This window comes from Setaria viridis, chromosome 5 (genome assembly GCF_005286985.2).
Source record: "Setaria viridis chromosome 5, Setaria_viridis_v4.0, whole genome shotgun sequence".
NCBI lineage: Eukaryota > Viridiplantae > Streptophyta > Magnoliopsida > Poales > Poaceae > Setaria > Setaria viridis.
The window spans coordinates 19,743,109-19,815,197 of record NC_048267.2 but is presented as its reverse complement, the minus strand read 5'-3'; the positions used below and the strand labels follow the sequence as shown (position 1 = coordinate 19,815,197).

General features: G+C 45.5%; 2 protein-coding genes across 2 annotated transcripts; one reads left to right on the top strand and one right to left on the bottom strand.

Moving 5' to 3' along the window:
- The first annotated feature begins 29,659 nt into the window (after positions 1 to 29,659).
- Positions 29,660 to 41,245, top strand: LOC117855881 (uncharacterized). Its single transcript, XM_034738277.2, has 4 exons — positions 29,660 to 29,929; positions 35,884 to 36,245; positions 38,008 to 38,050; positions 40,540 to 41,245. The coding sequence occupies exons 1-4, from the start codon at positions 29,806 to 29,808 to the stop codon at positions 40,971 to 40,973; spliced, it is 963 nt and encodes a 320-aa protein (XP_034594168.1). The 5' UTR covers positions 29,660 to 29,805; the 3' UTR covers positions 40,974 to 41,245.
- A 7,975-nt stretch (positions 41,246 to 49,220) lies between these two features.
- Positions 49,221 to 56,180, bottom strand: LOC140222822 (uncharacterized). The gene is made up of 7 exons (XM_072293954.1): positions 56,146 to 56,180; positions 54,922 to 55,524; positions 54,684 to 54,759; positions 53,742 to 54,266; positions 51,982 to 52,066; positions 50,945 to 51,354; positions 49,221 to 49,847 (listed from the first exon to the last, which is right to left on the bottom strand). The coding sequence occupies exons 1-7, from the start codon at positions 56,178 to 56,180 to the stop codon at positions 49,221 to 49,223; spliced, it is 2,361 nt and encodes a 786-aa protein (XP_072150055.1).
- Positions 56,181 to 72,089: the final 15,909 nt, after the last annotated feature.

Sequence of the window (72,089 nt, the reverse complement as noted above, 5' to 3'; positions counted from 1 at the left end):
TTCGAATTGAGTTTCTTAACCTTGCAAGGTGAACCTAAACCCACGACATATGCGTACCACACCGGGTCCACATATGTCAGCCTTTTCCATCAATCACCAGGCACGTGGCCTGGGCCCACTTCCCTTGGATACAATACCCGACAGTCCCGGACGACACCGTACCATGATTGCACTTGTACCCACATGATGCATCAGGGGAACTAGGTTCCAGAGAGAGCGGGGTGGTATGCCCACGTCCTAGTTCAATCAGGTACTAGGCTTCCCCATACCATACTAGGTATGAGCTTAGTACTTTCAAACACTTGATCACGAACACCGACACGGTTCGACCTTAGCACATTTTTCCTCTATACAGGTGGGGCATCCACCAATCCGAAACACATTACCCGACCCCACCCGTCAACCTTATGATTTCAACATAAGTAAACAGGCAACTCCTATAACTCGCGAGTGATAGGAAATCATATGCTCCAGGTCTTGCCTTCCTGTGTTAAGTTAGTCTAAGGCTCGTTTGAAGCTTGACTGGTGATTGGTGCAACCTCGGTCTGGTTCACTTCTGCAGATGGCTCCTCCTTAGTTTTTGGGATCAGCTCGTATGTACCGTCCGTAAGATTCGCTTCTACACGAGATGCATATGCAAGATTTCACTTACATGCTTTTATGTGCAGGTTGTATTTCATGATTTATTGCAGAAGAAAATATTACATTTCGACCACAATCACCTAGACAAGAATTTAACTTTCATTTTCTTCATGAAGTAAGGTGTGTTGTGATTTAGAACTCGGGGTTGACTTACATGGTGATTGTGTACACATATAAGGTTCTAATAACTTAGAATTCACAAAATAAAGGTGGGGGTCACTGTGGGGCTGCTCATCATTCCTTTGGAAAGTTATCTTGTTTCTGAATTTTAAACAAACATAACTTAGCATTTACTATTCTACCCCTTCCTATTTAGTAATTGTTATTATTCATTTAACTAGCTATTAAACTTGAATAAAAGTTTCTGGAAGCTTCCTTACTGCACAAGTGATCTACTGTAAAATTTGGGATGCATTTGACTTCTACAAAATTTATTAAAAATCAATAGTATTAGAATACAGAACATGAAGATTGATTTTTAACTGAAGTTTCATTAACAATTTGCTCTACAAATTTTACAGAAGGTTCACTAACACTAACAGAGGCTACTGTAAATTTTTCAAGGTTTATTGAGCATGAAAACTATTTATCATATAATAAGTACATTAAACCACAAGTAGTTATCTAAGCAAGGAAAATCATGTATCTCACAGAAGAAAGTATTCTTCCTAGTTCGTCATGTACACCAGGAACCTAACAAAATTTATCTTGCATTTTATCTATTTTTCACTATTTATTGTGCTAATAACAAGATTACGATAACAATTAATCATTTGAACTTGAAACAATATGAACATCATCAAATCCAGTAGCATAAGTTATAAATTCAGAACATGCATACCAAGAGTAAGCTAACAAAGGTGGTTTCATCTTTTTCAGGGCTTTCTATGATTTATAAGGCATGTATTGGCTTTTATAAAAAATAAATCTTAGTGTTGAATACATGATAGAAACATGCATGTGAATATTTTTAAACCAAACTAGACATCAATTAGAGTCCAACAAAGTTAGTTTCACATTTTTCCCATTTTCCTACATTTTTCTACACCTTTTTAAATTTTCAGCCTTTTGATCCATTTTAAAACGGAAAAGGTTATATATGTTTCATGAGTAAGCCCCTGGATCTTTTGAAATCTTACAATGATACCCCTACACTTTGCGCTAAGGACCCTAGAATGAAATTGGGGATTGCAATGTGGTCCGTGAGCTCAGCCGACGGTGCTCCGGCGCGATTCCGGCGAGCTCCGGCAACAGCGGTGCAAGGTGAGGGCTTGGACATGATGAGGGGCTCACCTAGGGTCTGCGAGCTGTGGAAGTCGAAGGTGGAGGGTGGCCGGCGGCGGCTGTCGACGGCGAGCTCTCGGGCGCAGCGGGGGAGCTTCTGCTCCGGCGACGGCGGTGGCGGAAGGAGCCGGGGAAAGGCTCGAGGAGCTGCAGCTGAGCGCGTGTGGTCCACTGGCTCGCTCAAGGGGCTCTACTAGGCTCGGAGGGTGGTGCTCGATGGTGAGGGGCAAGGGCAGGCACAGCAGAGCTTCAGCGCGGAGCGAGGGTGGCGAGTGGCATCAGCGAGCGGGCGAGGGGTTCCTTTTATAGCAGCAGGAGGACGAGGAGAGGATAAGGACGCCGACATAAGCTCGGGCGGTGAATGGGAACCATGGACGCGGCCAGGCACTGGCGGAGTGGCACGCAAGCATGGCGGTTGGCCGCGGCGGCCTGCTAGCATGGGCAAGCGGCCGGTGACTGGTGGGGAGGGATTTTGGCGTGCAAGATCCAACTTGTCGTGCTCGGGGAGTGGCAGAGAGGCGCGTGCGTGCTGTCACCTCGCCAGTTGCAAGTGGCCAGGTGGCGTTGGCTGCTGGCGAGCTGCAACGTGGTTGCTGCAGTGGCATGTGGGCCACGGGAGCACGCGTGGGCGCTGTGCGAGGGTTGGCCAGCTGGGATTGCCTTGGGGAGGGGGAAATGTCGCGTGCGGCAACTGGGGGAGCACTGGGCTTGACGGGTAACTTCGTCTGTGGCGACTGGCCGGGCGGCTCTGGCCATCAGCGCGGTGCAACGTGGCACGGCGTGACGTGCTGGGCGCGATCACCCTTGATCCGGTGCACATAGGACATCGTGGTGGCGCGCGAGTGCAGCACCTTTGGTGCAAATTTGCTCCAAAATTTTGAACTGAACCTTGAAATTTCCAAAACTAAAAGGTTGAGAGTGAACTATGGGCTGCAAAGTTTAGAAAGGCTGCCATGAGAATTTCTCAGTGGTTTTGAAGATAAACTTGTGCCAAGTTTGGTAGAACACCGGCTTAGGCTGAATTTGAATTTGCCCCAATTTTGGCTGAAATTTGATTGAATTTTTGAATGCCTTCCACTCAAAATCAGAGAAAGTTCAAATAACCAAAGTTGCTTGGTTTGAAAGGTTCTACAACTCTTATATTGGCCAAAAGTTAAGTTCCCATATGAAATTTGGTTTTCAAGTCCTACTCCCATTAAGTGCTTTTTAGGGTGTTTCTCACTACTTGGTGAAATTGAAAGGTCTTTTGAGTTTGGCATTTTGAACTTTGGTTTGTTTTTACTCTTTCCTCCCAATTTCTCCTATTTTAACCTTTGAATTTTTATTTTTCCCGTTTTGAATTCTAGGGTTGTTACAACCTACCCCCCTTAAAAAGAATCTCGTCCCGAGATTGAGGTGAGGAAAAAATAGTGTGACTGTGCATGTACCTCCTTGTTCGAATAGGAAACTGCAGAAAATTTTGTTGAGATATTCTTCAGTTTCCCATGTGGCTTCATCCTCTGTATGATGGCTCCACTGAATTTTAAACATTCTCACCACTTGCCTCCGGGTTCTCCTTTCCTTGCGATCAAGAACTTTGATTGGGAACTCCACATAGGAAAGGTCCGGTTCTACCCATACTTCCTCTTGTTCGATAATCTCAGTTGGAACTCGAACACATTTCTTGAATTGAGATACATGAAAGATGTCATGGATAGCGGAGAGTCTGGGTGGAAGTTTTACTCGATAGGCAACAGGTCCACAAATTTCCGTGATTTCATATACACCAATATAGTGAGGAGCTAGTTTCCCTTTTACTCCAAACCTCTGCACACCCTTGGTTGGTGAAACCCGAAGATATACATGGTCACCAACTTCGAATTGCAATGGTTTCCTCCTCTTGTCGAAATAGCTCTTTTGCCTTGATTGGTGGCTTTAAGGTTTTTTCTTATTATCCTCACTTTCTCTTCCACCTCAATTACCAAATCTGACCCATATACTTTTCGTTCTCTGGCCTGGAACCAACTCAACGGAGTTCAACACCTACAAGCATACAAGGCCTCAAATGGTGCCATATTTAAACTAGCTCAGTAGCTGTTGTCATAAGAAAACTCCGCTAGGGGCAAACATTTGTCCCAATTCTTGTCATAATGAATGACGCAAGCTCGAAGTATATCCTCAAGAATCTACTTTACCCTCTTAGTTTATCCATCCGTTTGAGGGTGATAAGTTGAGCTGCGGATTAACTTGGTGCCGAGACAAGCTTGCAATTGTTCCCAGAAGCGTGCCACAAACTGAGCACCTCGATTAGAGATGATCGTTTTGGGCACTCCATGTAGGGAAACAATGCGGTCAAGATATAGTTCGGCATATTTCTGAGTTGAACAGGTTGTATGAACGGGAATAAAATTTGCTGTCTTAGTGAGCCTATCCACAATGACCCATATAGAATCATGTTTCCGAGAGGTGTTGGGCAACCCAACAATGAAATCCATGCTTATATCCTCCCATTTTCATGAGGGTATAGGAAATGGTTGAAGAGTACTGGCTACCTTTAGGTGGCTAGCTTTTACTCTTTAGCACATGTCGCATTCCGACACATACTTAGTAATCTCTGGTTTCATCCCAGTCCACCAAAAATTTTGCTTCAGGTCTTGGTACATTTTGGTACTTAGCAATAGAGAATTTGGAAAGGTGCGCCTCATCCATTATTTGCTTTCGGAGATCGGGATTTGCTGGAACAACTAATCGGTCCTCGTACCATACAACTCCTTTCCAGTCTTGATTGGAAATGCTTATATCCCTCATCCCTTTGTGAAAGCTTTTTCTTAATGAGCTTTATCTCTTCGTCCCCTAGATGTGCCATAATGATTTGATCGTCCAAGGTAGGTTTGATAGAGATATGGCTCAAGGTGCCTTGAGGAATAAATTCCAAGTTTAGCTTCCTCATCTCATGACACAAGGTTTCTGAATAGTTCTCCGCGGAAAGGCAATTGCAATGGGCCTTGTGACTTAATGCATCTTCAACCACATTTGCTTTTCTGGGGTGATAGTGCACCTCAAGATCATAATCCATTATCAATTCCAACCATCTTCTTTGACGCATGTTCAGATCGGCTTGAGTGAAGATGTACTTGAGACTTTTATGATTGGTGTAAATATTGCAATGAGCACCCATCAAATAATGTCTCCAGATCTTTGGAGCATGAATCATCGCTGCTAACTCAAGGTCATGTGTCGGGTAATTTTGCTCGTGAGGCCGTAGTGCACGTGAAGCATAGGCAATGACTCGATTGTCTTGCATAAGAACACATCCGAGTCTAGTGCCTGAAGCATCACAGTAAACGTCAAATGGCTTGGTGTTGTCTAGTTGGGCTAAGACTGGTGCTGAGGTGGAAAAGCTTCTTCACACTTTTCGCTCCATACAAACTTGACCCCTTTCTTTAGCAACTCAGTCATTGGCTTAGCTATCTTTGAGAAATCTAGAATGAAACACCAGTAATAGCCTGCTAGACCAAGAAAGCTTCTAATTTGATGAACTGAAGTGGGTGGCTTCCAGTCCATCACCTCCTGCACTTTGCTTGGATCAACTGTATGCCTTCACTGGATACGTTGTGCCCCAATAATTTCACACTATCCAACCAAAATTTGCATTTAGAGAATTTGGCATAGAGCTGATGATCTCTAAGACGTTGAAGAAAAATGTGGAGGTGTTGAGCATGTTCTTCCTCATTCCTTGAATATATGAGAATGTCGTCAATGAAAACCACGACAAACTTGTCAAGCTCGGGCATAATACCGAATTCATGAGATACATGAAATAGGTTGGAGCATTTGTGAGCCCGAAGGACATGACCAAGTACTCATATAATCCATACCGTGTAGAGAAGGTGGTCTTAGGGATGTCACTCAGCTGGATTTTAATTTGGTGATAGCCAGAGCGGAGATCAATGTTGGAGAATACTCTGCCTCCGGCGAGCTGATCAAAAAGAATATCAATGGAGGGCAAGGGATACTTATTTTTGATGGTCATCGCATTGAGAGGTTGGTAGTCTACACACATCCTCAAACTATTGTCCTTCTTCTTCACAAAAAGAGTTGGGCAGCCCCAAGGTGATGTGCTTGGGCGAATAAACCCCTTCTCTAATAGCTCTTGAAGCAGGGTTTTCATCTCTGCCAATTCTACAGGTGACATTCAATATGGTCTCTTTGATATCGATGCCGTGCCTGGTTGCAGCTCAATGGCAAATTCAATGTCCCAGTTTGGTGGCATTCCTCGCAAGTCATTCGAAAAAACATTGGCATACTCCCATACCATGGGAATATCCTCCAGTCGGGACTCTATTGCTGGATAAGCGCATGAATTTTTGCATTCTCGGGCTGGCAAGTGAAGTATTGAAGGTCCATGGGTAGGTGAATTTATTTTGATGGCCCATGCTACAATATCTAGTGGGACCTTGCGCTCAATCATCCAATCCATCCCCAAAATTATGTCTATCCCTTCCAAACCCAAGATAATCAGGTCGGGTTTGAAAACTTTTCTACCCAACTTGATTGGTACATGGCAGTTTATCTGGTCAAAAGCAATTTTACCACCAGGTGTGGGGATCATATATGACCCTTTAGTGTGACACAAATTCAATCCACATTTGCTACCGAATTTGTTTCCGATAAAGCTATGTGATGCACCAAAATTAAACAATATAAGGGCAGGCTGGTTGTAGACAGAGAAAGTACTCGTCATGACTGGTGCGCCCTCTAGAAGGTCCGCGAGGTTGGTGAAGTTGAGCCTTCCCTATCTGACCTGAACCTTCGGCCTTTTGCCCTTCTTCTGATTCAAGCTCTACCCCTGATTTTGGCCCTTATTCTATGGACATTCCTTTACAAAGTGATCCGGGCTCCCACAAGTGAAACAGCGATTCCCATTGCTAAGACGGAGTGGCGGTGGAGCATTTGGCCTTGTGCCATGCTATTGGAAACCAGGGAAGCGAGGAGCTCCCTACTGCTGCGACGGCCTAATGACCCATCTCCTGGGCTGCGGATTCCTCTGGGGAACTCGGGGTGGAATCAACTAGAATTTCTGAGTTGGGGCACTGGGTGAGGGCATTGGAGCCTTCCTTTTCTTGTTCGCCTTAAGAGCCAGGATGCAGTCCACCTGAGAGATAGCTAGGTTTACCAGCTCGTTGTAAGTGTTCACCTTGATAGGATTTAACCTCTCCCTAAGCTTGGGGCTTAGGCCTCTGCGGAAATGGTCTCTTTTCTTTTCATTGGTGTCAGCGTGATAGCCTGCATGCTGATACAAGTCATTGAAAGCCTGGCCATACTGTAGCACATTGCGTGTGTCATGTGAAAGTGCCAGGAACTCATTCAATTTTCTCTCCAATAAGCCTTCAGGAATGTGGTAGCCTCTGAAAGCGACCTTGAACTCATCCCACCAAAGCCGTGCGAAACCACGTAGCTGCTGTGCCGCGAACTTGGCCTTGTTCTCATCCGGGCAAGGCGCTGTAAGGAGTTAGAACTTGGACTCGATGGTACGAATCTAGTCATCAACGTTGAGAGGCTCCTCTGTTTTGTGGAACAGAGGGGGCTGGGTGCCCAGAAAGTCCTCGTAGCTTGCAACTCACGGCTGGTGGGTGTTTCTCCCACCATGTGGCTGCTGGTGCTGCTGCTGCCCCTGGACAAGGTGTCGCAGCAGCTCCGTTTGAGCAGCGAGGATCGCCTCCATCAAAGGCGGGGGAGGTGGTGGTGGTGGTGTCTGCCGCTGCTCGCTACTGCTTAGTGCGAAACTAGCAAGAGTTTGACATGTTCTATGCACCATCTGCAAGAATGAACTTTTCCCATTAGTCACACAACTTTGAAGCTTGCTCATAAGGAGATGAAACAAGATAAATCATGTGTGGAATGCAAAGTTCATCATGCAGTTAAACATTGCGGTAGAAAACTGTTGCTTAGGAGAAAATTTATATCTCCTGACTCAAGTGCCCATAAATCTTCATCTTTGGTCAGTGAGTAGAAAACTTTGTGTATGATAACTTTGGTATTCAACTCAAAGACCAATTTGAATGTTATCTAGGTCAAAAAATTCCATTTATGCATCTCTATCCTGGCTGTTTTTCCGCTGGCTGAGCTGTGGTGTTTTGCTCATATCTCAAGTTTGACAAGCCCAAAGGTGCTGAAATTTTGTGAGCGATTAGATTATCAAATGCCTTACAACTTTGGTATTCAACTCACAGCTCAGAGATAAAAGGAAACTGGGGTAAAATTCAAACGTATTTCAGCTGCAGAAACTTGATCAATAACATGGTGATTACAATATCGACAAGTGTTGGAAACAAGTCCATAGCCAAAGTCACATTCGTAGCGCCCGCTATGCAAAATCATCAGATTATTGTTTAGGGATTAATGTAGCTAAGACCTAGCCGATGTGTGAACCCTGCGAGGAAGATCCATGTTGGAGTTCTGGAGCTAGGATCATCAAATTAAGGTAGGATCCTGGTGGAGATCTAGTGATGTACAATCATTCATGGTGAAGTAATAGATGTGTTCTTATTCTTAACGATCTAAGTGCCTCCTTCTATGGTTTTATGCTCTTTCGAGTTTGCTTGCTTTTCATATGATCGATGATAGTGCGTGGTTAAGATATTGTGCACCTAGCAAGTTAAGATATTGCCTCCAAAGTAAAAGATCATCAATCTTTCTAAATTCCACACATCAATACTTTCCACACATGTTGTGCTGAAATTCATTTTATTTGACTATAATTAAATTATATCTATGTAAAAGTAAGTTTTTATCAATTTAATTGAGATGATAATACTTTTAGAGAGTATATGGGCCTAGATGAAGTCATAAAGTTTCATTCTTTTGAAGTCATGAGATGATGCAAAATAAAACTGTTGGAGATGACCTAAGGTTTGTAAAAGTATCATATACCCGAACTTTGGCCTCCTTTGGCAGGGCTTTAGCTCCTTCTAAAATGGGGAGGATCCAGATGAGCCACTTTTTTTTCTCCAACTTTTCAATACAAACGGCTCCAACTCCTCTAATGCTCGAGACGTGGAGCCATTTTTAGTATCTCCGCTTGGTAGGGCTCCAGCAAGAGCTACGGGAGAAGCAGGAGCCGTAGCACATAGCTCAGCTGGTAAGATTTCTTGTGGTGAAACCTACCTACCAGGGTTCGAGTCCTTAACTTGGCACTGGTGCTTGCATTTTCCTTGATTTATTTCAGGATTTAACCGGTGTCGATGTTTAGACCGGGCAAACTACCAACGGGGGGTGCCCGAGGTAGTGTTTAGTGTGTGGGGCTTGCCGAGATCAGGAACTCGAAGGTGAACTCGAAGACACAATTTAGACAGGTTCGAGCCGCTAGATTGCGTAATACCCTATGTCCTGTGTGTTGGTTGTATTAAATTGCTTTTCAGGGGGTCCCTGCCTCGCCTTATATTGATGGAGGCAGGGTTACGAGTCGGTTGTTTACAAGAATACTAGTTGGATTCGACTAGTGAGTCTTACTCTAATTGCTATGAGTAGTTTCCTAATCCTCGACAAGTTCTTGTCTTGCCACGTAGACCACGCTGTCTTGCACCATAGTCTCCATGTCGGACACGTCTCGGTGTTAAGCCCTATATCTAGGACTGTCCAAACCTTCTTGTGGGCCCATAGATGTTTGTACAACAAGCCCCCGACTACTTTTTAGTCAAATGCAGCAGTTCCGACTACTTTTGTAGGCTTCTCCGACTAGTTTTTGGAGCTCTTCGAGTACTCCATTGGGTTGAGTCTTCGAACATACTCGAGCATTGCCATGCGGCTAGAATGTGCTCAAGCCTTATTTAACTTGTTCTTGAATCTTCAATCTTGAATTTTATATGGAAGTGCGACAAAAGTTGCACTCCATATGGAGTAGCCACTGAGCCTTAGGTTGAATTGAAGAATCAGGTTGAGGGTCAATCTTTAATTTTGCATCTCTTTTTCCTTAAAACCCAAAGAAAAAACTTTTTAGCTGATGGGCACGTGGCACACAGCCCCCGAGCCGTTACACGACTAGTTTGGGTATTAGGGTCAACCACTAGTCAACGTGACCGTTCGCCAACAGTAACCTTATCTCTTCCAAAAATATTAGAAATTGTCAGCAAGGTGTGAAATTGTCGGGCGTTTTAAAAACAGAATATTCCCGTTAATCTTACCACTGTTTTAACTATGCTGCGGACATAAATAATGGAGGAAAACATCCCTTTCATTTCACCTGAGCCATCTGCTCTATCAACTTCTACACTATAGCCCTAGTGCCGCCGCTACCCGATCCTTGAGCTCGAGCGCCACCGTCCCCCACCGCTTAGCCCTCGAGTGCATGCAAAAGAAGACCCTCGTGGCAACACGGATAGGGAAGAAGGCGACTTCAAGCAAGGCGGTGGAAGGCGGGAAGAAGAAAGCAAAGAAGAAGAAGGAGATCTAGCTGCCGGCTCCCAAATACGAAAAGATTGACCAGACGGCCCCGCCATTGCCCACGTGTGCCTGGAAGAAGTCCGTGCTTAAGGAGGAGGACATCAAGGCACTAATGCGGCCAACCTCCTCTAAGACAAGGATGTCATCAACTGGAAATGTGCATTTGGCAACCCTTGGCCGCTAGAGACGTACGTCGATGAGATGGTAATCTTCTCCCACTTCATTGAGCGAGGATTAACATTGCCAGCATCTGATTTCTTTTGCGGGCTCCTTGACTATTGTAAGTAAGAGCCGGTACACCTCAATCCCAATAGCATCCTACACGATGCCATATTTGTGCACCTGTGTGAAGCCTTCCTAGGGATCCAGCCACATTTTCAGCTGTTCCGCAAATTTTTCCGAGTCAAGCCCCAGCCCAAGTGAGAGCATACTGAAGTAGTCGGAGGGGCAGGGATCCAGATGAGAGAGAAGGTCAAGGGCTTGTATATAGACTACAATTTGATTGACTCGCACTCTGGATGGAAAGAAAGGTGGTGCTACATCGAAAACCACAAACCCAAGCTTCCATAGCTGACAAGCCACCTCCTGACGTGCAACAACAGGTGGTTAGACAAGGCTTCACACGGGGACTATTTATAGCTACCCGAGCTCCTAGATAGGACTGCTAGGCTCAAATAGGAAGGGCTGACAGGAGTTGGGGTGGCCTTCAGTTTCATGAAGAGGCGGATTCAACTCCTGTAGCTCTGGTGCACATGGGGCTATGACTACTCGGGCCCTAATGACCCATCCCGGCTATCTCCAGAAGATCTTAGTGTGGATGAAGTCATGGCGCAGTTGAGGCGCTTGTTCAAGCATGCAAGCGAGATACCAACCATTATGCAGGAGTTCTGCACCGCCAGCCCGCCAAGCAGTGCAAGTACCCGTGGCCGCAGCCCTCGAGTACTGATTTTTGTGTTTTTTTCATGCACTGACTTGTCTACTCATGCAGGAAGACGTGCACTTGTATTGCTCCGTGCCTCCTCCCCCTAGATCGGATGACTTGGAAGCCGCTCCGTGCATACATACAGCCGCGAGCATACAGGAGGAAGTCGAGGAGGAGGAGTCAGAGGAATTCTCATCCTTCAGCAGCTCCAACTATGAGGCTGCTGAAGATTTTGTGCTCAAGGCTCGGCCATTAGACAAACCGGGTCTTCCTTTGGGTCATCCAAGCATGCGGCGGAGGATGATCTGGAGGCTGGACTGGCACCACCACGGAAGAAGAAGCGCACCATCACTGTGAAGCACGTGGCGAAGAAGCCTCTCACCGTCGAGGACTTGCCTCCACCGGTAATCACTTTCAAAGAAGGACAAGATCCTATGGATCAAGTGCTAGTAAGTGAATTCCTTACCATCATGTCTACTCAATACGAGATTGGTGGATTACAGGTAGTTGGGGAGGTGACTGAGGCAGAGAGGACAACTATCGAAGTCGTGCAGCAGCAGCTGCTAGTGATCGAGGAGGTCATCGAGATTGAAGATGACGAAGAACCTCCCGTTGCTAGGGTCAACCCTGTCAGCGTGCAAACTACCAGAGAGGTGGAGACGTTGATGAAGGCTGGTGAGGATTGCACTGCAATTCAACAAGCCGCGCCAAAGAAGCCGTCCCCGACCATCAAGCCTATGCACCTGTCAGGGGAGCCTTCTTTGAAGGTGAAGAGATCCTCCAAGTAAGAACTGGTATCCCGTTCGTGTACTAATTGTAGCTTGATATCGACTTGTAGTCTGCCTTCTAACACTTGTCTTTTGTAGGAAATCCTCTAGCGTGGAGCTTGGAGGCCCGAGCCCGAAGTCTATGACCAATGGCAGTAGCCACTCGGCCCAAGACCTCATCCTAGAGCCTACAAGTCTACCGCCGAAAGATCAACATGCTCTAGCAATGAATCCAGGTGCGGTATCCCTTGTTGCCGCTTTAATGCAAGATGTAATTTGTTTACTAAGTGATCCTTTAGTGCTAGCCCCGAGCTACTAGTAGCCGAGGCCATAGCGGCGACTACCTCTGGTGTTCTGGCTACTCTTGTAGCCTCCGAGCCGAAGTAAGCACCGAAGCTGCTGTGGCGACTACTTCTGGTGTTGTGGCTATCGTTGTAGCCCTCGAGCTAGAGGTAGAGGCTGAAGGTACCGGAGTGCTGGAGGTATTGGCCTCCATCCCGCCTTCTGAGGTGGGTCCGTCATCCAGCCGCCCCTTGGTTCCGCTTGGTGCAACAATCATCGAAGAGCATGAGGAACCATGGATAGCTGAAGGGTAAACCTAGAAGACATCCAACTCATCACCGACCCACTGCTCACCATAGAGAGGAAGGTCACGATGATGGAGATGTACCACCGTGTAGGCGAATATGCAGCGGTAAGCTTCCTCCTGCTTCGTCTACAACTTCAAATTAGTACTCATATCTTGACACGAGTACCTGCTCTATTTTGTAGGACATAATCAAGCGCTCCCATCGGAAGTCTGTGATGCTCCAGGGTTATGGAGATACAATAATGCGAGCTGAAGCACTCAAGCAGGAACTTGCCAAGGAGTAGGAGTACTCCTCCCAGCTGCTAATGAAATATGATGGCCAAGCCGTCGAGTACCACAACACCGTGAAGTAGTTCGAGGAGGAGAAAGGCCGCCTCTGGAAGCGTAACAAAGCTTTGAAGCATGAAAAGGTAATTGGTCTTCCCCCCTTAGTTGTCGAGTACTGATTCCGCTTGATAGTGCTGAATTCCCCTCGTATTGTTCTTGTAGCACTCGAAAAGATAAAGGAAGGTCTCCAACGCCGAGCCACTGATTGGCAGAACTCCTACTATAGGGTGATGGAACAACACAACAAACTGTCTGCTCTATAGGTAAACTTGGAGCACCGTCTGGAGAAAGAGAGTAAGATGCGCGTAGACGAAGAAGTCGACTTGGTGAACGCCATAAAGACCCTCTGGGAGTGCGAGGCTGAGCTAGAGGCCACCAAGCTCGCTCTAAAGGAGCTAACTGAAGCTGCTAAGCCTATTGCCGATATGGTGGAGCCCCTAGCTGAAGGCGTGAAGCCCCATTCTCTGTCGGAAGTACTCAAGGAGGTGCCTGCCAAGATCATCGGCTACGTCTAGAAGATAGCCGATTCGGTCTCCAAGCAATTGCTAGCTTTTGTGAAATCCTATTACCCGCAGGCGGATCTAGCTCCCACTGTAGAAGGGATCGTAGAAGACTATTCTGATGAGCACTTCAAGCAGTACCTGCAGGAGGTGGATCCTATTGCAAAGGAAGTAGCTGGCCAGTTAAACCTTGAGTAATCTTATGTAAAAAATGAACATCAGTTCATTGTAATATAGACATGATGTGAATGAAATGTAAATTAGTTGAAGTATTGTTGCAATTTCTATTGCTGATGATTTGTTGTTTTTAGTGCCTCTCACAAACTACCCTGATAATTGCTCACACGGTAATCATGAATGTCTGCACACAAGGCTACTCTTATGAGCCTCCTCAGACACGCGATGTAGAGTACCTTGCTCTGCTTCTATTTTGTCTAGAGGTAACTTGTGCTCCTTGATGTAGTCAATGAAGGGGGTTCTCTAGTCTACATTGATCATCATAACCTCACGATCTGGTGCATCGTGACCTCAATCGGTGGTTTTTGATGGCGCCAGCTCTGCTATGGATGGCTTGTGTAGTTCATGGACGAAGACCCCAGTTGGAACTTGAGCTTGAGTAGATCCAAGCTTGGATAGGACATCCACGGCTACGTTGTTATCATGAGCCACATGGTGGAACTCTAGACCGGAGAACTTGTTCTCTAGCTTGCGTACTTCTAGGCAGTACGCATCCATGTTGTCCTTGCGGTGGTCTCACTCGTCGTTGACTTGATTAATCACCACCAGTGAGTCATCGTAAACCAACAATCACTTGATTCCCAGTGAAACTGCCAGGTGGAGCCCGTGCAGAAGCGCTTCGTATTCAGCTTTATTGTTGGACACCTCCTAGAAGATTTCCAAGACATATTTGAGTGGTTCACCTTTGGGAGAAATTAAGAGTACTTCTGTGCCAGCATCCTCGAGCTTAAGTGATCTATCTAAGTACATAACCCAATGCTCTGGGCGTTCTGCTGGCGTGGGTACTTGATTTTCCCGCCACTCTGCCCTGAAATCGACTAGTGCGTGTGACTTGATGGCAGTCCTCGGCTTGAATTCAAGGGACAATGCTTCGAGTTCTACTGCTCACTTGGATATTTTTCCTATTGCATCCCGATTGTGGAAAATTTCTCTCAAGAGCAAATCTGTGATGACGGAGATGTTCTATTTCTGGAAATAATGTCGTAGCTTCCGCGAGGTGAGTAGTATTGCGTATAGCAATTTTTGAACTGGCGGGTATCTGGCTTTGGAATCTGACAACACTTCGCTGACGTAGTAGATAGGCCTTTTGTACTTTGTATACATGGCCTGGTTCTGGTCATTCAACCAAGATCGCCATGTTGACGATATCAGTAGTCGCGGTGATGTAAAGCAGCAATTCTTCATTGAGATTTGGCACCGTGAGGATTGATGACTTTGATAAGAAGTCCTTCAACTGTTGCAGGGCTTGATCTACCTCTTCAGTCCACTAGAATTTATCTTATCACTTCAGTAGTTTGAAGAAGGGTAGTCCCCGTTCTCCAAGCCTTGAGATGAATCTGTTGAGGGCCGTTATGCATCTAGTCAGCTTCTGTATATTCTTGATGCACGATGGGGCGTGCAAATTGGTGATGGAGGAGAATTTCTTGGGGTTAGCTTCAATCCCTCAGTGACTCATGATGAACCCGAGTAGTTTTTCGGAGGCTACATCGAAAATGCACTTTGTTGGGTTTAGCTTCCACCGGAATTCTTGCAAGTTTGCGAAGGTTCCTTCCAAATCCGCAATCAAGCCATCGCGAAATCTGGCCTTTACAACCACGTCATCCACATACGCCTCTACATTGCGGTGTAGTTGTTTCTTGATGCACACCTGGATCGCCCGTTGATAGGTAGTGCATGCGTTCTTCAACCCAAAGGACATTGTAGTGTAGCAGAAAGCTCCGTATGGGGTGATGAACATGGTCTTGATTTGGTCTTCTTCCTTGAGAGCTATTTGGTGGTACCCTGAGTAGCAGTCGAGTAAGCAGAGTAGGGCACATCCAGCAGTCGAGTCGATGACTTGGTCAATCCTAGGGAGCCTGAAGGGATCCTTTGGACAGTGTTTGTTGAGGTCTGTGGAGTCAATACACATCCTCCACTAGTTGTTGTTTTCCTTTCGCACCAAGACGGGATTGGCCAGCCACTCTGGATGATAGACTTCTCTAATGAAACCGGCTACGAGTAGTTTGGCCAACTCTTTTTTGATTGCCTCTCTTTTGACCTGGGCAAATCGACATAGTCATTATCTTTTTGGCGTAGCTTTGGGATCCACATTTAGTGAGTGCTCGATCAACTCCCTGGGCACCCTCGGCATATCTGATGGCATCCACCCGAAGATGTCTCGGTTGGACCGGAGGAACCTGACAAGCACGGCTTCCTATTTATCATCCAGCCCTGAGCCAATCACGACTGTCTTAGAGCTATCACCAATCTCAAGGTTAGTGGCTTTGATATCGACCTCACTTGCCGGCTTGACCTTGGTTGCCCCCGACTTCTTTTCAGGAATCTCAAGTTTTGATAGGGACAATTTCTTGGAAGCAGCAAAGACTTGCATCATCCAATTTGGGACTTGAGTAGTCGCAGCTAGCTCTACGGTTTCTATGTCGCAATCGTAAGATCTCTTCAAGTCTCCAAGAGTACTACCTTGGAGCCCGACATTTTGAGTACTAGGTACACTAGTGTAGGATGGCCATGAATTTGGCCAAGGCAGGTCTTCCAAGGATAGCGTGATACGATATCTTGAAGTCAGCCACCTTAAACCAGATGTACTCTGTCCGGTAGTGTTCTTTAGTCCCGAAGGTAACTAGCAAAACCACCTGACCAAAAGGTACAGCCGCATTGCTTGGGACAATCCCATAGAATGGAGAGTTTGTTGGGGGTGAGAATGTCTATAATATCGAGGCCCATCTTCTTCAATGTCATGGCGAAGAGTACATTCAGACCGCTACCACCATCAATGAGTACTTTGGTGAGTCTGGAGCCTGCGATTACTAGGTCCAGGACAAGAGGATAGCGTCCTGGGTCTGAGAAGCTAGTCCACTGATCCTTCCTGGAGAATGTGATTGGCAACTCGGACCACTTGAGGAACGTAGGTGTTGCTGGTTCAATGGACATGATCTCTCGGAGGGCTAGTTTCTGGGACCGCTTAGTAGCAGTACCCGGTGTGCCGCTGAAAATGACGTTGATGGTGTTGGAAGAGTTCTGGAATTTGCCGTTGTTACCGTCATCTTCGTCTTATTTAGCCTTGCCCTTATCCTTGTTTCAAGAAGGTTCTGGTAGATCTTTCATGACTCTACGCAGACTGTAGTTATCCATCGCAGAGTGCTTATGATATGGGTGCCATGGGCTCTGCTTCTTTAGGAGCTCGCTGAACGGAGTCCTATCTTAATTCTTGCCGCCTTTCTTGGATGACTGAGACATTGCTGCAACAATATTGTCTCGCTTCCTCTTGCGATTCTTACCTTCTGACTAGTTATTTCGGTTGTCATTGTTGGGGAGATCATTACGATCCTTGTCGTTGCGTTGGCCACTACTCTGATTATTGTTGTTTTGATCCTTGTTGCGATTAGACTCAAACCTATTAATCTCCTTGTCTTCTTCGTCTACCCACGCCTGTATCATAATCTTAAAAGATTTCATATCCTCAGTGCGTCTCCTGCCAAGCAGTTATAAAGACTGTTCTGGAAGCAATATATGGCGTCGCGATCCGTGATGTCCACGATTTTGGCCTTCTTATCGAAGAAACGACATAGGTAACTGTGCAGGGTCTCGCCTTGTTGCTACTTGACTTGAGACAAGTCGATCTCGTTGGCAGGACGCTGCATTGCCCCTGCGAAGTTATTGGTGAATGCCACCTTGAGATCCTTCCACGTGTTGATGGAGTTCTTGTCTAGTGACTCGAGCCACATGAGTGGCACTGCTTTCATGCAGAGGGGAAAGTAGATGACATTGTTGTCATCGTTCCTTCATGCTACTTGTACTGACAGTGAGTAGCACCGCAGCCATTGAACTGGGTCCTGCTTGACATCATACTTTGTGATACCCGGAGGTTTAAATTTGTCAGGTAGAACTATCTTCCTTACTCATCTTGAGAAGGCGGGGAACCCGTCAGAATCCTCTCCTGGGTACTTGACTTCTTGCTTGCGCTCATGATGGCATCCGTCAATGATTGTACGGGCGTCACAACTGGCATTAATCTTTTGACGTAGGTCACATACTGGACGTTCAAGCTCTAGGTTGGGTCCACGGTGGCCACGGCTTCCCGAGGGTTCTGCCCGACTACCCTTTGCTCCAGCTTGGCTTGGTCTGGCGCCTCCAATTTGACTTGGTTTGGATTGAGTGCGCCTACAACTACTGCCATGCTGGGATAGGGTGTATGGAACTGAATGTATTGGATTTTGTTGATCGAGTTGCTCGTATGCGCGCTCTGCTAATTGCCTAGTGTACTTGTTTTGTGGCATTGCCCAAGCAATGAGATCAACGAATGCGACAGTGGCAAGAGGAGTACGGTGTTGACACGATTGAACTGCTTCAAATGTGTGATCCAAATTCATGATTGGTAGGTCAGCTGCAAGGCGGCGGCGACACTCTGCTCTTGCAGTGTTTTTTGCTTGCTGTCGAGTTTTTTGAGCTTCGGTTTCTTCTCCGACGACGTTAGCGGTGAGCTCATCCTGTGAGACGTCATCTGGGTGACGTTCATGTCGCGGATTCCTTTCTGGTTGTTCTTCCTCTTCACTTTCTTGCGCATCAACAAGGGTGAACGGTTCCCGCTCCAGAGAATAGCTTCCCGAACTTGACGTGATGACCTCTGTGGAGCTGTCTTCTTCATAGATGGGCGACAGAGGGGCTCCCTCCTGGTATGGGAGGGTATCAAGGTAGGCGAAAAGGCGTGACTCATTGTTCTTGATGAGTGCTAGTGGCTTCATGTTGGGCCTGTAGACGGATCTTCCTTGTGGAGTTGAAGTAATCACCAGGTCTTGTTGCAGACCTGATAATGGAGACTTCTTGTCTGGATCCGAGTAGCAGACAAGGTCCTCAATCAAATCCGTGTTGAATTGCAATTTGGACATTGTAGATTTGTAAACAACACTCTTGTTTCGGAGTCCGAATGGGAATCGACTTGGGTCATAGACCGATTCGCATGATAGCTTAAGAGTCAGCTCGTGGGAACCAGTTCGACTAGTGGGAGAAGTCGAGTTGCACTCAAACTTGTCCCCCAGCCTCTGACTAGGTTAGAAATTGAAAATTCGCCGAATTTTTCGACGAGATCCTCCACAGCTTGGCGCTGGAGGTTGGTGGTGTGCTGCTTCTTCTCCAGGGCTGGCGCAATGTGGTGGTGGAAATTTCCAGCGCTGTCTGCGACGCAAACCTAGGAGCTGAAGATGAACGTCACGCTCGCTTTGAACGTGACGGTTGGCTTGATGATACTTTGGGTCATCGAGTTCGCTAGTGGATTCTCAGCGAGAGTCCCTACCTGGTGCGCCAGCTGTCGGTATTAGACTTGGCTACTTACCGAGAGGGGTGCTCGAGGTAGTGTTTAGTGCGTGGGGCTCGCCGAGATCAGGAACTCGAAGGTGAACTCGAACACAATTTATACAGGTTCGGATCGCTTAATTGTGTAATACCCTACGTCCTATGTGTTGGTTATATTATCTTGGATTGAACTTTGAAGGGGTCCCTGCCTCGCCTTATATTGCTGGGGTAGGGTTACAACTCAGTTGTTTTACAAGAATATTAGTTGAATTCGATTAGTGAGTTCTACTATAATTACTACTACGAGTAGTTTCCTAATCCTTGACTAGTTTCTATCTTGCCACGTAAACCACGCCGTCCTGCACAGTAGTCTCCATATCTGACATGTCTCGGTGTCTAGCTCTATGTTTAGGATTGTCCAAACCTTTCTGGTGGGCCCATAGATGTATGTAGGACAACCGGCGTTATTCTTTCAGTGGTAAGCGATATGATCGTCGACAGCGAGGCGCCAGTGGTGACTTCATCAATCTCAAGGATTTGCCGGCTTAATCTTTCGAAGATGCTCATAGGGATTGGGTTGCGTGCGTGTACTCGTAGGGATGAGTGTGACTACGTGTATATGAGCATTTGTGTCTGTAGTGTGTGATTAAAATTCAAACAAGGGAAATATTTTAACACACATCTCACTTGGTACCCCACACCCTATTTCCCGTAATCTGAACACCACCTAATAGGAATTATTCTGAAATTGGAAAAAAATTCCGTGCGAACGGACCGCAAAAGCCTACCGTGCGGCCCCCATCCCGATTTGCGCCGCTAATGGATGGATGCTCCGCGCACGCCTCGCTCGCTCGGCTGGCCCGCTCGGCTCGCTCCTCTTCCACGGTGCTCGCTCGCTCCTCGGCTCGCTCAAGTCCAGGCGCCCTTCTCCTCAGCTTTCCTCTTCCCGAAACTTCACACCGCTCTCTTCCTCCTCCTCGTCCCATTTGCCGCCGCCGCCACCCCTTCTAGAACCATCCAGAGGTGAGCCAGAGAGGCGCGAGAGCGGTGGGGGGCATGGCGACGCAGACAGGGGTCGCGGCCTCCAAGGTCCTCAGGCACGAGAGAGGTGGGGGGCATGGCGACGCAGACGGGGTTGCGGCCTCCAAGGTCCTCATCCTCGTCGGCGCAGGTCCTTGTCCCATCATCACCATCATCCCCATCAAACATCTCTCCGATTGGATGCGGTTTATTCTAATAGGTTGCTATTTTGATCCCTGATGTTTTGAATTGGTGCCTCTGCAAGGATGACGGGCTCTATCCTATTGCGGAATGGAAAATTGTCTGGTGTGTTAGGGGAACTCCAGATTAGTAGAAATTTTCCCCATTTCTATGTTCAAATTTGATTACGCGCTTAGTCAATCGGTAGCCAATTGCTTGCCGTTTGCCCGTATGAAAGGAATCGACAGGAACAAAAGATTATTGATGTTGAGATATAATGTTGACGAGAATTGCTGCACTGCAAAGATGTTGATGTGACAATCTGGTATGAGCTTTGATTTCTTCTGGAAACTTACTCTTTCTGCTAGCAGCATGGTACTGCATATTTGCTAGTTGCAACTGAATTTCATTATTGTCTATACTTGCCACCTTCACGATGTCTCAGCTTATTTTACTACAAAGAATTTAAAATTGCAGAAGTAACAGCTGACCTAGGGAGTTTCTTCAGTGATAGTCCAAGATCCTTCTGATGAGCTGTAACAGCTGCCATTTGAGGCATTAAAATGACATTGAGAAATTAGAAGCAATTCCAGAAGAAAAGGAAAAGAAATTGGCAAAAAAATCAAATTCGGGTCAAATTTGACCGAAATTTGAATTTTGAATTTGAAATTCAGAAAAATTTGGCAAAAATATGGAATGCAAGTGTGAGAGTAATTAGAACATAGGGATCAAGAATTGGGACCAAAAATCGTGCTAAATAGCTCAAAGGAATCAGAGAGAAGAAAAAGAAAATGGTGTTTACTGTTCACCGTCCGAAAACAGGAGTCCAGAAAAACAGCAGCAGAGTCTGTTTTCAAAATTGAATTCTGCAGGATTCTTCAAATAAGTGCACCAGGACAACTACACTATATTGAAGTATGAACCTTGGACTACACTATCCAAGTGTTGTTGGTCAGGAACAGTGAAGGGAAGGAAGTCAAACTCAAGCTCAAAGTCAACACATTGTCACAGTTAACTGACACTCTGAATTTGGTTAAGTCTGAAATAGCAGCAAAGCATCAACTTGGGACTCGAATTCAGAGCAATGTAGATCAAAAGGGGTACTTGTTCATGAGCAAAATGGAACATTGGGACATTGTAGAGCACATTTGGGAAGAAGTTGGACTGGAAGAAGGAGAATTGGACCACTAAATCAAAGCACCAAGTAAGATCAGTGTTACTGTCAATGACTGACGAACTGAATGTCAGTTTCAGTGAACTTCAAAGGAACCCGAGAAACAAATCAAAATTCAATTGTATTTGATGATTATCTCGAGTCAGAGCCAAAACAAAAGATGAAGGGTTTGAGTTTATCTTCAACTTCTGTTAAGGCGCTTGGAGGCCGTCGGATTGGGAATCGGCCGCGGTGAAGCTCTGAAGTTCGGGCGTTAAAAAGAAAAGGGGGGGAACGGTGACAGAGCACCAAGACGTGTCGCCGCCGCCGTCGTCGGTCGTCCGCCATCACGTCTAGCTAGGCCACCTCCTCACCACATAAGCCTACGGGTAGGCCACGGTGTCGCCCATGCGCGCGGTGAAACGCTTGAATATCTACCGCTCCCGCGCCGCCGTTTCACCGCTGTCCTTTTTACCGCCGCCAGCGTCTCCTCTGCTTAACACCGCCGCCGAGCAAAATTCCGCCGCCACACCGCAGCTCCCATCGATTCCTTCCGTCCACACCTCTGCCTACACCCCACCAGCAACCTTAGCAACTTGTCGCCCAGCTTCTTCGCCGTCACACCTTGAACCACCGCCGCTTCTGTCCGCCGTCGTCGCGCCGCCCGCTCACGGTGAGCACCACCTCGCGCTGCTTCTCTTCTTTCTTGAGTAGTCGTAGTCGAGTCCTTAGGGTCCTAGGATGGTGTAAGGGTAGCTGTTTGAGTCGGTTGTGCCGTCGTCATGAATAGCCACGACCAGCCGAGAGAGTCGTCGCTCGTCGCCGTGGAGGGGATGGCTCCGGCCATCTCCCGAGGAACTGTTGCCGCGCGCGGGGTCGTAAAGGTGTAGAAGTGGTGTCTCAACCTAGTCCCGCCGCCGGGAGGGCGCCGGCCGGCGAGTCGCGCCGCCCCCTGTCGCGGGCGCGTTTTGGCGGGAGGAGGAAGAAGTGTCTGGTTGCGTGGGCCCGCGCGGCAGTGAGAAGAAAGGGGGAGAAGGAGGGCGGAGCGGCGCAGTCGTCGGTTGGGTCGCGGCCTTGAGGCCCAGTAACGCGCGCGCGGTCGACCGTAAAAGAAAAGGGCCGGAGGCCCAGTGAAGTAGGCCGCATTCGCGTAAGAAAGAAGGAAAAAGAAAGAAGGCCGTTGGGCCGGTGTCGGGCCGGAGGAGGAAAAAGAAAAAGAAAACGGCCCACGGGGCCCGTTAAGAGGAGAATAAGGCCGGCGGGTCAGTGGAGCAGTGTTTCGGTGGGTCCGCGCCGTGGGGCCCAGTGCGCGTGAGAGAGGGTAGAGAAGGGACGGGTGAGAAAAGTATTTCGGGGCGATTTCGGGAAAAATTAGATTTCCTTTAGTGAAATAATTCGTTTAAATCCGTTTTACACCATTTAAATCACAGAAATTTATAGGAGTGTCCAAAATTAGTGAAACCAATTTTGTTAGGCTTGTTTTATTTTCCTTTATGCATTAAAATTTTTATACCCTAAAAAAATAATAAAAATTTGGGTATTTATTTAATGCCTTCCTTTTAAGGTAATTAAATAAATACTTAATATTTATAAAATGTATAAAATATGAATAACACCTTCTTAATCACAAATACTTCTTAACTCATAGGAAATTAGATTTTCAAGTTAGAAAATAATTATAACTTTTTCTAAAAATAAAAGAAAAAGCTATAAGGAGGGTTAAATAAGAAAATAAAATTGTAGGTTAATCTTTTTGGATTTTTGTGTGTTGGCTTGCAACTTTATCATGATAAGTCGTATAGTCCTTGTTGGCTTGCAACTTTATCATGAAGGAAAGTTGTATAGTCTGTTATTCAAAAATTTTGCATTTCTAACCCCTGCATGTATTATGCCGTAGATCCCGAAGCACCGGAAGGAGAATATTGGGAATTTTCAGAAGGACCTTCGGAGTCCGAAGAAGTGTTTGAGTTAGTCCCCTGTGAAGCCCACCCGTCAGAGGCTACTAATCTTTTTAGCGAACAAGGCAAGCCCCGGTGCATTTATACCTATCTATTTTGGAGTCGTTATTTCATGTGACTAATTATAGGTTATTTGCTATCTGTATGCACTAAGTCTAGGAGTTGCTTGAAACCTATTCTTGTGTATGATCATGCCTTGTTTTAAGGACATCTTTGCCACTTGTTCAAACCTTAGAAGATACCCAAGTCTAGAATTGCTTACTCGCTTACATGCTTGGTTTACCAACCTTAAGGAAAAACTCTTAAGTCATACATGTTGCTTATGAAAGATAACTTGGAAAGTGAAAACGGACAGAAGCTAGAGATGTAGTTCTGTCTGCTAGATTAATTTAGTTAAGGCCCGATTTGTTGTCTTAACCTTTGATCAAGTGATAAGCATCTGATCACTTACTGGGTATGGGACCAGTAAAGCCCAGTAGATTAGTAAACTCTGTGATCAGGAATACTTCGTACCCGCGCTTGACGTGCTGGAGATTGGCAGGGGTGTAGCCTGAAACTCACATGGTGATCAGGCCAGCCGTGGGGTCCCATGTGGGGGTGCATCCCTGGGTCCGGGTAGTCGTATTCCTAATCATTGAGTTTGCTAATCGAGAGGTTGTTAGATACGACCTGGACAGTCGTATAACGCTGGTGATCAAGGTACTCTCCTGCAGGATGTAATTAGATCCGGATCGCCGCAATTCTCGGTTATGAATGCACTTGATCACTGTTGAGCATCGTAGTATCAATTCATGCAATATGTTTTCTTCTGTTATCAATTGATGTATGATTTAACAGCTATGGTTGTTTTTACTTCTGTTATCACTTAGAGTGGTTAGGTAATAACTCAACCCAAATAAAAGATAAAACTAAAGCACTACTCATAGTAAGCTTTTCGGCAAAAATTATGTTAACCAAGCACACCCAAAAAGCTAGCATGCATTCCAAAGAAAACTATTATATTAGTTAGTCGGGTAAGACTTGCTGAGTACCCCGTACTCAGGGTTTTCCCCTTGTGGCTATCTTTCAGAAGCTCCGCTGGAGGCTACAGAGGAGGAGATCCCGAAGCCCTAGGGTATTGACCTGAGTCTCACAATACCCTAGAGAAAAAGTTCTACTTGCGCATCTTCTCCTGAACTATTTATGTTTAAATCTTAGCGCTTTGTCTAACACTGCATCACTAAGTTTGTTTCAATCTATGTCCTGTAATAACTCGTACCTTTTATATATATGTAAAAATGTAATGTTTGTTGATATTATCCCATCGCGGATATTATCCTGATGTATGGTTATGAGACACGCCGTGGATCCTTCGAGGAGTCCTAGGGACACTCGACGGACTACCGGACTTATGCTGTTTTAGGTGCGTTTCGAATAATTGCTGTTCCAACAGCGATTAGGCGCACTTAAACCAGCTTAAGTTGGGCGGTTCCGCCACATGAGCGGGTAGTGCTCAACATTACCAAAAGAATTTCACTGGAGAGGAAACAGGTGAACTGGACTGCGACTCCTCAAGCATCTAATGGAGGCATCTGCTGTCAGAGCTCCCTTTAGTATCCTCCTGGAAATCTTGATCTAAAATGCTGAGAAAATCCTTCAGCTCAGCAAAACCATCATGAGCACCGAACCGTGATGCAGAGGCCATTCTCATTCCTTCATGATCAATTGACTAGTTTGTTCTATCCTGCAACAATGTCAAATTCACTGTCAGCTCACAAATGCAGGTCAGATCAACTCTTGTATGCACATACAAGATTGCATCAGGATATGCGGACAGAATATGATACTTACCTCCGAAGAATTCAGCCATCTTGCAACAATAGAGTTTCCCGATCTTCCTAACTGAGGGCATATAGACAATAAGCAACTACACTGACAACATGATTTCGCCTATTGGTTATTGAACTATATATAGATGCAGACAATGCAGCAGTACTGAAGATCATCTCTCCAGATGGTACTATCACAAGATGGTGTCCTGCGTCAGAAAATAGGAAGTTTGCAACCTAGATTTTCTTATGCAGTTGTAACATTTTCCAACATTGTCAGTTTCTTGTTGTGGCTCCTTCAATTTGAAACAGATTAATGTTGTAGTTTGTACTTTGTAGTAATCACAGATGTACAAGATGATCAATGTATCACCTTTTCTTGACATGATCAATGTATCACCTTTTCTTTTGATATGAAATATATATGGATGTGTTGGAAAAAAATATATACTATCTTAATGTATGAATTTGGTTCGGTAATCCTCTTATGTGGTATAAAAGAAGAAGAAAAATGCAGCAGAACAGGGTGCAATATCGTAATATGAAAAAACAAATTATATGATTCCATAAATGGGTGGTTCTTCTAAAATAATATAGATAAGTTCACATGTTCCAACCGACACAGCTTAGATGAAAATAAGCATCAGTAGAAATAAATTTCTGTTATAACACAACTTTGATGAAAATTAAGCATCAGTGAATAAATTTCTGCTGCAACACAGCAAAGTTACATATTTTCTTTATTTGTCGGTCCATCAAAATCCAATTTTCTAGCAGGTAGCTGCATTGTGGCAGCTTGATCAACTCCAAGTAAGAGACTTGTGTATCCTCCTCTAATATATGGAACACTCATGACAGAAGAATTCCCGTGCATATTGAAGTGTGGCATTGTACTGTTAGCATCAATGCTACCATCATTTAGGTCCTGTCATAGAATATGAAAATGTTCATAAAAATAGTATGTAAGCAAATAAGGCTCCGTTTGCTTCCACTGACTTATTTTTAGCACCCGTCACATCGAATGTTTAGATACTAATTAGGAGTATTAAACGTAGACTATTTACAAAACCCATTACATAAGTGGAGGCTAAACGGCGAGACGAATCTATTAAGCCTAATTAGTCCATGATTTGACAATGTGTTGCTACAATAAACATTTGCTAATGATGGATTAATTAGGCTTAATAGATTCGTCTCGCCGTTTAGCCTCCACTTATGTAATGGGTTTTCTAAATAGTCTACGTTTAATACTCCTAATTAGCATCTAAACATTCGATGTGACACGTGCTAAAAATAAGTCAGTGGAAGCAAACGCCCCCTAAATATGAAAAATAAATGCAATCAAAGCCAAAAGTCTTACAATAAATTTATCTGGACTAGCACCTTCATAACTATTTTCCGCTACATTATTTGATTCTTCTCCTATAGTCAAACAAATATAATTAATAATACAAGCATAGAATAAAACAATAATGCTAGAATTGGTACAATCAATACCTTTCTTTTTAGCAGTTTTCTTCTTCTTGCCTATATTCTTTTCAAGGGAGATGGTCCCTCGTTTACTCTTTGCACCTTTTACCACCTCAGAAACTCTAAATGATATTGTACCTTTAAATGTATCTGTTGTGAAGTCAGCTGAAACAAGAGGAGTCTCATTAGATTGTTCTTCCATCTTACTTAGACAATTATCTGCATCCAAATCCAACTTATCCATGGCTTCTTCCAAAAGATCAAGAAGTTCTTTTGACTTTAAACACTTCAATGCAATAGATGTTTCTTTCCGTGAGATACGGCATGGGTTTTTAACCTTTCCTCCTCAGATCCTTGTTTCTGAATATAAAATCCTCTCTTTGCATATTTTTTCCATCTGTGCTGGATATATTGCGAAGGTAAAATGAAAACATCGTTGAGATTGAAGACTTTGAAGGCATGCTTGCACAATATACCTATCAAATATGAATACCATGTTTCATCAATTTGTATTAGATGTTGTATTATTGCAATTTCAAATTTGAATATATATATACGTACCTATGGATTCGTACTTCCTGCAGGCACATGTAATGGTATTGTCTGCTTTGTTGAATATGACAATTGCTCCATAATCAGAATGCATATGTGTAACCGTATATGTCAGAATTGACCATTCGGCTTGCAACAACTTACAAGAGAATGAAAATTGTTTGTTAAATTTTTCCTCAAACTCTTTATACATCCTCCCTTATATGACTCAGCTGCGGTCTTCAACAGAGGAATATAAGTAACTAGGCTCTTTTGACGTGAATTAAAATCTTCATCCAACTCATTATTACGAACACTACTGGAAACCTTCTCACATTCTTCAAGAAGTTCCGAAAGACCCAGTTTTCTACAAAATCTTTTCTTACATACATTATTCATACCTTCGCTCCTTTGGGTCGAGTTCATATCAGCTGTAAATGAGTCACGATACATAGCAGCCCATTTTACCCTCAAATCATATATGTTTGCCATCCATTTGTTGTCCTCAAGACTGTAGTCACGCAACAATTCATCCCACTTCTTTTTGAAGTAAAACTCCGATCTGTCTTCATAGACACATCTCTTAAAATTAGGTACAAACTTGTCAGGATGCTTTTGAATTACATGGCCGAGATGTTTAGCAGCATTAAGGTAAATATGCCACAAACAGAGGCGATGACTTGTGTTTGGAAATACATAAGCAATTGCTCCTGCCATGACCGTGTCTTGATCAGTAAAGATTGTGCTAGGATGTTTGCCTGACATTGCTGTTAGAAAGGTTTCAAATAGCCAAACAAATGATGGTATAGTCTCTTCAAACAACAATGCAGCCCCAAAAATGATAGTCTGCTTGTGATGGTTGGTTCCGAGGAACGGAGCAAAAGGCATTTCAAACTTATTAGTCTGAAATGTTGTGTCAAATGACACAACATCACCAAAGCATGCATAATCCATGATAGATTGGCCATCTGCTCAAAAGAAATTAGCTATCCGACCATCTTTCTTGTCTATTTGCATGGCATAAAAAAATGTTGGATCCTCTATCTGTTTACGCTTCAAGTATTCCAGTAGTGTTTCTGCATCATTGGATTTTAAGTACTTCTTGCGCTCATGGCCAATCTCATTGTTGCAATCCATCCGTGAGAATGGCACTTTGTCTGCTCCTCCATAAAACTCCTTCGTAAACTCAAAAACCTGGGCCGGCTTCATCCCGGATTCCCTCATCTGTCCAATTAGCTTCCTGTCTGCTTCTTGAACATTTCGTTGGGACCTCAGCTTACCCCTTTTATTTGGACTAGCAAGGTAATGGTTGTGATCAAGTATAACCTTTTTCACCGTCCAAATCCCCTCTTTACTAACACTAAACTGAACACGAGCATCGCAATCCGTCCTTGTAGTGTGCCTTGATGACTCATTTTCTCGATGACCTTCGTTACTGCAAACCAAATATTTCTGACATAGAGTCCCATCTCCTCATCGCTTTGTATGGCTCTTTCTAATACTAAACCCAATCTTGCCAGCATAGGTGTTGTACATCTCATAAGCTTTATCCTCTGATTCGAAAGCCATTCTAACTTCAGGAACGATCATGGGTTGCACAACTTCATCAGCCATCTGTTGCACATTTAGTCGAGAATTAATGTGACTTATCTTTTGCATACGAAATAAATTACGCTCTCAATTAAATAAATTATTTGTAATTTAGTTACCTTATCTGGTGCTTCATATGCTATTTCTTCGGATATCATGCAACATACTCTAATGTTATCGTCGGAGTAGTTCTGTGCAATCTAGCATATATATGGTCATAAATCAGTGGAGGTCGAGGTCATGTAGCACGGTCAAACACACACGTAAAAACTCATCGTGATCAAAGAATGTGAAAAAAATATGTACCTGCATTGGCTGCATTCCGTTGTGTGCTAGGGCAGCCACAGACGACACCATAGGCGACGAGTCGAGAACATTGTCCTTCTCCTGGCTTCCTACCGCCATTGTAGCTGCGATATGTGGGGAGGCTTCTCCTGCTGTGGAGTTCAGACTGCTATCCTCCTGGCCTCCTTCTCCCATGACAGCTGCTACGGTTGCGATGTTCGTCGAAGATTTCTATGGCGGTTGTCCTTCTTTGCCACATCTAGGATCGCACAAAGATTGCTTCTCCTGAACTTGGATACGACGCTGGAAACGGTGGTAGCGTCGGCGGCACGCAAGGGATGCAGTGGCGGATAACGAACTGATCCTCACATGAAGATGAGAGATAGGACGGTTCTCATCTAGCGGACGATGGTTTCTGTTTCCGCGCTGGTTTCTGTTTCCATCTGATTTTTCTGTTTCCATCTGATTTTGATGACGAGCCGAGCGAGCTGTCCAGCTATCGAACCACGCGACCGAGCTGAGCCGAGCGAGGCGTGCGCGGAGGAGCCGAGCGAGCGAGGCGCGCGCGGAGGCGTCGATCCGCCAGCGCAACGAATCGAGACGGGGGCCGCACGGTAGGCTTTTGCGGTCCGTTCCTATGCAATTTTTTTCCTCTTAAATTATCGTGGCTTAAGGATAACTCAAAATTTCCCAATAAAAAAACTTCTAGAACCAGGGCTGGTGATGGCAGCAGGTGCTTAGGGCATAGGTCTCGATTCGATCCATCGCGCCTGAATCGAATAGATTCGGATCGAGTCCCGCCGCCGGCGAGGGGCTCGGCGCTCGGCGCAGGATGGCGAGCGGCAGCAGCAACGGGGAGCCGAGCACGGCGCCGCAGCCGAATCGGTGGTATGACCTCCGTTTGGGTTCCTCCTGTCGCGACCCTTCGCCCACCACCAAGTTCTGCACCCTCCGCTGTAAGCCCTTTCTTGCTCTTATCTGTTTTCTACTCGCGAATCGCGTCGGCGACTCTGGAAGCTTGCATGTCCAGCCTGCGGCGACGTAGCCTACGATCCACATCAGCGATGTTTTGAGCGCTGGTTGGATTTCTGGCATTTATTTCGAGGTCTAGAACTCGTTTAGTTGCGGCGACATCCTGCGCTGCTACGGGGCGTTTGGGTTTTAATTATCCCACAGCGTTCTTTGTTTGAGATGTCCTACTCATTAGCATTCATCTTTCAGGCGCCAGGTGTTGATTGATTTGGTTCTGATGAATGTATCCTGGTTTGATTGATCAGGAAGCATATGCTGTATCTCTAAATTATTGATCATTTTGATAACAGTAGCAAAATAGGTCTCCTAAAGAATTAGACCATTTCTTCTATTTATTGTGCATAATGTGCATAATGTTGTGGTGTTTTTGTCTGTTCTACTGGCAGATATTGAGGAATCAGGCCTTTGTTCCATAATCTTTTTATGTTAAACTGCTTATTAGCTTGATTTTTCTGCCAACGCTTTCATAGTGTAGCAGCTAGCTGCCCAGGTGAGGGAGCTGCCGGCAAGGGTTTAAAACCTGGTGGCACAAAAAAAAGGCCCTCGCTGGCAACCCCAGAAGATAGTGGCAGTGCACTGGCCTGAGGTAACAGTGTGCCTAAATGGTAGTGGCAGTGGTTGCTGGCCCAGGTAATGGTGCCGCCCTAGAGGGGTAAAGCCAGGGTTCAGGGCCTTTTCTCGGTCGGTTGACTAGTACTGTGGGGCGGTCTTTCCCCATGAGTCAAGTTCATTTTTTTATTAGCTTGGATTTTCTCCCTTCAGTTTTAGACTTATGCACTTGGTATTGGAGACCAATAGTTTTATTTTGAAACTGATCCACAGTGAGAAAGCTTTAACCTTGCCTCCTATAGCTACAAGAGACTGAAATTAGCCATCTCTTTCTTATGCAATTCAGCCTCTTTTGAATGACAGTCCTTTCAATTTTTGTGCAAGCTTTGCTGCTGATGGGCATTCTGTTCCTTTGAATGATATGGTCTTCCTTTGTCAACATCACTGTCTTCTCACTTTCTTCATTGTGTTAATGTTCCTTATCACTATCTAACTCTATCTCTGAGTCACTCTTACCTTGTTTACCTTTTGCTGCTAGAGTTGCCTGTGATATTTCTTTGGCTTTCACACATTCAATTACATCATTTGTTTCGTTATTAGTGTAACCCAGCATTACATTGCATTTTACAGTAACATTAGCTAAAACATTACTCCCTCTGTCCCAAATTATAGGTCGTTTTGGCTTCTTTGATTCATAGACTTTATTATGCACTTAGATATACCCTATGTCTAATGCATAATCATATCTATGCATCTAGAAAAGCCAAAACGACCTATAATTTGGAACGGAGGGAGTATTATCTAAAGGCTGTAGCATTATAAATGCATTGGACTCAGTACCTTGGATCAGTACAACCCTCATCTTCTCAGCTCGTAGAGGAATGGAAGTTTCCCTTGAGACCTTGTACTTGCTCTACACGCAACTGGAGGAGGGCATCTCTTCAGCCTGCATATTGTGGTCTTCTTCTTCATCTCATCTTGTCATAAACCTTTCTGTATCCTCTCCACCATCACTCATAAGTATTTCCTCATATTCTGGCATCACCCCAAAATTCAAAGGATTCCAGCCCCTTTCAGCCTCTAGTAAAGCTGTCATCCCCACCACAGCCTCCTTCTCTGCTGTAAGTTTGTTACTTTCCTGTGTTGTCCTTCAAAGCTGCTTGATCATATTCCCTTTGTTTTATCTGTGTATTCAACCATTGTCTATTGCCTGTGAGGAATTACTGTCCACTTGATTGCTTGTGAGGAGTTACATGCCACTTGATCTTCTTTCTGATCATTAACTAGATGTTAACTAGTATAATGCTCGTGCTAACGCTACGGCAGTATTTGGTATTGCAAATCAGACAACCAAAATATCATATATATTTTGGTAAGCAAGCATAGAATGAAATAGATTTAAGATCCATGAAAAAAAGAATACAAAAGTGGTATTTCATTTATACAGAGTTACTCTATTAATATAGAGTTAGTCATACAAAGACATTTGATTTTACAGCATGAAGCCAAAAGGATCAAACATAGTTGAGGATGCTAACATTACTACACTGTACACTGACTTCAACTATAGACAGTTCATGTTTATTAGGAAAAACAAACCTACTGGTGATGTAAAGCACTACTGAAGGTGATCACTATAAGTAGCAATTGTGATACTCTATTTGTTTTTCCTCCTCAACACTTGGAATGTCTCTGCCTTCAATGACAAAAACCTATGAAATTTCTTTGCAAGAAAGTTTTCCAACTCATCTGCATGCTTAACCTGTCAGAACTCAGAACAACCAGAAGCTTTGAATATATACCAAAATACCAGATAGCAAATGGTTACCTGACAAAAACTAGAAACGCCCAACAAGGATCTCTACAGTACCGGCATGCTTCTAGTCTTCTACATATAGAGTTTATTTGAAGTCTCTATTAACCATTTTTTTTTTCTGCTTCATTGCGGCATATCTATACCTACGCAAAAATTGGACTATAAAATCGTACAATTCTGGAAATACTAAACAAAACTTCTAAATGTTTTTTTCTCCAAATAAGGATACAAGTAAAGAGATCATGTAACCAGCATATGCAAGTAAACAGCCAATGAATTGTTTTGGCAATATCCCAACACAAGTAAAGCACTGCCATCAAATATATCCTGAAGTTCGCTGAAGTAAGTAGAAAAAGGATGTAAAATGGTTGTTACAGAATGCATCGCAGGATAGCAATGAGCAATATATGGCTAGCGCACAAAACCAATGCTACATATCCTGCTGCTGCTTGTAAAATGTGTTTTACAGATTTTACAGTATGATTCTGAATTTTTCAGTGGCAGGCTGGTCTAGAAGTCCAATTTACCATCTAAGCAATATAAGCCACAGATAAACTCTATCAGGGAAATGGCACAGTAAGATCATGCATTGGCAGCATTGAGTGATTCTCACGTTTTATGCATCCAAGCAAAATAATGACAATGCATATAAACTTGATCATGTATTTGCAGCATTGAGTGATTCTCACCTTTTAGCTTGGATGTGGGGAACACATCCAGCAGCTCATGATGGCTGGATGAATAAAACAACAAAAACATTTATTGATTGCAAGTACACCAATTGAATAGTACATTAATCACATAATCAAGGGTATAAACATGCCTTCTTAAAAACTGGATGCATAAAACAACAGAAACAACTATGGTACTGCAAGTATCACCAATCGAACAGTACATTAACCACATCATCCAGGGTAAACTTTTTTGAAAGGCATGGCAAACAATTATGAAGGAATATAAGCCAACAAAGAAAATTAACTAAGCATGTAATATTTTAAGCTAAGAGTATAGTTGTAATCCATTTTTTGGTTAAAAATCGGTAATCCCTTCTAATTCTAACTCTATAAGCTTTGTTTCTGCAGTAGATTAACAAAAATGTATTCCTACACTCTTGGAAGACCCAAAAAAAAAATCATATTTTTACTTTACTTTCTTTTTGGCGAAAGAAAGGCCACATGATCTACTTTCTCACAGCTCTCCTGTCATGCACTTTGTAGTTGCAATTGGTCTCTTCAAAAAAAAAAAAACCCTCGACCAGGGGGGAAGACGTCCCCCTGATTTTGTCTTAAGAAGATTGTGCCGTGACTCGAACCCGGGCTGGGTCAGCGAACCGCTTCTTTGGCATGTTCTGCTGACCAATTGCACCGTGAGAGTGTTGGCGCAATTGGTCTCTTCAGCTGATTTCATAGACCAAACTAAAAGTAAGACATCAGTAAATTTGTTCACACCAACCATTGTCGTTGCTGCCACCTCAACCATTTATCGTTGCTTTGTCATCTGGTAGCTCCACACAGAAATATTCTAGCGACCTTTGCCACAAGTGATCTAAACCTGCAAGACAAGCAAAAAGCAGCACAATGGATGCCATAATCCAATTTTTTTTCTTATAACTTAATATGCATGTTGTAGTTAGGCAGAATAGCCATTTTCATCCTCGAACTATCTACCAAGGCTAAATTTAATCCTTGAACTAATGAAATGGTTGTTTCAGTCCTCGAACTCTCTCACACGGCTTAATTTCATCCTTCGTCCTACATGTCGCGCCATGTTGGCGTGCAATGTCAGCTGGTTCCAAGTGAGTTAGGCTCAAGTTGAGAGCCCCATTTCTTCCTCCCCCAAGTAAGTTATGGACTGTAATGTAGTAAAACAACCGATGCATCCTATCTCCATGTTAGTAAATCGTATCGAACAATTCAACACTTTTTTACACACCGACAAAAAGAGAATGTAAACTTCAGTGAGTATTTCAAACCAATTTTTTTAAAAGTTCAGCAGTCAGAGGGGAATGGTGTCTTACAAACTTCAAGCGAATATGGATGGCAAACAGGCATGGATATATGCAGCATGTAGAGGGTAGAAAGTGTCTTTTAGGATCCTAGCTAACTGGATGCTGACATGGCATGCCAACGTGGCGCGACACGTAGGATGAAGCACGAAATTGAGCCGTGCGAGAGGTTCGAGGATTGAAACAGCCATTTTGATAGTTCAAGGATGAAAATGACTATTCAGCCTTGTAGTTACTCAAACAAAATTTGCCCAACATTCTATCTGGATGCTGTCCTATAACACCTAGCTGTCGCTCTAGAAGCAGGATTTGAGAGGTAACTTTGCCTACTCCCCAATGTTGCACGAGTGAAAAAAGCATGTGAGATAATTTTAGACCAGAAGGATAATTTATGCATCTATCACGTCCTACACCAATAATCCATTCAGAGGGCAATCAGCCAACATTCTAAATACAAATTGCACACGTCCAGACCCAAACCCTGTAAAGGTGTCATAAAAAGAGAGCATGGGTTTACCTTGAGGTAGGTGATGGCACAGAGCGTGAAAGTGGCGGTCTTGTTGATGGTGATGAGAGGGGGATCCTGTATGGTCTTCGGCCGCCACTCATTGCTCTACACCCAGAACACCCAAGCACACCGCACGCCAGCGCCATGGCAGCCATCACTCAGAATCTGGATGGGACGCAAATAAATTGCATGGAAGGGGGATTAGAGGTACTAACGGAGTTGATGGGACATAGAACGATCTTCTGGAGCGTCCGCCCAAATCTCCATGCTGCTTGTACCGTATCGTCGATGCCTGCCGCTGGTCGGATCCGCTATTCCCATGCACCGGCAGCCTGGATCCAGCCGTTCCCGTCACTCCGCCTCTAGCACTGCCCCACCCTCAACAACGCCATGACCACAGCCTCGCTCGTGCCCTGCCACCGCTCGACTCATTAGCGAGCTAAGAGTGGAAGCTGAAATTGAGAATGCCGGCGGTGGCCGGATTATCCCCGAGCCTGGGTGATCCGGCTCCGCCTCGCCAACTGCTCCACCTCTCCATCCAGGCCAGCAGCCACCACGCTCGCGTTGTGATGCTGCTCGACTTGCCGGGGATCTAAGAGGAAGCCATGGGATGGGATTGGGGAGTGGAGTCTTACTGCGGCGGGGTGATAGGCGGGGATGCGTGGCGGGATGATCCAAATAACATGGACCATCGGATGTGAGTGAGGAAGAGAGAGATGAAAAGAGATCTAGACCGTATAATTCGAAGGAGTTGATTTTCTTGGTGCACATAGTGGTGTGGATGGAGAAAAAGACATCTCAGTAGGGGACATTTGTTGGGGTGGACCTAGGAAACAAAAGTTAGATGGATTTATAGGGGTAGAGATGAAAAAAATATAGCTGCTACTTGTGATCTGTTAAAGCTCGTGTGAGGTTTTGCAATTAGTAATTTTCTTACCTTTTATTTGACAGATGAATTCAAGCCAGCAAATTATCTATTTTTTTACCTTTTATTTGACAGATGAATTTAAGCCAGCATCAATTGACAAGACTCAAGCTGGGTCTCTGCAGAGTACCAAAGATAACCGGGTTACTGTGGAATTCCACAATAATCAGCCTGGCAAGCCAAAGGTGACATTTGAGGGAAGCCAAGAAGAGTACAAGGATAATGATGGTGTCTTGTTTTTTGATGGTGAGACCTTCCGCCTGGAGAGGTTACATCGGGCTGTCAAGAGATTAAGGCATGTACGAGTTCCGGGAGAGTCTGCAGCTGCTAATTTGGCAACTACAATTACTGGAATGGGTGCAGAATCACATTCTCCTCCATTAGCTAAAGTCGGCAAGTCACAGTCAATAAGTAAACCAACAGTTCACTCTGTCCCAGTAAGTTCTGTTACTATTTTTATGCCTTAGATAATGGTATGTCATTATTCTTTGTTTTGTTAGCTTTTCACTTTTAAATTAAGGAACAAAATAACACCTGGCATCTAGGATTAAATAATTAGTATGAAAACTTGGAATAGGTTCTATTTAACCAACCAAACACTAAAAGTGCATAATATCTTTGCTCATATATGTTGTGTTCTTTGATCACTTGCCTTTCTGTACTTTGAAGTCTTCAACAATCTTCTTTGATAGTATCTTAAACTAGACAAATTTCAGGAAATTTGGAATGTTGTAAAACATGCTACCATATTACTTTCCTCTAGAAAGGGGAAATATTTGGCTAGGAATTGGGATCCACATGTTTGCCTAACTTCAAATTTAATTTGTTCAAATGTTTATTCGAGTTCAATAAACTGCAGCCATCCCCTGTTGCTTCACAACATTGGTGTTGTATGGGTGGTACACAAAGTTATTCACAACATTAGTGTTGTATTGGTGGTACACAAAGTTGTTAATATCTGTTTTTTAGTGGTGAACAAAAATAGTAGTCGTTGAACTTCCGAGAAAGGTTCAAGTGCTCCCACGGGTTGGGGTGCTACCGTGCTCCCGACCTGTGGATGCACCTCTAAATGTGCATAAAAGTTCCATCTAAAAATTTGGATGGATACTTGCTATCATCTACCATCATGCAAAAATTGAGGATGAACAAAAATATGTGCAAGAAGGGAAAAAAAAGGAGAAATCAGTGAATGAACAGTAACTGGTGCGGGTTCAGCTAGATCCACAACTATTCATGCACTGATTTCTCTTTTTTGTTTCTTCTTGCACAAATTTTTGTTCATCCTTAACTTTTGCATGATGATAGAAGATGACAAGAAGTATCTATTTAATTTTTTAGATAAATTTTTCATGCACATTTAGAGGTGCATCCACGGGTTGGGAGCACGGGAGCACCTGAACCTTTCTCCTGAACTTCCAGTTAATACTTAAACTTGATGATGCCATTGGATCAATTTGTAGTTTAGAAGTTAAAACATTGGTTAGTGTGTGTGCCCTGATTGGCTATGAAGGTTTGTTTGGCAGAATAGTAGTTGGCTGTATTTTAGTTCTTGAGATGTGGATCTTGGCACCTTGTTAAGAAATGTATGTGTTGAGCTACTTTACTTATTGTGAATCTTTGGTTGGGATGTGAAACTTGACTTGGCAAGGGACTATGTCCTGATGGTGATCTTTTTGGTAGGACCGTTATGCCTACTTGGTCAATTAAAAGTTTCTTAGCATGCCACTGAGTCATTTTCAATTAAATAATGATGCGGAAATTTTGTTTCGATCTGTTGTAGTAACTCTGAACCATGGCAGCTGATGCATCCAATACATGCTGCTCTATTTTTAGCGTCGACCAGGGAATGCAGTATCCTAGTGGGCTTTAGAAGATGCGAATTGGGATGGAAACAAATTCTCTAAAGATAGTCTTGTACTGTTTCAATCATTGTATAAAGTTTATTTAATTATTAAGTGCCTGCTTTTGGTCAATTTAAAAATATCTCATATCATTTCTATTTTACTCTGGCATATATAGGATGAAAATGTATGTTGAGTCAGATTTGTTAATTTATGAATATTTTTTGTATGTTCACATAACCATTGAACAGAACTTTGCCGCCATCATGATGTGATCATATATAGTTTCAAACTATCAATGCTTTTGATGTTTTGAGGGACTATTAATCAATTCTGACTTCTGACTATGAATCTGCAGGTTGAGGTTGAGCGTATTGACATCGGGGAACCTGAAAATTCAGGTAACATGGCTGTGTGAGATAAATTATCTGTGTGGGTGTTGGGGGGGTGGTGGGGTTTACTCATATTAGGTACACGAGATAGGGGCAGATTTGAGGGGTCCACTGCAGTTAGTGCTCACTCGTTCTGAGATCAGCTGCCTAGATTGGTCAATTTGGCGGCAATGGTTGTAGTTTGGAGAGACTGAGGTGAATCTTGTGTGCAAAAGCAAGAGACAAGGGTTGGAGTGGGTAACGTGTTGGCCAATGGGGGCTGGGAAATGTGGGATCTAATGTAGCCAAGGGGATGACATATGTTCTTCTGATTATACCAAGATGATATTTAGACAATTTCCGTCACAATGTAACCATCACGCAACTATCTAGAGTTTCAACCTTGGCTGCTATACTGCAATAGAATTTGTGACCATCCCTATGCTACAACTTCAAATTGAGTTGGATTAATTATTTCACTGGATTTGTGTAATGTCATAGCATGGAGCTAGGCATTCATAGTTAGGAGAAACATGGTAGCCGCATGGAAGCATGATAGATTACCCTGACACAGATTTGAATACGTGACAGATGCTCCAATACACTACGTTTCAAAAAACGCTGATATGCATATTATAAATATATAGTAAAAATAGAAATACAGGAATTGACCATTGCTAGGAAGACTTCATAGTAAGGGAAAACATCATATTTATCTATCTATCTATTTATTTATTTATTTATTTTATTTTATTATTTTTTTTTTTTGGGGGGGGGGGGGGGGGGTGGGGGTAGGAGGTATCGGAAGAATATTGACATATGATACATAAGGGGTTAAGGGGTCAAGGTGTCAAAAAAGTGAGCACCTGATCAAAACCTAGTTGACACGTATCGAACTAAGTTTTGAATTTCTTTTTGTTTAAAAATTAGGAAAATGACACGTGTCGAAGGAATCTTGTTGTTTGATAGGTATCAGAAGGGTATCTATATCTGATACATCAGCTTACATGAGCTTTCATAAGTATCCTGGCATTGGAGATCATATTTGGGATTCCTATGAAACTTGTTTTCACGTATTCATGGAAACTCTAGTCGCAATTTTTTTTTCTAAAGCAAAGCATGGTTACCTGTCACTCTCACCTAGGCCAACATTCTGTCTAGGCAGGAGGCACTATGACAACCATAGTGTTTCCTTTGCTAGGTTTTCATTGGCACTTTTTTGAAGACCCCTCCATATAACAAGAGGCATTATAATCATTGGGAAGCAAAAGGTCAAATAGAGAAGCAAGGCTGGTTTGCTCATATTCTTTCATTGCCCACCCATTCACTTGCCAACTTTTATGTTACCCTAGAGGCTACAAGTAGAAGTCAACCTCATATTTTTTTTTATAGTTGATCAAGAGGAAACCATATTTGCCAAAATCTGTTTTGATCTTAAGGAGGTCATGGTGTAGTAGGACTTTGATTTCCTATCATTAGATTATCATGACATGCCTCAGAGAACTGGAGACAAAGATGTGGCATCGATGCAGAAGATCGAACTTGGAAGAACTTTGCTCCAGGATCCTTAGCAGCAATGAGCGTAGGTGTTATTGGATTGTGTGTGGTCAACCAACAACTAGATTGCACCAGTCACACTGGCTTCATTCATCATAAGTTTGAGACAGCTCGTGATCCATCCACTGTGCATTGAAAATTGCGAGCATCTCTACTATGAAGGTGGCCAAATCTCCAATTGCAATTCTTCTGTTACAGTCTGATGATATAGGGTTCAACCTTGACTGCGACCTTCCCGTTGGAGTTTGCTATCCTATCCTCAGTTTGAGACGAGGGCATTTCACAAGTTGTACAGTGTTTAGCATGGGGCTAAATTCAAGTGAGAGGAAAGCTCACGGTAGTAGCAAGGAACCTGGTGACGTATTGATATCAATTAGTTTCCATAGTATTGATGAGTTGATTAGTTCTGATGCTTGTTACTTTCCAGTTTGTTGGTTTGCTAAAAGTAACTTCCATTATCTGTTCTAGGAATCTATTAGCAGGGAGGAAAAATTGAACTCTGCTAAGTGTGTTTAATGAAGGAGAAAAAAGAAACTAAATACAATTATTGGTAACTAGTGATGGTAAAAAGGTGTGTAGTTTCTCTTTTTTTTCTTCTTTTCTTTTTACGACTTATTCCCAAGAAAAAACACGACATTGGTCTCCACACAGGCCTACTGGTGCAATGCCTCCCCTTAATACCAACTTTAAGTACTTGATGTTTTCAAGGAGAAGTAAATAACTTAGAGATGAAAGAATAGTGGGTATAGTTTTATGGGAGTATGAAGGCTGGTTATTTTCTCCTCAGCTTATTTTCCATGCTACAGGCATAGGTTATTATTTATTCTAGATGGGTTAATGAGAACTAATTCTGTTCTATTGTTCAGAGGTTACAGTTGTTTACAATATGCTAATGTCTTGCAGTGTTCTATTTTTAAGACAAGATTTATCATCCGTGCTCATTGTTCTCATGATCATTGCAGGCCCAAGGTACAATAACAAGAGCACCACATATCAGCCTGTTACCACAGACCCATTTGCCCTTTCACCATATCCAAATGACGAAGATGATAATCTCGATATACTTGGTGATGATGATGATAATGTCTCACCAAATAACATAACCTCAGGACAAGGGACATCTGTTTGTGGTTTTGACATCAACCTACCTAATCAGGGCAATATGGATGATGAAATTGCTGATGTAGATGTAAACGATGAGGCTGATGAGGGGCTCAATGCAGCTGAGGCGCTGCGTGCTCAAGTGAACGCAGAGCAGGACAGCTCTAGCTCTAGCGGGAGCAGCAGCAGTAGCAGCAGCGGGAGTGGTAGCGGGAGTGGGAGTGGGAGCAGCAGCAGTGATAGCGATGGAAGTGATGGTGTTTCAGCGAGCTCAGGAGCTGATGTTGATATATGAGCTTGATATGCAAAGTTATCTTTCGACATATGTCTTGGTTCACGGTTTTTCAATTTTAGCAAAAGAGGTGTAAGGTCTGTATATGTTGGCTAATATTGCACAGGTACATTAATTACCATCATGGCGAACTTGGTTGGTTGGTTTCACTAGACCTGGTCTAGAAGCACAGAATCTGTAAGCAGATATGTACAACTATGTCCTTATGCAACATTGTTGTCAACTTGAATGATATATTGTTCTGTTGAGATGACTAAAGGTTAAAAGTGCAGAGATATAGATAGCGTTATGAATTTTTTTATTTACATATATCGGAGACATATTTCCTCCAGTTTTATAGCGCTGGACTGCATTTATTCTGATAGTGCCACTGAGAGAGAACCGCATGAAGATACTAATCATATTGTTGTTAGGCTAGTACATGCTATGCTTTACCCATTACTGTGGATGCACGTCATAGGGCCTGGGACATATCATTTGGTACCAAGGTCTGTTCATGGGAATCTTGTGGCGTGGCCGAAATTTTATACCTTTGCAAATCCATTTGAAGTTGCTCCATTTGACGTTTAATGCACTGAATCTGCTTTCTAGGTGGCATCAAAAGTTGGTACACAGAAATGCAAATGAAAACTATTCTTCCAGCTACGAGCCCCTGGCGATTTTACAGATACGATACGATCTAGGGATGTGCTAAATGCTCTCCACAGCACTTGTCTGCTTTGGTGCTACGTGAACTTTACTGCATGCGCATGTTCATACGGCAAGCGCTAACTGAACATCCTTATCTGTAGGATGGAAACGCTGCCATGATAGTTGGGTATGGACAGCGAAGTGGCGAGCCAAGTGACAGTGGCGCGATGCGGACGTGTCATATGTAACGGTGCTCGGAGGCCAATGCGACGGTGGCTGAAGAGTCTAATCACGCCATGGCACGCACTCACGACCTTGGCACCTGACCCTAGTTCCTATGCTGCATCATCAACTAACGTGAGGCGAGCTGCCCAAGTTGCACCAAAGCAACTGTAACTATACTCCTTCGTAATAACGGTGCGTGCATCAACAGCAGCACGATGACTCCGACGGTGATCGGCTTACATGTTTCTGATGCTGCTGCGCAGTGGTGGCGGGTTATTCCATGAGACGATGACCCCGTCGCTGGTTAGGTTTTAGGGTCCGCTTGGTTCGGTGCCTATGCTTACCAAAAACAGTTATTTGGCTTGCCCACAATATTTGGCCCGCCAACGTGCGCCAAAGGCAAAACAACCGAGCGCTGCGGACGAATTCTAGGCGAGCAAAACACTCAGCCCTTGAATTGGCAGCCAACGTCCAAATTGAGAAGCAACGTGGAAAACGGGGAGAGGTAGAGCGGAAACTGAGGATCTAGGGGGTGTTTGGTTCCTCCCCTAAATTTTAGCCCCTGTCACATCAAATGTTTAGATACTAATTAAAAGTATTAAATATAGACTATTTATAAAATACATTACATAGATGGAGGCTAAATGGCGAGACGAATCTATTAAGCCTAATTAGTCCATGATTTGACAATGTGCTGCTACAATAACCATTTGCTAATTATGGATTAATTAGGCTTAATAGATTCGTCTCGCCGTTTAGCCTCCATCTGTGCAATTAGTTTTATAATTAACTCATATTTAGTCCTCCTAATTAGTCTCCGAATATTCGATGTGATACGGACTAAATTTTAGCTCGAGGAACCAAACGCCCCTAGATGGGTTTCATTTACGGAGTATGATAATATCTTCCGAAAGGCTTATCTGATCTTGAATCCTTTTCCATAGTATTTGATTAATACTCCTGACAATTAAATCTACCAAAACAAGATGCCGTTTGATTATATTTTGACATAAAAAAATTATAACATTGTTGGGTCTCGAACTCTTGCAATATCAAGGCACAATCGATTTCGAACAAACAAAGTACTTAGCCTCGGTCAATTTCTCTCCTGTGGCTGCCTCTCAACTTGAATCATGAATGTCCCCTTACAATGGAGCAGGGCTCCCCTTTTATAGTGCTCAGAAGGTATTTTTACATTACATCTTTACCCTTACACAACAACTACATCCTCAGTATATGCTTTACATAAAGGTCATTAGGGAGTCATGTTTTCCCTGCGACCCGACAGCGCCGTGATTTGCGCTCTCACATGGCTCCGTCAATCACACTCCCCATGTCATTCACGTCATCAACGCTCCATGACCTCGTGCCAGAGACTTGCTTAGCTTCAGATTTCTCGGCCGGCTTAGCCTCGTCCCCGAAGCCTCCCTAGACTTCGGCCACGTTCGCCTTCCTATCCTGCACAAAATGGCCAAACAGCTCGGAACCCCCATGCTGGAGTGTCCGAGACATGATTATTTGGTTAGCAAACAAACCAAACACCTCCTTGGCTTCAGGCCCGACTTCAGGTGTTGGAGTCCTAGGTACGTACCCGAAGCCAGGAGCCTTCCCGCGAAGCCAACCCCTTGTGTAACCTCGGGACAGATTTAAATTCGAGCGACTTCGAGGGTGACCATTTTCTTAGGCGATCCCCAACAAACATGTGGGCCCCACATGTCATATTAAGATAAATTTGATAGGAAAGCTTTGGTAGGGCTTTGATCCAAATGAAACTTTGCCAACGATTTGGCAACACCCACGATTTGGTCATGACCAATTTCTGGGAAAGTTAGATGGGGCACAAATCAAGTATGCCCTTAATTACATGGGCTATGTTCAGTAGTGCTGGTTGGAGCTGCAGTAGCTAGACAACAGCTTGAGAGCAACTCCAGCAATGGCCCCTACTTCGAGCCCCTTCTTTCCATGACAAGAAACTTGTTAATCTATGATAGAAAAATTTCATCACAGATCACTGAAAAACCGTCATAAAGCAGTGTCTGTGACGATTTCGCATAACATCATGTATCAAGCGTCAAAAATTACTCCTCGTGACATTTTAGCCATAATCGTCACATATCGATACAATCCGTGACATTTCTAATTTGCCATAAAATAGCCTCAAGCCCGCTTAGCCTAGCCCAAGCCTGAATTTAGTGACGAAAATATTCATCATGGATCAAACAACCATGTCAGCAACAGGTGACATGGCTGATGATGTGGAGGATACTGCTGACGTGGTTGCTGATGTTGCGACTGACTCGTGTCTATTGACGTGGCTGATGATGTGGCAGCTGATGTGGCGTCTGACGTGGCTGCTGACGTGGACGTGGACCTCATCATGGCCCGTTTGTGAAATAGGCCCATAAGCCGATCCAATTTTTTTCGGCCCACTATTACTTTCAACATATCAACCTTATGAAGTATATTTTCATATGGATCTGAAATAATATCCATCTTCTCTGAGTCGGCCACAATCATCAAAATACTATCGAGAGGTTTTCTATCCACAGGTGTTGCGTCGCCTTATTTTGGCCCAATGGGCCGTGTATCAAGTTGGGTCCATTAGGGACATGTCCTAGGGTTGGAGCACAACCCCAACACCCTCCTGGTCATCCTCCTAGGCATTAATAAGGATTAGAGCTGCCACAAATAGATTGGGTTTTGTTTTGATGTAAGTTTAGCCATTGCTACTTCCTTGTAGACGCGTGTGTCGACTAGACCATCCATTCTACTCGATTTGGAACCCCAACTCTATGAGTTCAGATTAGTTTTCATCTCCATATTTGCAATTGAGTTGCTTGTTCTACTTGTTCTTGCTTGTTCTTCGATTGCTTGCAGGACGAGTGCCCTAGTGGCCGGGTGACGCGCTCCACAAGATCGCGGCAGCCATTGGAGGTGGTGTATCGGTTGCTAAGGCGCAGCTTGGAAGGCTGTAGTCGAGCCGTGAACGTCATCTCCATCCACCAATCGAGTTATCCACGCCTCTCTCATCGAAAGATCGGGAATCAACTCTAGCGGGTTCATATCATATGCTATTATAATTCATCATGGTTGACTGTCACAGTGACGAAATTGCACACAGTATAGGAGGACAATCGAATTTGTACCTGATTGCCACTGAGCTGCACAAGTCTGAAACTGTTGCCCTATTGCCTACTGCTGCCCCGCACAAGCACGGAGTCTTTGTCTGCTTGTCTTCTGCAGTGCATTTGCACTCGCTTGCTTTCGCTGAAGAGCATAGAAGTGATTCAGCAATAGATCATCAATAAAATACACATGCACATATAGAATAGTAAATAAAGTCTCGAGATTAATCTCACAGCTATGAACTGTTCAAGAACATTTGTACTACTAGGTAAACAAGATGACATTAGCAAGTAAAAAAGCAGTCAAATGTAGCAGTTTTACAACATACTCGTTTAAATATGAATAGCAACAGGCCTCGCCTCATACTAGTGTTTAAGCACGCAGACAGCACCCTGGTACTAGGCTTGCTACATAAGAATACTAATAAGAAGAAACAAACTACAGGTTCATCATAGTCAGTCATCGAGAGATCAAAGTACAAAAGGGAGAGTTTTCAAAGATCGTTTTGGCTCAAAACATACTCGCTCCCATTACTTTTTAGCAATAGCAAGAAATGTGGGTACTAAGCAACAACTAACACAGTCTTAACACTACTAGAAAACTGAGCATTCATCCCGAGGCTTAGTACTGGCTGCATTTTAGCTCGTACCGGGCCTAACAGCTAGTTCCCCAAGCTGGCCCTGTGAGCCCCTTTAGTACCAAGCGGTACTGAAGGGTCCACATTAGTACCGGTTGGTTCCCCCACTCGGTACTAATGTGCCACCAGACCTTTAGGACCGGGTGAGGGTACCAACCGGTACTAATGTGGTGCCCCAACCTGGTACTAATGTGCCACCGGGCTTTTAGTACTAGATGAGGGCACCAACCGGTACTAAAGTGCACCCTTTAGTACCAGTTGGTATCCCCAACCGATACTAAATTTCTTCCTATATATCCTCCTCCTTATTCCTCTTGCCTGAGCTATTTACCACAGCTCGAGCTTCACCCATCCATGACGCCATAGGGGAGGTGCTGTTGGATTAAAGATCATTTCTTGGAGATTTCACTCATTCAAATGTTCTAAAGGTTAGAAACTTCATCCTCCCTTGATATATGGTTAGTATACTAAGTTTTATGCTTTAAAGTTAGATTAATTTGTGATTTTTAGAATAAGGTACAATGGAGAAATTTTTCATTTATATGCATGTGTTATTTTGAGCTTATATTTGTGATTTTTAGAATATCTACAATTTTTTGGATGCTATATTTCATATTAGTCAAAGATATTGATATGAGGTTAGAGGAATAATTTCATAGTTTAGTAATTTTCAATATGAGCTAAATAAATTATGGCAAATGTAAGCGAGATAAATTGTGGTACATAGAGATAATAAGATGAAATAGAGGTTCATAATTAGTAATGTTTAGAATAAGCTACAAAACTTGTGGAGTCAACCTCAGAGAGGCAGCCAAGCTTGTCTGCCTTTACGTGAGAAAGTAATGAAGAACACGAATTCTATAAATTTTTGTACTAGTGAAAGATTGTTTGCACGGTTTAGTACAAAGGTTCGTGGTACCTTGAGAGGAGCTTCGTTGTGAACAAGAAATGGCATGGAAATGCTGAGCTGAGAACAATATTTTCTCTCTGAGCTGGTAGTCAGCGCTAGAGTGTGAAAAAAAACAGTAGTAGCTTCGATCAAAATTTCTAGCATACTCGCAAGTCCCTGAGAACCAATGGCACTGTCAGGGAGTGCTTATCCAAAATCCTAGAACTGAAAGTAGCTCTCGTCCTCGTGGAGCTTGAGCCCCTGGTAGTGGTAGTAGTCCCCTTCCTCGTAGAATCGGAGCTCTTTCATAGCGAAGTCGTTGAGAACCAACGCCATTTGAATTCTTCATAGTGTATTATATTGTTTGGGTCTAAAATTTAAATTTTGTATTTCTATCTAAACAAAGCAACATTTTAGTTTAATGGTATTTGTTTCATATTTGTTATGTTTCATTTATAATTGTATGGATGATCAGTATTTTGTAGATGGATCAGCATTGGATGTACAATGCAGACAAACGTTCCATGGAGTATATTAATGGCTTGCGTGGTTTTCTCGATCAGGCAGAATCCAACAAACTGCCGTCCATTTCATTTGTTGTCCATGCAGAAATTGCAAAAATGAGAAGGATTACTCATCTAAAAAGACTATTCATGCCTACATATACAATTCTAGATTCATGTCTAACTATTTTGTTTGGACCAAGCACAGGAAAAGAGGAGTTATGATGGATGATGATGATCAAGAAGAAAATGACAACATTCATGACTGGATTCTAGGAGGTGCCTTTGCAGATGCTCCAATGGAAGAGGCTGATTCCACTTCTTCTTATCAGGTTGCACAAATTCTTCCGAAGCAAACCATCAATGCGCCGCTTGCGTAGCTCCTTGCATTGAGCTCGCCGTCGCTCTACTCCTCTGCTCTCGCACCACACACCGCCACTCGAACCCCTCCATGGAGCTCCCTGCTCCGCACCACCCCGCACCGGGCCGCCGCCTCCGCAAGCTCCGCCACAACCACGCGCAGCTCATAGCCCCCTCTGTTGCACTACAAGAATCCACCGCTAATGCCACACCACATGATTGCAACACCACTAATTTGGTTGCCATGGGAGGGTCGTAGTGCAACCTTTCCATAAAATGGTTGCAATATAGTATAAGTTGCTAATTTAGACTCGTTAATAAATTAGAACCTGTGGCTAAAATATTGAAAGTAAGGACTACCTTTAGTCGCTTTTGGCAAAAACAAACCCACAGCCAAAAAGCCTGCATAAATAGAAGTTGGTGAAGTAGTAATCACCTGTCGGGTCAGTCTTGCAGAGTATTAGTTGCTCAGCCTTACTTGTGGCATAACTTTTCAAGTAATGTTGATAGTTTGGCTGCTAGCGTCACTTGGCCTACCCAGCTCCCTCTGGGTTGGACGGTCGAGTGGTATCCCTCCTCGGAAGGCGAGGACACGGGTGATTGATATCATGGTCGACTTCACCATGGTATTATGTATCGATGTTTAGCTTCCGCATATTTTACTTCTTCATTGTTTACAACCTTGCAAACTTTGTCTGAATTTCGAAAACTCTGATGTAATAAAATGTTGAACTATGTTGTTGCGTTGGGAATATTGTAATCTCTGTAGCCACTCACCTTTGTGTGAGAAATGCTTCTCGATCTTGAGTATGTGGTTTATCGGATGAAATCCAACGGACGACCCAGTTGGCTTGTTTAAAGTGCATGATCGTGTGTTAGGTGACTAAAGTGCATTTTAGCCAAGTTAATTTGGGCGGTTCCACCAGAACACGTAATGCTGGATGGCCATGAATTTGGCCAAGGCAGGTCTTCCGAGGATAGCATGATATGAAGTTTTGAAATCAGCTACCTCAAACCGGATGTATTCTATCTGGTAGTGTTCTTTGGTCCTGAAGGTAACTGGAAAAACCACCTGGCCAAGGGGTACACCTGCGTTGCCTGGGGCAATCCCGTAGAATGGAGAGTTCATTGAGGTGAACATATCCGTAAAATGGAGGCCCATTTTCCTCAATGATATGCACACGCCTATGCAACGCGTGTAGCAAGTTGTGTGGCCCGATCTTCTCGTAGGATCCGCGAACTTGATAACTTGTCGCTGCGTGACCTGGTGAAGAGGCAGTGCACCGCGAGGCTGTCCACGTGACGAACTACCGAGACAATCACCCTTCCACGTACCGACGAAACAGCCCACGCAATCATGCCCTATAGACATGAAGGCACGAACTGGATGAACCGCAGTTCGGCGTTCTACAACTCCCTCAGGAATCGAAAGAACAAGTGTTGCAAGCCTCTCAAGACTCACGCATAAACAAAACTCCACGAGTTTGTGTATTCTGAATTTAGCCAATCAAGATCTGACCTTTCATTGTCTAGTATAAGATATATATAGAGATAGGGGCGTTCAGCTTGGAGTAAATGGCAGCATGCGCATGCACTAGTGGATTTCGTGGCTGGTTCGCGCGTCTTTCAGCTTCTGGCAGCAGTTACTAAAATGAGCATAACTCTTCATTGGGAAGTCCAAATAATGAACCGTTTGATGGACTAGAAAGTAGACTTGAAGACGCTTCTATCCACATATAGAACACCGTCTAACTCCTTGTATTCTGTCCACGGTGATGCTTGAAATTCATACCATGTGTCAGTCATCTAGCTTCTGGTTGCCTTCCCATGCAAAGGTGATGAACCACCATTTTATTCATGCACACCATAGGCTTCTTGGTTCAAATGTCCAGAGGCTTGAATCCATCTTCATCCCATGCTGGTTCATACACTCCATCATTCCTAAGAACATTGGAACAAGAACTCAAAAGCATATGCTCATTTAACATAAACTGATTATTAAACATAAGGTTAGCGTTCACCTGAGAATGAATTTCCTTCTCCAATTGTTTAGCTCTATTTATTGTAATTGGACCAGCTATATCAAGTGGAGTTTCAGGTGAAGATGAGTGAATGCTAGGAATGTCCTCATTAGTCTCCCCCTCTTGAGAAGGAGTCGTCCTCGACTCAGGCTCACCAAGAAATGGAAGGAAGTCTTTGACATTGAATGTTGTACTCACATTGGAATATTCAGGTGGCAGCTCAATTTTGTAAGCATTATCATTTATCTTTTGGAGAACCTTGAACGGACCATCACCCCTAGGAGATAACTTAGTCTTGCGATGTTGGGGAAAACGATCCTTGCGTAGATGTAACCACACAAGGTCTCCCGGCTGGAATGTAACCTTCTTACCTTTGTTCGCCTGCTTTGCATATTCTGCTGATTTCTTCTCAATATTTTTCCTTGTCTCATCATGTAGTTTCTTGATAAAGTCTGATCTCTTTGATGCATCCATGTTAACTTGTTCCTGCAATGGTAAAGGCAAAAGATCCATGGGAGTATGCGGTTTAAACCCATAAACAATTTCAAATGGACAAAAGTTTGTTGTGGAATGGACTGCCCTATTATAAGCAAATTCAACATGTGGAAGGCAGTCTTCCCACTGCTTCAAATTCTTTTTCAACACAGCACGCAACATGGTGGACAAGGTACGGTTGACAACTTCAATTTGCCCATCGGTTTGCGGATGACAATTGGTGGAAAATAACAACTTCGTACCAAGCTTAGCCCATAATGTCTTCCAAAAATAGCTTAGAAATTTTGTATCCCGGTCTGAAACAATAGTCCTTGGCACTCCATGTAAACGAACGATCTCCCTGAAAAACAAATCAGCAATGTGTGAAGCATCGTCGTTCTTATGACATGGAATAAAATGTGCCATTTTAGAAAATCGGTCAACAACAACAAAGATAGAATCCCTCCCCCTCTGATACCGAGGTAACCCCAAAATAAAATCCATGGATATATCTTCCCAAGGTACATTCGGAACTGGTAATGGAGTATAAAGACCATGGGGATTAAGGTGGGACTTAGCTTTCAAGCAGATTATGCAACGTGCAACATGTCGCTGGACATCACGTCGCATATGTGGCCAAAAGAAATGATCGGAGAGCATGTCCAATGTCTTTTTGACACCAAAATGACCAGCTAAGCCACCAGCATGTGCTTCCTGCAAAAGAACTTGACAAATCGAGCAGGCTGGAATGCATAGTTTGTTAGTTCGAAATAAAAAACCATCATGCACATAATACTTGTCCCAGCCTTTTCCAGCAATGCAATGAGAGAAAGGTTCTTTAAAATCAGAATCAGCTGCATAGAGTGTTTTAATGGATTCCAAACCAAGAACTTTTGTATCTAATTGTGTAACCAAACCACATCTCCGTGATAAAGCATCAGACGCTTATGTTTTACAACATAGGGAAATGTTTCAATGAACTCAATCCATTTAGCATGTCTACGGTTCAGTTTGCCTTGACTTTTTAGATATTTCAAAGCTTCATGATCAGAATGTATGACAAATTCTTTAGGTAACAAATAATGTTGCAAAACTTCCAAAACTCGAACTAAGGCATAAAGCTCTTTATCATAGACAGAATAATTCAGATGTGGACCATTCAACTTTTCAGAAAAGTAGGCAACAGGTTTACCTTCTTGAAGTAGTACACCTCCTATGCCAATACCACTTGCATCACATTCGATCTCAAATGTCTTACCAAAATCAGGAAGTTGTAGCAGCGGTGCTTCACAAAGCTTTGTTTTCAGCTCATTGAAGGCTTGGTCTTGTTCATCACCCCACTTGAATGGAACATCCTTCTTTGTCAAATTGTTGAGGGGTGCAGCGATGGTGCTGAAATCTTTAACAAAACGCCTGTAAAAACCTGCAAGACCATGAAAACTTCTAACTTGACTCACATTTGTAGGTGTAGGCCAATCCTTTATTGCTTTAATCTTTTCTTCATCAACTTGAATTCCATCTGCAGAAACAACAAATCCAAGAAAAACAACATGGTCTGTGCAAAATGTGCACTTAGCAATGTTTCAATACAATTTGTCTTCTCTCAAAATAGCAAGAACTTGACGGATATGATCAAGGTGTTCATCAAATGATTTGCTATAGATCAGGATATCATCAAAATAAACAACAACAAATTTGCCAATGAAAGCTCTTAACACATGATTCATCAAACGCATAAAAGTTGAAGGAGCATTCGTCAAACCAAAGGGCATCACAAGCCATTCATAGAGACCAAATTTAGTTTTAAATGTTGTTTTCCATTCATCACCTATTTTCATTCGAATTTGATGATAACCACTACGTAAATCAATCTTGGTGAAAATAGTTGAACCACTCAGTTCATCTAATATGTCATCAAACCTTGGAATGGGATGACGATATCGAACAGTTATAGCATTGATAGCACGACAATCAACACACATACGTCAAGAGCCATCTTTCTTTGGAACTAACAAAACAGGAACAACACATGGTGATAAGGATTCACGAACATACCCTTTGTCCAAAAGCTCTTTTACCTGTTGCTGAATTTCCTTTGTCTCTTCGGGATTGGTGCGGTAGGCTTGACGATTTGGAAGAGAAGCACCTGGTACCAAATCAATTTGATGCTCAATTCCACGAAGTGGAGGAAGTCCAGCTGGTACCTCATCGGGAAAAACATCTTTGAAGTCCTGTAAGAGATCAAGAACAACACTAGGCAGCGATGAAGGTAAATCGGTAGTTGAAAGTAGGACCTCCTTGTGCAAGAGCACAAAGAATGGGGCTGTGGTGTTCTTCACTTCTCTCAAAGCACTTGATAGAGTCAGAGTGCCCGATCTTTCGGTGAGTGGAGATAAATTCGACTTGGTGGAAGTAGACCCTCACGATCCGACTACGACGAGCGAACCCGAAGCGCCAATGCAATCGCTGAACCAACTTCCTGTGGTTACCAACCTTGCCAGCGCAAGATCAGCCTGATCACGAAGATCGATTCCTGTCCGCAATCGAAGAACGAACAAGAAAAAGAGGTGAGCAATCTAAATATCACTCGAAGGTGGAGTTCTGAATCACACAAGGACAACGCGTATTTGCGCGTGTTCGAGAGTAGCTAAAGCTAGATGTAAAACAAAACTCAAGTCGTAAACAAAAGGGACTCCGACTAAATAAAGGGGGCGCAGCCCCTGGAGTCCGGAGGAGGCGCCACGGCAGGAGGGGAGGCGCGCGCGACCAGGGGGAGGGCCGCGGCTCCCAACCCTAGGCGGCCCACCTGGGCTGCCCTGTTGGGCCATCTTCTTATTCCGCTGGGCCTTCGTTCCTTAACAGCATGATGAAGTTTAATTCTCTCGCACGGACCCGAGTGATTGGCCCAACTGGATGATCAACTGTAGGCGCCTGAGGTGGAGGAGCAACTGGAGGCGCCTGAGGTGCTGCTGGTGTAGATGTACTCGTGGTGTCCTCATAATCCTCCCCTTCTTGAACTGAAGTCGTCCTCGACGGCAACTCCTCATATTCGCCCGCATACGATTTCAAATCTGCAACATTAAAACTCGTGGAAACACCAAACTCCGCAGGCAGGTCAAGGATATAAGCATTATCATTAATCTTGGTTAGCACTTTAAAAGGACCAGCAGCACGTGGCATCAATTTAGAACGACGTAAGGTAGGAAAACGATCCTTTCGCAAATGCAACCAAACCAGATCACCCGGTTCAAAAGTAACATGTTTTCTCCCTTTACTACCCGCAACGTGATATTTAGCATTAGTAGCAGCAATGTTGTGTTGAGTTTGCTCAGGCAAGCTAATCATTTGATCAACATGTGCAGCGGCATCTATGTGTGGGGCGTCCTCGGCATCAAGCGCAAACAAATCAATAGGCGCCCGAGGAATATAACCATAAACAACCTGAAAGGGACACATCTTTGTAGAAGAATGTGTTGCATGATTATAAGCAAACTCAACATGAGGCAAGCAATCTTCCCAACGTTTCAAGTGTTTATCTAAAACATCCCTAAGCATGGTGGACAAGGTTCGATTAACCACCTCAGTTTGTCCATCAGTCTGAGGGTGACAAGTGGTGCTAAACAGCAATTTAGTTCCCATTTTATTCCACAGTGATCTCCAAAAATGACTGAGAAACTTAGCATCACGATCAGAGACTATTGTATTTGGAATACCATGCAAACGAATAATCTCGTGAAAGAACAGTTTAGCAACATTGCTAGCATCATCAGTCTTATGACAAGGTATAAAATGAGCCATTTTGGAGAAACGATCAACAACCACAAAAATACTGTCCCTCCCCTTCTTAGTTCTAGGCAATCCCAAAACAAAGTCCATAGAAATATCAAGCCAAGGGGCAGTAGGAACAGGCAAAAGCATGTACAAACCATGGTTGTTCAATCGTGACTTAGCTTTCCGGCAAGTAGTGCAGCGTGCAACAAGGCGCTCAATATCAACGCGCATCCGGGGCCAAAAGAAGCGGGCAGCCAGCACTTCATGCGTCTTGTAGACGCCAAAGTGCCCCATGAGACCGCCTCCATGCGCTTCCTGTAACAACAAATGACGAACCGAGCTAGCTGGAACACATAGCTTGTTAGCGCAAAACAGGAACCCGTCCTGTATGTGAAATTTGCCCCATGGTTTGCCATGAATACAATGGGCGAAAGCATCTTTAAAATCAGCATTGTCCACATATTGATCCTTCACAGTTTGCAAGCCAAAGATTTTAAAATCTAACTGTGACAGCATGGTATAGCGACGAGACAAAGCATCAGCAATGACATTTTCCTTCCCGCTCTTGTGTTTAATAATGTAAGGGAAAGACTCAATGAATTCTACCCATTTAGCATGACGACGGCTCAGGTTTGTTTGGGTACGAATATGTTTTAAAGCCTCATGATCAGCATGAATTATAAACTCGCGATGCCAAAGGTAGTGCTGCCAAGTATGCAAAGTACGCACTAAAGCATAAAGCTCCTTATCATAAGTAGAATAATTCAAGCTAGCACCACTTAATTTTTCGCTAAAGTAAGCAACCGGTTTTCCCTCGTGTAACAAAATAGCACCTAGCCCAATACCGCTAGCATCGCATTCAAGCTCAAACACTTTAGTAAAATCAGGCAACTGCAAGAGAGGAGCATTGGTTAACTTATCTTTCAAGGTGCTGAACGCAACCTCTTGCAAATCACTCCAAGCAAAGGGAACATCCTTCTTTGTAAGCTCATGTAGAGGCGCTGCAATGGAGCTAAAATCACGAACAAACCGGCGATAAAAACCTGCAAGGCCAAGAAAGCTTCGAATTTGTGTGACCGTCGTCGGTGTAGGCCACGCCCGAATGGCATCGATCTTGCTGCTATCCACCTCAATGCCCTGTGGAGTAACAACATAGCCAAGAAACGAGACACGTTGTGTGCAAAACATGCATTTTTCGAGGTTAGCAAATAAATGGGCCGCACGCAACGCATCAAAAACAGCACGCAAATGATCTAAATGCTCTTCCATAGACTTGCTGTAAATGAGGATATCATCAAAATAGACAACTACAAACAATCCTATGAAGGGCCTCAGAACTTCATTCATCAAACGCATAAATGTGCTGGGAGCATTTGTCAAACCAAACGGCATAACCAACCATTCATATAACCCAAATTTTGTTTTAAAAGCCGTTTTCCATTCATCACCTAATTTCATGCGAATCTGATGGTAGCCACTACGCAAATCAATCTTAGTGAAAATAATGGCACCACTAAGCTCATCTAGCATATCATCAAGGCGTGGTATAGGGTATCGGTAGCGAATGGTAATGTTATTAATAGCACGACAGTCTACACACATACGCCATGAGCCATCTTTCTTTGGAACAAGTAACACGGGAATGGAGCAAGGGCTAAGAGACTCACGAATATAACCCTTGTCAAGCAACGCCTGTACCTGGCGCTGGATTTCCTTCGTCTCATCCGGATTTGTACGGTACGGTGCGCGGTTCGGAAGCTGTGCGCCGGGAATGAGGTCGAACTGGTGCTCAATGCCACGAAGTGGTGGGAGTCCCGGTGGCAAATCTTTTGGAAAGACATCAGCGTACTCCTGCAAAATGTTAGCAACCGCAGGGGGAATATCAAAAGATGGTGCATCATCAAGTGAAACGAGCACACTAGAGCATATAAGGGCATAGCATGGCAAAGGAGCATCGCGTAACTCATCAAAATCAGCACGTGTAGCAAGCAAAACAGGAGCATTCAACTTGATTTCAGAATTAACAGAGGTCGATGGTTCAAGTTGTTTAGCAGTTTTAGCATCTCTAGCAAGATCATCTTTAAGAATTTGTTCAGGTGTCATTGGATGTATAATTATTTTCTGACCCTTAAACATGAAAGAATAGTGATTTGAACGACCATGATGCAAGCTATCAGTATCATATTGCCAAGGTCGCCCAAGTAACAGAGAGCATGCTTCCATGGGAATAACATCACAATCGACAAAATCAGAATAAGCACCCATGGAGAAAGGAACACGGACTGATCGAGTAATTCTAATTTTCCCACCATCATTAAGCCATTGAATGTGATATGGATTTGGATGCTTACGAGTGGGTAAATACAACTTTTCAACCAGTGTGGTACTTGCCAAATTGTTGCAGCTGCCGCTGTCGATGATGATGCGAATTGACCGCTCCTGCACAACGCCCTTGGTATGGAAAAGAGTGTGTCAGTGATTCTTCTCGGACGGAGCAACCTGTGTACTAAGAACACGCTGCACAACAAGACTTTCATACCTATCGGCGTCACCTGGGTTGACATGGACCTCCATAGCTGCATGGTCAGTGGCAAGCATCGCATGTTGAGTATCTTCAGAATCACTAGCGGAAGAGTACTCACCATCGTCACGAAGAAGCAAAGTGCGCTTGTTTGGACAGTCCCGAAACACGTGGCCAAATCCTTTGCAACGATGACACTGAATATCTCGTGTACGGCCTGTGGGAGGAGCGACGCCTGTGGAAGGGGCAGCGCTTGCAGGTTTGGCCATTCTCTCGCGCGGTGTAGTGGTGGGCGTGGGTGGCGCAGGGAGAGCAGGTGCGGAGTTGGATGTCGAGCTTCTTCCTGCAAAAGAGTTAGAATATGTCTTCGATCAGCGTCCCTGCACTTCACGTTCAGCTTTGCAAGCATATTCAAATAATGTTGTCATATCTGTGTAGTCCTTATAATCAAGTATATCCTGAATTTCGCGGTTCAAACCACCACAAAAACGTGCCATAGCAGCGTCATTTTCCTCCAATAACCCATAAGTTCAACTTCTAATTCCCAATCAAAATATGCAGCAGGATCATATTTGCCATTAAAAGGTGGAATTTTAAATTTAATCTTGGAAAAGGAATCATTACCGGGACAGCGTGGCACGCGGCGGGCACAGCCTCGGCGGTCGCCATTGTCCTGGTCCGAGTCACCACCATAACCCTGCTGCCACTCTGTGACTGTTGTGTGCAATGCATCAAGGCGTGCCACAATTGTGTCGAGGGTGGCCTTAGCGGCCGTCTGTGCAAGGTCTAGCTGATCGCACCGCTCGGTCGTCGAGGAGATCGTCGAGTCCAGCCGTTCATGAATCATCTGAATGTCCGTGACAAGCCCTTCAACTTGTGTCCGTATGCCCTGCAGCTGGTTAGCCCCCGCATCGACATCATCTGCCATGGTTAGCGCAAAGACAAGAACAAAACCGATGACAAAACAGGGGTGCAACGGCTCACAAGGCGCTCACACTAGTGCTGTTATCAAATTCTTATCCGTTCTTACCACGCACACAGGGGTGAACTGCAACCAACCAGTGGAACTCGTGAAAGATTGGAGGAGCGATTGCTTGGAGAAACAAAAGCTGCTCGTCGTAGAACTATGTGGAGTTTTGGGAAGGCTGCACTCAAATGAAGGATTAGCACAATCAAACAATAATGCAAAGTTGAAATATAGTGCCAAACACGTAACAAGAGTTGCTGGCAACAAGAGAAACCGAAAGAACAGAGGCAAAGAAATGGCCAAGGTGGAGAGGGCGGACCTCTTTTGTTTTTCTGTTTTTTTTGTTTTCCTTTGCAGGGTGCCCCAAAACTGATAATATGAACACAGAGGATCTCAAACAGCAAATTGCGGCACACACACACTCTCTCTCTCTCTCTCTCTAGAGTAAGGCGAACCTCAGAAAAATGTACCAAGAAAGAGAGATACGGATATGAAAAGCAGGCACGGGGTGCGTGGGGAAGGGCGCGGTATGCGTGGGGGGGGGGTGCGGAGTTGCCCCGGAGGGTCGTGACCCAGGGGGGTTCACAGCGCGCGCAAAGGGAGTTTCCAACGAAACAAAACCGGATCACCTTCCTTCTCCCTGTTGGATTTTTTTTGCTTCTTTTCTTTTTTTTTTTGCACTTTCCTTTTTTTTGATTGCTTTCTATCTTTTTTTTTTGGACAGGGAAGGGGGCGATCGGAGGGGTGGGATGGCGCGGCGCGGTTGTCGCGAGGGGGGGCGGTGGGTGCGGCATGGTAGGATTGGCGAGGAGCGGAACGGCGGCGGCGAAAACTAGGGTTAGAAGAAAAACGAGAAACAAGAGATTAAACACAAGTAACCAGCAACAATTGAACGAGTAGGCACACAAATTCAACAAAGAAAGAGAGATACGGATATGAAAAGCGGGCACGGGGTGTGTGGGGAAGGGCGCGGTATGCGTGGGGGGGGGTGCGGAGTTGCCCCGGAGGGTCGTGACCCAGGGGGGTTCACGGCGCGCGCAAAGGGAGTTTCCACCGAAACAAAACCGGATCACCTTCCTTCTCCTTGTTGGATTTTTTTTGCTTCTTTCCTTTTTTTTGCACTTCCCTTTTTTTTTGATTGCTTACTATCTTTTTTTTTGGATAGGGGAGGGGGCGATTGGAGGGGTGGGATGGCGCGGCGCGGTTGTCGCGAGGGGGGGCGGTGGGCGCGGCGTGGTAGGATTGGCGAGCAGCGGAACGACGACGGCGAAAACTAGGGTTAGAAGAAAAACGAGAAACAAGAGATTAAACACAAGTAACCAGCAACAATTGAACGAGTAGGCGCACAAATTCAACAAAGAAAGAGAGATACGGATATGAAAAGCGGGCACGGGGTGCGTGGGGAAGGGCGCGGTATGCGTGGGGGGGGGGTACGGAGTTGCCCCGGAGGGTCGTGACCCAGGGGGTTCACGACGCGCGCAAAGGGAGTTTCCACCGAAACAAAACCGGATCACCTTCCTTCTCCCTGTTGGATTTTTTTTTGCTTCTTTCCTTTTTTTTGCACTTTCCTTTTTTTTGATTGCTTTCTATCTTTTTTTTTTTGGACAGGGAAGGGGGCGATCGGAGGGGTGGGATGGCGCGGTGCAGTTGTCGCGAAGGGGGGCAGTGGGTGCGGCGTGGTAGGATTGGCGAGCAGCGGAACAGTGGCGGCGAAAACTAGGGTTAGAAGAAAAATGAGAAACAAGAGATTAAACACAAGTAACCAGCAACAATTGAATGAGTAGGCACACAAATTCAACAAAGAAAGAGAGATACGGATATGAAAAGCGGGCACGGGGTGCGTGGGGAAGGGCGCGGTATGCGTGGGGGGGGGTCCGGAGTTGGCCCGGAGGGTCGTGACCCAGGGGGGTTCACGACGCGGGCAAAGGGAGTTTCCACCGAAACAAAACCAGATCACCTTCCTTCTCCCTGTTGGACCGGCCGACCCCGCTTCCGGCCCCGCTCCGCACCGCCCGACCCCGCCGACCCCTTCCCGCGCCCCTCCTGCGCCGGCCCCACCTCCGTCCCCGCTCAACACCGCCCGCCGACGGCCCCTACCTCTCCTCCAGTGCCACCCGCCGCACGCCACCGTTGCCGTGCCGCCCTCCCCGCGATGCCCTCCTCCGGCGCCCGAGCCCCTACCGCCGGCCTAGCCTGCCCGGCCCCCACCCCCACGCCGCACACTGCCGGCCGCCCGGTCCCCCACCGCCGGCCGCCCCTCGCCGGCCTATAAAAAGGGCTGCTCGCCCGGCCTCCCTTGCCACTCCACCACCGCCCAGCTTGCCACCCCAACCTACACCACTCGCCAAGTGCCGCTGCCACCAGTACCTCCGCCGCCCGAGCGCCAACCGCCGCCGCCTCCACCGAACCACCGTCGGCCGCCCCTTCCCTATCCGAAGCTCCAAGGTATCGGGCAAAATGGAGCCCTCACGGCCTCCTCTAGCCTCTCCTGCCGCCTCCCCTCGCTGCTGGCAAGCCTGGGCCGCCGCCCCAGGCCGGCCACCCCTCCTTCCCATCTCCTCTGTTCCGGTACAGAGAGAAGTGAAGAAGAAACCCCTCCTTTCCGATCTAACCCCAAGGAATCTATTATTCGCGAAACAGTCCTTCCACCACTCTCATAAACCTATTCGTGGATAATCCCCTCCACCTCCAAAAGTATTTATAAATAGGTCCCTAGTTTATTATAAATCAGTCCTAAACCTCCATTTAAGCCCCTAATTCATGTTTAACCCGTCATTTCATGCGCCAAACTTCCTCTAATTAATCCCAAATTTCACCACTTCATCCTCCAGAATACTTTCGCCGATCCATATCCAAATTTCCCAAAAATAATCTTTCTACCTATTTTCCGTTCACATTTTCTGTTCGGAGCTCACGGTTAAAAACCGATCTTTCTTTTATTTATTTGCGTGTCCGTTTGTGTGTGCCGTAGATCGCGGATTGCACGAGGAGGATCCCGAGGAGGAGTTTGACCACGAGCCCGAGCCTGAGAATCAGCAGCACGAGCCGGAACTCCCGAAAGGCTTTGAAGACGGCAAGTCCAATCTCACCCTTTGATGCATATTTAATACCTAGTTTTTCAAACACAACCTATTGGCCTGTTTTACAAAATGCATATTATTTCATCGCAAGATATGGTTGGATAGCCACCTCTTGATTGTTATGAACATTTCTTGTTATCCTATGGTTGTCTCTAAATATGATTCGCTCTATTTGGTTGATAGCCACCGCTAGAATGCTTAGGGAATTGCTACTTAAACTTCAATCACTACTACAATGATGTTTTTGGAAAATAAATGTGTGTGTGTGCAAGTAAGGAAAATGGCTTTCTGGGTTCAAAGGAAAAAGGATGTGTAGACAGGATGGATGGGTATTCCTTGTGTGGGATGCCAGGGTGATGTGCTCGTACCTTGGTGGTTGAGCAATGTCGGGAGATATCCATCTTGTCGTGGTTAAGCACCGAGTTGATGTGTCATCTTGCCTAATTCAACCATCGTGCAACCACTCGACCGTTGTATGGGCAACGGCTTAGCATAAATCCCAGTAGCTGAACTGCTAGTCTTTAGGGGTGCTGGTGAGCAACGGGAGCCCATGGAAAAGGAGTAAGATCTTGGTGACTTAGGTCCCGGTTACGGTCTCGTGGATGAGCCGTGAACCCCTTGGGTGCTCCCGTGAGGGCTAGCCAGTCTTAGCTAAGGTGGGTAATGGCTTTGTTAGGATCCGCACCGGCACTAAGGTGATCGTGCTGCGGTACCCTACTTGTGGGAAAAGTGTACAACCTCTGCAGAGTTAAAACCTATCCGGGTAGCCGTGTGTGTGTACATTGGATGAGTTACGGCTTGGTCACATAACTAGCACTTGGGCATGGATGTCGCGTGCGTGTGTGTGTGTTGGATTTTGGAAGTGTCCGGCAGTTGTGCCGTGGGCTATGGCGGACGGGGAGTCCGATAGCAATAAAAACTTGGATCCTATTGGGTAGGATCAACCCCACTTAATGTTTTGGGTACTAAAGAAAAGCTTTACAAAAACTTGTTTGAAAACGAGCCCATGCATGTGTTGAAAATCTAGCTTTGTTGCAAATAAACCCTAGCCTATTCTTGATATATCCTGTGCATATACTTGCTTGTATCCCCCTCCGTGGATGGGGTTGGACTTGTTGAGTACGTTCGTACTCACCCTTGCTTCGTTACTACAGAGGAAGACCCAGACTTCATCGCCGAAGACCTTGAATAGAGGTTGTGTCCGCACCTAACGCTGCCTGTGGTGTTGGCCTTTCCAAGATGCTGCTGCTGCTGTGTAGTCCCGAGTGCTATCTTTTGGCAGTCGCATGGTTAGCCGCTGTTGTTTATTTACTTCTTATCGCTGCGTGGCTTTCACGCCCACTCCCTCGGGAGTTGTACAGTAACTGAATTATCTGTCGAATAAATGTGTTATCAGCCTCCTCGGACTGATATTTGTATCACATTTAGTCTCTACTTATGTGGGGATGCTTCAGGTGGTATCAGAGCCGTCGTTGGCTATAGGACGCGACCTTAGGACCGGATTAGCCCTTTTGACCAAAATAAAAGATTTATAAAATTTCTGCCTACCTCTGCTCTATTGCAAAACTAATTTGCACCCCCGGTTCTTTTCCAGATGGCCGAGGAAGGATGAGTCAATAACCACTGCCTGGAGGAGCCCGGTTTTCCCAGATTGTTGTTCGCCTGCATGGACCGCCTCGGAATCTACGGGCATCCGGAGTACACCAGCAGAGAGTACAAGGACCGCGAAACCCCTCGATGTGAGATGATTATCTACATCGGGCGGAGTAGCCGCTACCCCGACATCCAGCCTTGGAATGTGACCGCCACTGGCTTCCGGCACAAGGATACTTATCAAGTGGCAGCTCGGAAAGCCCTCCGTTTCCTATGCCAAATCTATGAGAGGCACATCGGCCGCACTCCGATGAGGTTGTACCCGCCTGTCAAGAAGAACCGCCCGGTATGGCTGGCCCGGGTGAGAACTTTGGAAGGACGTGGACAGCGCGAGGACGACCCCACTGTACTCCATATGGCTGCCTACCTTCTCACCTTGGACGAGCTCTACGACGAGCATGCTGCTAAGTTGAAGCAGCAGACTCGTAGGGCTGAGGACGCAGAGGTTATGGTGAGGAGGCTTCAAGTGAAGTTAGCCACCGCCGAAGCTCGAGCCGCAGCCGCCAAAAGCAACGAGGCCATTGCCGTTGAGGCTCTCAAGGAGGCTGAGGATCGGCACTCCAAGGAACTGAAGGATGCCCACCTCACCATTCGTGCCAGAAGGAGGATGGCGGCCATCGAGGATGAAGAGGCCCCGATCCTTGAAGGAATTCCCATCGCCCCAGGGTCCAGTAAACGGAAGAGCCCGGATGCCACCCCAGCACCACCGCCTTCGGAAAGGAACTCCGAGGTGTCAGATGGAGAGGCGCCAGAACCCCCTCCAACGGGTAGGACTCTAAAGGATGAAGTGCCATGCCTCCTCATTCCGTTAGAAGACCACTCAGTCCAGGGAGAAGACTCACCCCGTGAGTAGTGTACCAGCCCAAAGTTGCCCAGGGAATGAAGCCGTCATGATCCACAGTTTAGAGTTGTACCCCCCCCCCCTTCAGTTGTGTTGTTGTAACCGGTCGTGTAGTATGTGTTTTGGCCCTACCCCAATAGTGTTGTACCCCCCCAGGCAAAATAAATAAAATCGCTTGTGTTTGTTGCTTGTTAGTCTGTGTGTTTGTTGACAGGAGGTGGATTCTGTCTCTTCGAAAATACGAAATAACCACTTTAAAGATCACTAAAATCCAAATCCCACTCTCATAAAGTCCCACTCAATCTGCAGATGCCGCCCAAGCGTGCCACCAGGACTTCCCCAAGTCAGGCCTATGCCACCCCCAGTGCTGAGAGGCAGCTAGAAAGGCAAGAACCGCCTCCGGTAGTGCTTCCTGAGGAACAGGAAGTGAGCCAGCCAGAAGGAAGGGGAGAAAGCCAAGTGGGAACACAGCAGCCACCACCCCCACCAGTTATTGATCTGGTTCAAGTGATGAACAACCAGACCCTTCTGCTGGAAGCTCTGGCCAACGCAGTCACCCGCCAGAGGCCCCGCGGGCAGAACATGAATGAGAAGTTGATGGACTTCCTTCGGACCAAGCCACCCACTTTTGGCGGGTCCGTCAACCCTCTGGACGCAGATGACTCGCTGCGCATCATCCAGAGGAAGCTAGAACCATTTGGTTGCGAGGGCAGGGACAAGGTTCTCTTGGCTGCCCACCAGCTCACCGGAACTGCCCTAGCCTGGTGGGAGAATTACTGCTCTACCGCCCAGGATGCCTCCACTATCACCTGGGATGAGTTCGTGACGGAATTCCGTCGCTACCATATCCCCGCAGCCACCATGAAGCGCAAGGCGGATGAGTTCCGCGAACTCCGCCAAGGAAAAAGATCTGTGGAGGAGTACACCTTCCAGTTCATGGAGTGGCTGTGGACAAGGATGAGAAGAAGCAGGACATGTTCAAGAAAGGCTTGAACGCGGAACTGAGGACCCTGCTCACTCCTCAGATCTACCCCGACTTCAACACCTTGATGAACATGGCCATCTTGACTGAGAGGGCCAAAGCAGAAGAGCGGAGGGACAACAAGCGTCGATTCCTGGAGAGCAAGACGCACCAGTAGGACCGATTCTAGAAGCCAAGGAGCTTCGGTCACCCCTTGCCCAGATCCCAAGCTCCCATGCATTATCGGACTCAGTCCCAAGTACCCGGTTCCCACCAGACCGCTGCCCCGTTCAGGAGCCAGAACCCTGCCAAGGCCCCACAGAGCAGCGCCAGCCAAGTCATTGGCAACAGTAGGGCATGCTTCAACTGCAGAGAGCCAGGGCATTTCATTGCCAATTGCCCCCATGCCAACAAGCCAGCAGCATCAGCCTTCTCCAACTCTGTAGCTGGGCCCAGGGCCGTATTATCAGGAGCCAACCGTGTGCCAGTCCGCAACAACAACAACCCCGGCAACAACAACAGCCAGCAGACGAGGTCGCCCCAGCCATCATTCAGACGAGCTCGTGTCAACCACATCGGCGTGCAAGAAGCTCGCGAAGCTCAGGGCGTGGTACTCGGTGAGTTTCTAGTCAGCTCAGTCTTGGCAACAGTACTTTTTGATTCTGGAGCATCACATTCCTTCATATCCTCAAGTTTTGTGGAAGAACACCATATACCTACAGTACTACTAAAGTTACCCCTATTAACCCGGACTCCTGGAGCCGACATTCAGTGTCGACTAGGTTGTTCCTGGGTAAGGATCAATTTAAGTGGGGTAGAATTTCTAGCGGATCTAGTAGTACTTAAGTCTAAGGGGATAGATGTGATTCTTGTAATGGACTGGTTGAGCCTGCATGACGGACATATAGGGTGTGCCGATAAGGTAGTGCACCTAACCAATCGGGATGGTGTGCAAGTGACCTGTCACACTTGAGGAAGTGGTCCAGACCCCATGGTTTTTAGTATGGAGACCAAGACCATAGAAGAAGTCCCAGTAGTGAGCGAATACCTGAATGTCTTTCCCGAGGAGCTACCTGGAATGCCCCCAGATAGGGACATAGAGTTCGTAATTGACCTTCTCCCCGGAACCTCTCCTATAGCCAAGAGACCCTATAGGATGGCAGCCTCAGAGTTAGCCGAATTGAAGAAACAGTTGGGAGAATTGTAGTAGAGTGGCTTTATCAGGCCTAGCTCATCCCCATGGGGAGCCCCTGTACTTTTTGTCAAGAAGAAAGATGGGAGTATGAGGATGTGCGTAGATTATCGTGCACTAAATGAGGTTACCATTAAGAACAAGTACCCCCTCCCCAGGATAGATGATCTATTCGACCAACTGAAAGGAGCCAAGTATTTCTCCAAGATAGATTTAAGGTCAGGGTACCATCAGCTCAAGATCAAGGAGAGCGACATTTCGAAGACAGCCTTTGTCACCCGTTATGGTCAGTTTGAGTTTACTGTAATGTCTTTTGGATTGACCAATGCACCTGCTTACTTCATGAACCTCATGAACAAGGTGTTTATGGATGAGTTAGATAAGTTTGTCGTAGTCTTTATTGACGACATACTTATTTACTCCAAGAGTGTTCAGGAGCATGAACAACATATACGGGTGGTATTAGAAAAATTGAGAGCCCACCGACTCTATGCTAAATTTAGCAAGTGTGAATTTTGGCTTGAGAAAGTGGCATTCCTTGGTCATATTCTGACCGCAGAAGGAGTAGCAGTTGATCCTGAGAAAGTTGAAGCCGTCTCCAACTAGCAACAACCCACCAATGTTAGTGAAATCAGGAGTTTTCTGGGTTTAGCTGGGTATTACCGGAGATTTATTGAGGGATTTTCCAAGATAGCCCAGCCCATGACAGAGCTGCTTAGGAAGGATAAGAAGTTCACCTGGACCGAGTCATGTGAGCGGAGCTTCCAAGAGCTGAAGAAGAGGTTGACGACAGCCCCAGTATTAACATTACCTGATATCCAGCGAGACTTCGTCATCTACTGCGATGCATCCCGACAAGGATTAGGGTGTGTCCTCATGCAAGATGGGAAGGTTGTGGCATATGCTTCCCGACAACTTAAGCCCCATGAGCAAAACTACCCAACCTATGACTTAGAGTTTGCAGCCATAGTGCATGCCCTCAAGATCTGGAGACATTATCTGATTGGGAATAAGTGTAAAATCTACACCGACCATAAGAGCTTAAAGTACATTTTCACCCAGCCCGATCTAAATTTAAGGCAAAGGAGGTGGTTAGAACCGGTAAAGGACTACAACCTAGAAATCCACTACCACCCCGGCAAGGCTAATGTTGTGGCTGATGCCTTAAGCCGAAAATCCTATGGACCGCCCGGACCCGAGAATGCCCACCTACAAGAGGAAATAGCTCGGTTAAATGTGCACATAGCTCCCCAGAATACTAGCCGCAAGCTAAGTGTCCAGCCCACCTTGGAGGATAAAATCCGAGAAGCCCAGAGTTCGGATCAGGACTTAGTAAAAATCCGCAAGCAGACCGGAGAAAATAAAGCCCCGGATTTCAGGGTGGACGGCAAAGGGACCCTCTGGTACAAGGATAGAATTTGTGTCCCCAAGGACGGAGAGTTCAGGCAAGCCATCATGGATGAAGCCCATAACTCGGCATACTCCATTCACCCCAGATCCACCAAAATGTATATGGATTTAAAGCAGAGATACTGGTGGAATGGAATGAAGGCGGACATAGCTCAGTTTGTCGCCCGTTGTGATACTTGCCAAAGAGTCAAGGCTGAGCACCAGAAACCAGCCGGCTTGCTGCAGCCATTGCCTATCCCAGTTTGGAAGTGGGATGAGATCGGCATGGACTTTGTAGTAGGTTTGCCCAGAACTCAGAAGGGAAATGACTCCATATGGGTAATAGTGGACCGACTCACTAAAGTTGCTCACTACCTACCCGTACGGACCACTTATGGTGGAGAACGACTAGCCCGACTCTACGTCGACAACATTGTGAAGCTGCATGGTGTGCCCAGCCGGATCGTCTCAGATAGAGGAACTCAGTTCACCTCTAGGTTTTGGAGAAGTTTGCATAAAGCCATGGGCACCAAATTGGACTTTAGTTCAGCCTACCACCCCCAGACTGATGGCCAAACAGAGAGGGTGAACCAAATCATGGAAGATATGTTGAGAGCGTGTGTCCTCACCTATGGCAAGGATTGGGAACAAAGTTTACCCTATGTAGAGTTCTCATACAACAATAGCTATCAAGCCAGCCTAGGCATGTCGCCATTTGAGGCCCTTTATGGTAGAAAGTGTCGGACCCCTTTGATGTGGTCAGAAGTAGGAGAACGCTCCCTAGTCGGACCAACTTTCATCAAGGAAGCTGAAGATCGTGTGGCAGAAATCCGAGAGAAGCTAAAGGCCGCACAGTCCAGACAGAAGAGCTACTCGGACAAGAGGAGACGGGAATTATGCTTCAATGAGGGAGATTTTGTCTACCTCAAGGTCTCCCCGATTCGGGGTACTCGAAGGTTTCAAGTACAAGGAAAACTAGCGCCTCGGTATATCGGACCTTACCAGGTGTTAAAAAGAGTTGGAGTTGTAGCTTACCATATCCAACTGCCTGAGGAAATGTCGGATATACACCCGGTATTTCATGTCTCCTAGCTGAGAAAATACTTGAGAGTACCGGAGGAACAAGTACCGGTGGAGACAATAGACCTACAAAAGGACCTTCGGTATCAAGAAGTGCCCATCAAGATTTTGGACACTGTCACCAGAAGGATAAGAAATACAGCAGTCCGAATTTGCAGAGTACAATGGAGTAGACATGGCGAAGAAGAGGCCACATGGGAACGCGAGGACGCGTTAAAGGAATTTCCCCACCTTTTTAGGACTCAGTCGAATCTCGAGGACGAGATTCAATTTAAGTGGGGTAGGTTTGTAACATCCGCGGAAATCACCAACTAAAATCACCCATTAAAAATCGCTTTCAAAATCTTTTTACTTCTGAGCTCCCGGATACCGAAAACTTTCCCGGCGATTTCGCCGTTCCGGCACCTAAGCCGACAGCCATCATCTTTACCCGTGCCCGTAAATCTCACCGCGTGCCGTCGTCAGACTGCCGCGCGTGTGCTCCAACCGCGTGCCGCAATCGCCGCCGGTTCCCCCTCTTTCTTTCTCTGTTTCCTCCCTCTTTCTTTCTTTTTCCTCTTCCTTCTCCTTTCTTTTTCTTCTTCCTCCTCCTCCTTCTCTCTCCTCCTCTCTTCTTCTTCCTGGCGCCACTCCTCCCGGTTCCTGGCGCCATTTCCTTTGGATCCCCCCCACCGGCGGATTTACTCCTCCCGGCGCCCACGTCTCCCTGGCGCCACGCCACCCGGCCGACCCCACCGACCCCGCTTCCGGCCCCGCTCCACGCCGGCTAACCCCGCCGACCCCGCCACTGGCCCCGCTCCGCACTGCCCGACCCTGCCGACCCCTTCTCGCGCCTCTCCTGCGCCGGCCCCACCTCCGTCCCCGCTCCACGCCGCCCGCCGCCGGCCCCTACCTCTCCTCCGGTGCCGCCCGCCGCACGCCACCGCTGCCGTGCTGCCCTCCCCGCGACGCCCACCTCCGGCGCCCGAGCCACTACCGCCGGCCCGGCCTGCCCGGCCTCCACCCCCACGCCACACACCGCCGGCCGCCCGGTCCCCCACCGCCGGCCGCCCCTCGCCAGCCTATAAAAAGAGCCGCTCGCCCAGCCTCCCTTGACACTCCACCACTGTCCAGCTCGCCACCCCAACCTACACCACTTGCCAAGTGTCGCCGCCACTAGTACCTCCGCCGCCCGAGCGCCAACCGCCGCCGCCTCCATCGAACCACCGCCGACCGCCCCTTCCCTATCCGAAGCTCCAAGGTATCGGGCAAAATGGAGCCTCACGGCCTCCTTTAGCCTGTCCCGCCGCCTCCCCTTGTCGCCGGCGAGCTTGGGCCGCCGCCCCAGGCCGGCCACCTCTCCCTCCCATCTCCTCTGTTCCGGTATAGAGAGAAGGGAAGAAGAAACCCCTCCTTTCCGATCTAACCCCAAGGAATATATTATTCGCGAAACAGTCCTTCCACCACTCTCATAAACCTATTCGCGAATAATCCCCTCCACCCCAAAAAGTATTTACAAATAGGTCCCTGGTTTATTATAAATCAGTCCTAAACCTCCGTTTAAGCCCCTAATTCATGTTTAACCCATCATTTCATGCGCCAAACTTCCTCCAATTAATCCCAAATTTCACCACTTCATCCTCCAGAATACTTTCGCCGATCCATATCCAAATTTCCCAAAAATAATCTTTCTACCTATTTTCCGTTCACATTTTCTGTTCGGAACTCACGGTTAAAAACCGATCTTTCTTTTATTTATTTGCGTGTCCGTTTGTGTGTGCTGTAGATCGCGGATTGCCCGAGGAGGATCCCGAGGAGGAGTTTGACCGCGAGCCCGAGCCCGACGATCAGCAGCACGAGCTGGAACTCCTGGAAGGCTTTGAAGACGGCAAGTCCAATCTCACCCTTTGATGCATATTTAATACCTAGTTTTTCAAACACAACCTATTGGCCCATTTTACAAAATGCATATTATTTCATCGCAAGACATGGTTGGATAGCCACCCCTTGATTGTTATGAACATTCCTTGTTATCCTATGGTTGTCTCTAAATATGATTCGCTCTATTTGGTCGATAGCCACCGCTAGAATGCTTAGGGAATTGCTACTTAAACTTCAATCACTACTACAATGATGTTTTTGGAAAATAAATGTGTGTGTGTGCAAGTAAGGAAAATGGCTTTCTGGGTTCAAAGGAAAAAGGATGTGTAGACAGGATGGATGGGTATTCCTTGTGTGGGATGCCAGGGTGATGTGCTCGTACCTTGGTGGTTGAGCAATGTCGAGAGATATCCATCTTGTCGTGGTTAAGCACCGATTTGATGTGTCATATTGCCTAATTCAACCATCGTGCAACCACTCGACCGTTGTATGGGCAACAGCTTAGCATAAATCCCACTAGCTGAACTGTTAGTCTTCAGGGGTGCTGGTGAGCAACGGGAGCCCATGGAAAAGGAGTAAGATCTTGGTGACTTAGGTCCCGGTTACGGTCTCGTGGATGAGCCGTGAACCCCTTGGGTGCTCCCGTGAGGGCTAGCCAGTCTTAGCTAAGGTGGGTAATGGCTTTGTTAGGATCCGCACCGGCACTAAGGTGATCGTGCTGTGGTACCCTACTTGTGGGAAAAGTGTACAACCTCTGCAGAGTTAAAACCTATCCGGGTAGCCGTGTCCACGGCATTGGACGAGTTACGGCTTGGTCACATAACTAGCAGTTGGGCATGGATGTCGTGTGTGTGTGTGTGTGTGTGTGTTGGATTTTGGAAGTGTCCGGCAGTTGTGCCGTGGGCTATGGCGGACGGGGAGTCCGATAGCAATAAAAACTTGGATCCTATTGGGTAGGATCAACACCACTTAATGTTTCGGGTACTAAAGAAAAGCTTTACGAAAACTTGTTTGAAAACGAGCCCATGCATGTGTTGAAAATCTAGCTTTGTTGATAAACCCTAGCCTATCCTTGATATATCCTGTGCATATACTTGCTTGTATCCCCCTCCATGGATGGGTTGGACTTGTTGAGTACGTTCGTACTCACCCTTGCTTTGTTACTACAGAGGAAGACCCGGACTTCATCGCCGAAGACCTTGAATAGAGGTTGTGTCCGCACCTAACGCTGCCTGTGGTGTTGGCCTTTCCAAGATGCTGCTGCTGCCATGTAGTCCCGAGTGCTGTCTTTTGGCAGTCGCTTGGTTAGCCGCTGTTGTTTATTTACTTCTTATCGCTGCGTGGCTTTCACGCCCACTCCCTCGGGAGTTGTACGGTAACTAAATTATCTGTCGAATAAATGTGTTATCAGCCTCCTGGGACTGATATTTGTATCACATTTAGTCTCTACTTATGTGGGGACGCTTCATACTGCCATGCTGGGATAAGGTGTGTCGAACTGAGTGTATTGGACTTTGTTGATCAAGTTGCTCGTGCGCGTGTTACGCCTGTTGAGCCAATTGCCTCATGTATTTGATTTGTGGCATTGCCCGGGTAATCAGGTCAATGGATGCGATGTTGGCGAGAGGAGTATGATTCTGACATGATGGAATAGCTTCAAACGTGTGATCCAAGTTCATAATTGGTAGTTCAACCGCAAGGCAGCGGTTATGTCTGCTCTTGTACCTTTTCTTGCTCATCATCGGTTTCTTTGAGCTTCAATGTCTTCTCCTTCCATGTTAGTGGTGAGCTCATCATGCGTGACATCATCTGGGTGATGTCCGCATCGCCGATTCCTTTCTCGTTGCTCTCCATCTTCGCCTTCATGTGCAGCAATGATGGTGAGGAGTTTCCGCTTCGGAGAATAGCTTCCCGAATTCGACATGATGATCTCTATGGAGCCATCTTCTTCGTAAATGGGCAATAGAGGGATTCCCTCCTGGTACAGGAGGCTGTCAAGGTAGGTGACAAGGCGTGACTCGTCATCCTTGGTGAGAGCAGCTGGCTTCATGTTGGGCCAGTAGACAAATCTGCCTTGTGGAGTTAATGTAATGACCAGGCCCTGTTTTGGACCTGATAATGGGGTCTCCTTGTCCGGATCTGAGTAGTAGTCGAGGTCCTCGATCAAATCCGAGTTGAATCGTAATCTGGGCAGGGTAGCATGGTAGGTAGCACCCGAGTTTTGAAGTCCGAACGAGAATTGACTTGTATTATAGACTGATTCAAACAATGGCTCAAGCACCAGCTCGTGGGAACCAATCCAACTAGTGGGAGAATTCGAGTTGTATCGGACTTGTACTCCAAGCCTCTGACTAGGTAAAAAATTTTGCCAAATTTCTTGATGAAATCCTCCAGAGCTTGGCGATGAAGGTTGATGTCGTATAGTTTATTCTCCAGGGTCGGCGCAATGTGGTGGTGGAAGTTTGCAGCACCGTCTGCGACGCAAACCCAGGAACTGAAGATGAATAGAACGCAACGGTGGGCTTTGATGATGACTTGAGCCATCAAGTTTGCTAGTGGATTCTTAGCGAGAGCCCCTACCTGGCGCGCTAGCTGTTGGTGTTTCGACCTAGCAACCTACCGAAGGGGTGCCCGAGGTAGTGTTTTATGCGTGGGGCTCGCCAAGATCAGGAACTCAAAGGTGAACTTGAACACACAATTTAGACGGGTTCGGGCTGCTGAATACCATAATACCCTACATCCTGTATGTTGGTTGTATTATATAGGATTGAAATAGTTTGAAGAGGGTCCCTATGTCGCCTTATATTACCGAGGGCAGGGTTACAGGTCGGTTGTTTACAATACTAGTTGGGTTCGACTAGTGAGTCCTACTCTAATTGCTACGAGTAGTTTCCTAATTCTTGACTAGTTCTTGTCCTCCATGTAGACCACGCCGTCCA

Excerpts from the sequence above, each read along its gene's own strand:
- LOC117855881 (XM_034738277.2), top strand. The coding sequence starts at position 29,806 with ATGGCGAGCGGCAGCAGCAACGGGGAGCCGAGCACGGCGCCGCAGCCG. Across the intron at positions 29,930-35,883 it reads CAAGTTCTGCACCCTCCGCT|ATGAATTTAAGCCAGCATCA; the intron begins GTAAGCCCTTTC and ends TTTATTTGACAG. Across the intron at positions 36,246-38,007 it reads CAACAGTTCACTCTGTCCCA|GTTGAGGTTGAGCGTATTGA; the intron begins GTAAGTTCTGTT and ends ATGAATCTGCAG.
- LOC140222822 (XM_072293954.1), bottom strand. The coding sequence starts at position 56,180 with ATGGAGGTCCATGTCAACCCAGGTGACGCCGATAG. Across the intron at positions 54,760-54,921 it reads CTGAGGCCCTTCATAGGATT|TGTTGTTACTCCACAGGGCA; the intron begins GTTTGTAGTTGT and ends GTTTCTTGGCTA. Across the intron at positions 54,267-54,683 it reads CGTGGCCTACACCGACGACG|GCTTTAAAACATATTCGTAC; the intron begins GTCACACAAATT and ends GCTGATCATGAG.